This window comes from Pelodiscus sinensis, chromosome 33, assembly GCF_049634645.1.
Source record: "Pelodiscus sinensis isolate JC-2024 chromosome 33, ASM4963464v1, whole genome shotgun sequence".
In the NCBI taxonomy this organism is placed as follows: domain Eukaryota; kingdom Metazoa; phylum Chordata; order Testudines; family Trionychidae; genus Pelodiscus; species Pelodiscus sinensis.
Genome location: NC_134743.1, coordinates 10,293,488 through 10,358,059, shown reverse-complemented (window position 1 = coordinate 10,358,059; position 64,572 = coordinate 10,293,488). Strand labels below are relative to the sequence as shown.

Below are 64,572 nucleotides of genomic sequence, written 5' to 3'. Positions count from 1 at the left end.
CCACCTCCTGGCTGCTGTGACCAAGGCTGCTGGAACTGAGCCTGGGATCCCCCGGCTGCACCCCGGGCTTAGCTCTGCCATCTTTCTCGATTGCAGAGTTATGGAGAGACACCAGCTGCCACCTGCAGGGCGAGCCCAGCCCCAGCGCCCGACAGACGGACAGAGGGACGCAGGGACACGGCTGCCGGAGCCCGGGGGGTTCGGCCATTGCAGCTGGGTGCGTCTCGTTGCATTAACCCCAGCGGCCCTGGCCATCGTTGTGGGGCTGGGCAGGGCCCCGGCTCGCAGGCTGCTGAGGGGCTGGTACCAGGGCGCGCTTGGGGGAGGTTGCTGGCACCACTGGTTCACAGCCTGCCTGTGCCCACAGATCCAAGGGCAGAGCAGGTGCCTCCTCCTCTCCCGTGTGGGCCGAGCAGTGTCCAGGGCCCAGCTGCAGGCATGGGGGTCATGCCGGGAACAAGCCTCACTGGAGATCGGGGGCGGGGGGCAGAGAGGCTCTGGTGGCTCTAGCCCACTCCCAGGCTCCAGCGCAGCCCCAGCACCCAGCCAGCGCCCTCCCTGCGCCCAGGAGTCCTGGTGCCCCTCAGCCAGCCGGGCGAGGGACGTCCCCTCCACGTCCTGGGGAGAGAAAATGGGAGGGGGCTCAGCTATGCACAGTGCAACCCCCAGCCCTACTCCCCCCCTTATCCCCGCTAGGGGCACCCAGCCCCCTGTCCTGCCACCTCTGATCCCACTGCCCCAGCACCTGCCCCATTATCCCCAGAGCCCCCGATGTGCCCCACAGCCATCCTGGGTGTGTGCAACTGTGCAAGCCCCTCCCCCCATTACCCCCCCAGCGCCCCCTGCTGGCCCCTGCTGGGTGGGTGCCCCCCCCTCACCCCCAGCACTGAGCCCCGCTCACCAGGCTCCTGGGGCAGGAGGCAGCAGCACAGGATCACCTCAGTGCTCGTAGGTCACCATGTCATAGTGCACGGGGGGCAGTGTCTGGAAGAGAGGCAGGAGGGGTCAGTTCCGGCTGCACTGCCCATGGCCAGGCCCATCCCTCTGCCTGGGAGCTGCTGCACCCCCCCCCTCAGCCCCCCAACCGGGGTTAGCAACTCCCATCGCAGAGTCCCTGCAGGTGGGCTGCCCCACATACTCAGCCCCACGGCAGCATGTCCCCCAGGTGCTCAGCCCCATGGAGGCAAGGCCCCCAGGTGCTCAGCCCCACGGCAGCATGTCCCCTAGGTGCTCAGCCCCATGGAGGCAAGGCCCCCAGGTGCTCAGCCCCATGGCAGCAGGGTCCCCCAGGTGCTCAGCCCCATGGAGGCAAGGTCCCCAGGTGCTCAGCCCCATGGCAGCAGGGTCCCCCAGGTGCTCAGCCCCATGGAGGCAAGGTCCCCAGGTGCTCAGCCCCATGGCAGCAGGGTCCCCCAGGTGCTCAGCCCCATGGCAGCATGTCCCCTAGGTGCTCAGCCCCATGGAGGCAAGGCCCCCGGGTGCTCAGCCCCATGGCAGCAGGGTCCCCCAGGTGCTCAGCCCCATGGAGGCAAGGCCCCCAGGTGCTCAGCCCCATGGCAGCAGGGTCCCCCAGGTGCTCAGCCCCACGGCAGCATGTCCCCTAGGTGATCAGCCCCATGGAGGCAAGGCCCCCGGGTGCTCAGCCCCATGGCAGCAGGGTCCCCCAGGTGCTCAGCCCCATGGAGGCAAGGCCCCCAGGTGCTCAGCCCCATGGCAGCAGGGTCCCCCAGGTGCTCAGCCCCACGGCAGCATGTCCCCTAGGTGCTCAGCCCCATGGAGGCAAGGCCCCCGGGTGCTCAGCCCCATGGCAGCAGGGTCCCCCAGGTGCTCAGCCCCATGGAGGCAAGGCCCCCAGGTGCTCAGCCCCATGGCAGCAGGGTCCCCCAGGTGCTCAGCCCCACGGCAGCATGTCCCCTAGGTGCTCAGCCCCATGGAGGCAAGGCCCCCGGGTGCTTAGCCCCATGGCAGCAGGGTCCACCCGGTGCTCAGCCTCACCCTGGGTGCCGGGACAGGGTCAGTTCTGGCTTTAGTAGGGGAAACCCAGGGCCCCTGCCTCACTGCTCCCCCTCCCCCTGGTCATCCAGGCCTGAACCCCCCACTGCAGCCAGGGCCAGGGTGCAGCACCTACCTTGGAGGTGCAGAACTGGCCAATGTCAGCATCTGAGAGAGAGATGGGGGGTTAGATTGAATCACATGGGCAGGTCCCACAGTTTCCCACCCTCTTCCCCCTCCAGCCAGACACCCCTAACCTCTCCATCCCTGGGGAGCCCCAGTCCGGGGAGCCCCCAGACTCCCCCACCTATAGCTCCACTGGGGGGTCCTTCCCCCACCAGCGCTCCCCGGCCCTTGCAGCGGCAGGCCCAGCGCTGCACATGGATACGGTGCCCCCGTCAGCCTATGGAGGTGCACTGCCGGGACCCCCAGACGGGGTGGGGGTGGACGGTCACAGTGAGGGAGGGGGCCCCGTCTCCATCAGGCGGGGACAGTGAGAGCTGCCAGATGAAAAGGACCCAGCTCGTGTTGCCCCCCCGCCCCCCACCGGCATGGGGGAGCCTGGCAGGCCCTCACAGTGCAGCTGCCCCTCGGTGTGCCCGCCACTGCCAGGGCCCCCGTGACGATCGCCAACACCAGCCGCAGCGTCATGGCCAGGGCCTCCCGTGCCCGGCTGCCTGTGCAGGACAAACACAGCCGGCTCAGCGCATGCCACCCCCGACCCCCTGCCCTGCCACCCACTGCACCCCCGCAGCATGGCCCAGCCCGCACCCAAGCTCGGCCAGGGGATCAGAGGGCCGTGGGACGGGGGAGCAGGCTGCAGAGGGGACCCAGCTGTCAGGGACATCGGAACCCTCCCGCGCAGTTCGGTTGTGCCCCCAAAATCCCCCCGCCCTGATCCCTGCTGCAAGGGAAGCCCAGGGGCACCGTGCCAGGGGGACTCCTCCCCGGGGCCCACCTACCTGGGTCTTCGCCAGGACGACACAACTGGAAGAAAGAGGGAGAACGTCACTAGGAACCGCGCAGGCCCCTCCTGCCCCCACCACGCTGCGGCTGTGCTGGCACCCGCTGCCAGACGACCTCCATCTAGGCAGGGGCTGGCCAGCGCCCAGAGGGCTCCGATATGCACCCTGAGCCCCCGCCCTTCTGTCTGTCCCCATTATCCCTGGGCTCCGGGCATTGCACCGTGGCTGCAGAGGGATGAGGAGTAACGGTAGTTTGAACTAGGAAGCCTAGTTCGAAGTACCTAGTTCGAGCCCCGTGTCACCGCGCTGCACAGGGTTCGAACCAGCGGGGTTTTAAAAATGGCGGCTCCCCGCTTATGCAAATGAAGCCCGGGAAATTCAAATCGAACTAGGAGGGTAGTGTAGACATACCCTCAGAGGCTTGGCCTGAGCCAGCTGGGCTCACCACTAGAGGGCAACACCAGCACACGCAATGGGATGGGGGGTTAGCCTCCCACTGCAGAGAGGGCCATGGGGCCTAGCAGTTAGCGCAGGAGGGCTGGGAACCAGGTTTCATCCCCAGCTCTGGGAGGGGAATGAGACCTAGTGGTTAGAGTGGGGGGTGGCTGCCAGGATACCTGGGTTCTGTCCCTGGCTCTGGCAGTGGCCGTGTTGTGCAGGGACTTTGCACCTGTTTCCTCCCCCATCCTGGGTCATCGGCAGGGATTAGCCCTCCCCAGGCCAGGACAGACCCTCAGGGAGCTCGGGGGCTGAGAACAGCCCTAGTGCTGGGTGCGGGTACCTGGGCTGGCGGCGGCGGCTCCGTCCTGGGCACCTGCAGCAAAAGGAACGGTCACAGTAAAGGGAGGAGGGGGCCAGAGGGGCCAGGGCTGCAACTGGCTCTGGGATGGAGCCAGACACCAGCAGAGGGTGTGAAGGGAATCCCTGAACTCCAGCCCCTGCCCCCTTCTATCCTGCCCCCTTCCAGCTGCGCAGAGACCTGGGCAAGAACAAGGGCCAGCAAGCAACCTGCCTGCTGGCTAGCTGGGCGGCCCATAATGCCAGCCCGCCCCTCCCCTAATCCCAGCCCCCCAGCTGGGCACCAGACCGCTCCTCTAATCCCAGCCCCCCAGCTGGGCACCAGACCGCTCCTCTAATCCCAGCCCCCCAGCTGGGCACCAGACCGCTCCTCTAATCCCAGCCCCCCGCTGGGCACCAGACCGCTCCTCTAATCCCAGCCCCCCAGCTGGGCACCAGACCGCTCCTCTAATCCCAGCCCCCCGCTGGGCACCAGACCGCTCCTCTAATCCCAGCCCCCCAGCTGGGCACCAGACCGCTCCTCTAATCCCAGCCCCCCAGCTGGGCACCAGACCGCTCCTCTAATCCCAGCCCCCCAGCTGGGCACCAGACCGCTCCTCTAATCCCAGCCCCCCAGATGGGCACCAGACCGCTCCTCTAATCCCAGCCCCCCGCTGGGCACCAGACCGCTCCTCTAATCCCAGCCCCCCAGCTGGGCACCAGACCGCTCCCCTAATCCCAGCCCCCCAGCTGGGCACCAGACCGCTCCTCTAATCCCAGCCCCCCAGCTGGGCACCAGACCGCTCCTCTAATCCCAGCCCCCCAGCTGGGCACCAGACCGCTCCTCTAATCCCAGCCCCCCGCTGGGCACCAGACCGCTCCTCTAATCCCAGCCCCCCAGATGGGTACCAGACCGCTCCTCTAATCCCAGCCCCCCAGCTGGGTACCAGACCGCTCCCCTAATCCCAGCCCCCCAGCTGGGCACCAGACCGCTCCTCTAATCCCAGCCCCCCAGCTGGGTACCAGACCGCTCCCCTAATCCCAGCCCCCCAGCTGGGCACCAGACCGCTCCCCTAATCCCAGCCCCCAAGCCACTGGCAGCACCAGTCATGAGCAGAGTTTGGGAAGGGCCCGCAGAGCCCCTGGCCCTGCTTGTGAAAACCCAGCCAGCCCAGGCTGTCACTATCGTGCTGGGCTCTCTGGCACCTTGGGGTGCTCCAGGAACCGGGGCTGTTCTGGGCTGTGCCGGCCCAGCCAGCTCCCCTAGACACAGTGATGGGGGGCAGGGAGTCCCTGCCCTGCAGGAGGGGTGTGACGGGGGCTGCTGCCCACACATGCCAGCTGCCCCGGAGCCCCTTCTGTTCAGCACAGCCCCTGGTTCCTGTCCCAGCAGTGGGGTCCGGCTGCTCTGGGTGGGGCAGGTCTGGGCCTCAGGGCCTCACCGGTCACACGCAGCGTCCTGGAGAGGCTCAGGTTGGAATTCAGCAGCTCCTTATTGTCACTCCTGTGCTGGTACCAGCAGGAGAAATTCCCAGCGTCCCCTGGGCCGGAGACGCGACGGGTGAGGTGGTAGGTGAATGGCCCGGGGCTGAACACTTGGCTGGCAGCCTCCCGCCCGTCCTTGCAGAAGATAAAGCGGGTCACAGGGGACGCTCCAGGGACCAGACACCTCATGGTAACAATGACCCCAGGGACGCGTTCAGAGAGAGCAGGGGAGCCGCAGAGAGACTAGAGTCAGTCTAGTATCGCGTGTACAACTGGGGGAGAGCTAAGTTCCCCGCAAGCTGTTCTCATCACTCAGCCATCACCACCACTGCCCTGCCTGTGTCCTGCTCCTCATCCCCGCCCCCACTCTTGTCCCCTGTTCTCCTCCATCTCCTCCCCCTTCCCTTCTCCTGCCCCTCCCCATTTCTACCCACCCTGCCCTGCCCATCCCCGTCCTCTCCCTACCCCCCCGTCTGTCTCCCTCTTATGTGAGGGCTTTGCTGGAAACGCCCCCCCCCCCCCACCCAAGCCAGGGAGATCTCCCCTCCAGGAACAATTCACCCCCCGCATCTCACTCCCTTCCACTCCACAGTATTTCCTCCATTCCCCACAGTTGAAAATTGAGCTCCCCCATCCCCTCAGGTGACAGTCGGGCTCCCCCAAACGCAGCTGCCTAGGTAGGCACCTCCGCAGCCAGAGCCTGCCCCTGGCGCCCACGTCCCCTCCCCGCCTGCCTGTCCCAGGCGACCACCTGAACCTGCGTCCCTCTTTCCCCCAGGTCACAGCTCCCTCCCTGACCCTGCACCCCCCGACACCCCTCGCCCAGGCCAGACTCCTCTCTGGCACCCGCACCCCTCCCCCAAACCCTCTGCTCCCCCTTCACCCAGATCACAGCTCCCTCCCAGACCTGCACCCCCTAGAGCCCCTCCCCCAGGCCAGACTCCTCTCTGGCACCCGCACCCCTCCCCCAAACCCTCTGCTCCCCCTTCACCCAGGTCACAGCTCCCTCCCAGACCTGCACTCCTCTAGAGCCCCTCCCCCAGGCCAGACTCCTCTCCTGCGCCCATACCCCCTCCTGGACCCTGCACCCCTATCCACTGCCCCAGATCATACCCCCCCCTCCCTGCACGCAGGCTCCTCCCCTAAGCTCCCTTCTGCACCCAACCGCCCCGTCCCAGACCCCAAAGCCCTCGGTAGAAATGTGGCCCTTGATCAGTTGCCAAAATGGCCCCCCCATTACAAATTATTGACCAAGCCTGATCCAAATGTTTTTTGAAACATTGTTTAATGAGAATGTAAATACAATTCAATACAATTGGGAGGGTTGGGGGGAGGGGGACGCAGCTGCTGGCTCCTCAGCTCTTGCTGCTCTCACTGGGTGTCTTCCTGCTGCAAGGGAAGCAGAATCCGTCACATTCATCCCTGGGGACTCAGGGGAACTGGCCCCCCAGCATTTCCACCCTCCTCCCCCCTGCTCTCTGGTCACCCCCCGTCAGGCCCGCAGGGTGAGCTCCTGACCCCCCCCCCCCCAGAGCTCCTGACACCTCGGCCCCCTCCCGCCTCCTAGGACAGTTTCTGTGTTCAGAGCCTCCCCCACCCCCAGGGACGCTCGCAGGGGCAGGAGGGATTCTGCCAGCAGGGACGTGGGGTGGGGGCAGCCTGAGGAAAGGGGCGGGGGACTCCCTGAGGGGATGGGAAGGAGACCCTGGCCCTGCCCCACTCTCCTGCATCTGCTCCGGCTGCTCACCATGTATTCCAGGAGCTGATGGGCCTGCCCATGCAGGGCGTGGGCCAGGACCAGCCCGGCCTGGCTGGGGCGCCGCAGGGGGGAGCGGGCAGCGAGCAGAGCCTTGTCCAAAAAGCAGTTCTCCTGCTCTGCTGTGAAGAGCTGCCCAAAGACCTGGAATCAAGAGCACAGGAGGTTTCAGCTGACGGCCCAGAGCCCGGCCCCAACTCCTGGGGCTAAAACAGCTTCCTCCTCCCCCAAACTCCCTTCCAGACCCTGCACCCAGACGCTCTCCTCACCCGGCACCCCAATCCCTGCCCCAGGTCACAGCTTCCTCCTGCCCCCAAGACCCTCCTACCCCCATGAGGGCCCCAGCCAGCCCCACCCCCGAGCCCTGCCCTGCCCTGGCAGCGCGTCCTTACCTCTCCCACCCTCACGCTGTTGCTGTGAGCCAGGACCCATTTTTCCTTATAATAGTGTCTGCACCACAGGTCCTCTGCCTGGTGGATGTTGAGGCCTGCAAGAGACACAACAGGGTCATTCTGCTGGCAGGTCTGAGCCCTTCCCCTCCCACGGGTCCCTGCAGGCATCCCTGGGCAAATGGAGGGGCACAGGGGGCAGAAGGAGGGGAACACAGAGGGACGCATCCCCCCTTGGGCCAGTCTGGGGGAAAAGGGCTGGGTCCCCTCCCCCCGCCGCCGGCACCCTCAGGGTGTCCCTGGGGCCCAGGTCCCGGCTGGGTTCCTTACCCCTGTGGTGCAGGAGGAGTTGATACAGGCTGTGCACCCCCTCCCGGGCCAGCCGGCTGACGTCTTCGGATGGGTCCGAAATAAAAAGGCCCAGCTGGGCCACGTGGTGACCCATCCTCGGCCAATCGGCGGAGTTCTGAGGGGAGAGAAGAGGGGGGGTCCCTCAGCATCCTGGGGCTGCACGTCCCATGCAAACGGCCGCCGAGGCGGTTCTGAGCTCGGGGGACGGACAGAGACACCTCCCGGGGCGGGGCGGGGCCGGCCTTGCGAGGAGACAACCCTGAGCAATGGCCCCGACTGAAGGGTCACTCCGGGGGTGGAACAAGGGGATCCACTGACGGCCACTCCCCAGTCCCCAGGCCCAGTCCCTCAAGAGCCCCCCTGAAGGGCCCAGGGTCGCCCCTCCCCGGGGAAAGGAGAACGCGGCCCATTCCCGGCCCATTCCCGGCCCTGCCTCTGCCTCCCGGGGACGCTCCCAGCCCCGCGCCCTGCAGCCCCAGACCCCCCGGCTCCGAGGTCACTTACGTCAAACCCCGGGAGGGTGGTGGCGACTCCCAGCAGGGCCGTGGTGCTGCCAAGGGCCCTGGCTCGCTCCTGGGGCAGGCGGGACTCCAGCCACGGGCTCAGGTGCTGGGGGGGAAAGAGGCAGGTCAGGACCCGTAGGGAGGTGCCGGTTCTGGGCAGAGCCTGGGGCTCCTCTCGGACTGTGCCCCCCCCAGCCACTGACACTGCTCCTCTCTCGGCCCCCCCCCGAGGAAGCAGGGACAATGGCCCCGTCCCCCCCACGGGGCTCACCTCCATTATGAGCTGCAGCCGGGCGGTGTCTGGGGACTCGGCGAGGAGGCTCGCCAGTAGGGCCTGGAGGTCGTAGGGAAGGGCCCGGATGAACTGCTGCAAGACAAGGGGGAGCCCTGGATCAGAGGGGGGTTGGGGGATCCAGGCCACCCGCTGGCTCCGGGGTGCAGCCTTGAGCAGGGTCTGAGCCGCCTCGCAGAGCAGGGAGGAGCCCAGGCTGGGCATGGAAGGGACGGGCCCCCCGGGAGAGCAACGGGAACCCTGGAGGGAAGGATCCAAACCTGCAGCTTCTTCCCTCCCTCTGCCCCCCCCCCTCCTCTCTGGAGCTCCAGCCCAGCCCGGGAGCAGGGCCCGGAGGGACGTACCTGCGTGTGGATGGGCTCCTGCTGCCAGTCCCCAGACACTGTCTGTCCCACGGCCGCCGTCAGCAGGGGGCTCAGGAGCTGGGCCCGCAGGGGAGGCTGCAAGGTGCTGGCAGGAGAGAGGGGCAGAGACTGTTAATTGAGCAGCAGGAGACAGAGACTTTCCCACTCCCTGGCCAGGGGATCTGCTCTGGGGGGAGTCGGCGGAGGGGGGGGGGGTCGGTACCTGAGGCTGCAGGCGGCGTTGAGGCAGTCGGCCAAGACCAGCGGGGGGGGCGAGTCCTCCATGATCTCCTGGGAGACCCAAGGGGACAAAGGGGCGTGTGAGGCTGGGCCCCCAAGAGACGCTCACACGGCCAGCGCCCCCACCCAGCAGGATCCAACCCCACTGCCTCCCGCTGCCCTGTAGCCCCCCTGCCCGGCACAGGGCCCCTCCCAGCACCCCCCTCCCAAACCGGGACCAGCTCAATCCTTGTCCCCAGGCCGTCTCCTGCCCCTCCCTGCCCTGGTGACCAGCCTCTGAACCTCCTCATCCCTGCTCCCCAGGCGCATCCCCAGCAGCCCGCTCGGCTCCCTTCCAGCCCCCCATGGCCCGGGGAGACCCCTCCCTGTCCCGAATCCCCCTTCCTGTCCGGCACCCCAGACCTGCCCCATTTCTGTGTCCCTCCCTCCTCCAGCATCCCCACCCACCCTCCCCATGTCCACCTCCAGCCCTCCTGGCTCCACCCATCCCGTTTCCAGCACCCCCACCCGCCGCCATGGCCCAGGCAGATCCCTGTCCAGCCCTCGCATCCCCTCCCCTCCTCCCAGCCGCCGCGATTCGCTTACAACGATCCTGGCCATCATGGTGTCCTTGCAGCAGCGCGGCGCCAGGGTGTCCTCGCCCCTTTGGAGGGCGGCGAGGCAGGCGGGGGTGACGGCCAGAAGGAACCGCTGCAGGGCGGCTGGGCTCTGCACCCCAGAGAGAGTCTGTGAGCCTGGGGCCTGCCTGCCCCCCACGGACAGCTGCAGGGCTCAGGTCTCCCAGGAGTGGAGGTGGGAGCTGCTGGTTGTCCAAGCACCCACACTCCCCCCCCAACTGCTGCCTCACGCTTGTAGGGGCCCAGCTGGTGCATGACAAGAGCCCCCAGCTTGGGGGGTCCAGGTCATGCAGGAGAAGGGGCCCCAGGGGGATCCCCAGGGACAAGCCCCTCCCGGAGGGGGGGGGGACGTGCTGGGAAGGGGCCGGACAATCTCGGGTCCCCCCCGTGTGGAGAAGGTTCCTACCGTGTCCCGGGTGTGGAGCTGCTCTTCGATGTCGTAGATGGCCCCTTCCTCCACCCGGGAGTCCATCCGCTCCTGGCAGAGCTCCGCCGAGGCGCAGGGGGGCTCTGTGCGGGAGGGAAGGGACCAGGGTGACTCCAGCGGCCAGCAGGGGTCACGCGCCCCCATGTCAGGGACCCAGGGCAGGTTGGGCCCCACACGCCCCTCGCAGGGACCCATCCCCCTTCCACCCTCACATCTGCCAACGCCCTCAGCAGAGCCCCCACCAGAAACAAGAGAGCCAAGCAGCCCACCCCCCATCCATTGCCCTGGCTGCGGGGCAGACACTGGGGCTGCCCCTCCCCGCCCCCCCCCCCGGGTACTGGGTGAGCCCCTGGGCCCAGCATGTTCACGGCCCCTCACCTGGGTCTGAGCGGCTGCAGGAGGTGGCCCGGCTGCAGCTGGAGGCCCAGGCGCTGCTGCTGACGGACCTGGACCCACAGCTGCAGGGGCTGGTGCGGGGAGCGACGGGCTGGGGGCTCCCGGAGACTGGCAGGTCCCCGGGGGCCGGTCAGGGCGATGCCCCCTGGTGGTAATGGGGGCTGGGCTCCCGGGGCAGGTGTTTCTCTCCACAGAGGAGGCCCCGGAGCCACCCTACCCGGCTCCCCCGCTGGGCTGGGTCCCGCCTGCCCAGCCGCCTCTGGAGCCAGGTCCGGGGGGGCCTGGCCGGTGGGCGAGTCGCCCCGAGCTGGTGGGATCCAGCTTCCCCGCCCGCGGGGACGGAGAAGCTGCTCCCCACCGGCCCTGGGGCCATCTTCAGGGCTTTCTTGAACCACAGCCGAAAACGTTTGGCCATGCTGCAAATGAGGGGAGCAAAGGGGAGCTTGGGGCGCAGCCTGATGAACGAAATCCAGGGGTTCCAGCTCCCCAGAGCGACTGCCCCCAGCCCCCAAATGGCCCCTTGCTTATCGGTTCGGTCTTGCACAGGCACTGCAAGGACCTGAGGGTATGTCTACACTACCCCGCTAGTTCGAACTAGGAGGGTAATGTAGGCATACCGCACTTGCAAATGAAGCCCGGGATTTGAATTTCCCGGGCTTCATTTGCATAAGCGGGGAGCCGCCATTTTTAAAACCCTGCTCGTTCGAACCCCGTGCAGCGCGGCTACACGGGGCACGAACTAGGTAGTTCGAACTAGGCTTCCTAGTTCAAACTACCGTTACTCCTCATTCCACGAGTCTCCTGCCCATCAACAGCCCCTTCTTGGCCAATCAGGGGAGAATCTAAGGTGTGGGGGGTGGAGCGTTCTCCCCAAAGACACCGGCATAGACTTGTTCCAGCCCCACCTCCCCAGTCCCCACAATGGGGGCTGCATCCCCCACCCCACGGCTCCTGCAAACCACCCCCCGTCCTTCAGCTAGTCTGTTGGGTCCCAAGCTGGGGGAGGCAGCAAGGGAAGGTCACAGAGGAGGCAAGAACAGAGCAGAAATGTGGGGGGATGGAGGAAAAGGGAAACCAACCAGGAGAAAGCCCCAGTGGCGCTAAGGACGCAGCCCAGGTGAGGAATCACCTTCTGGCCCTTGACCGAGGGCTGGGCCTGCCTGGAACCCAGCCGGCCCCGGGCGGGATCCAACCCCTGGGGGCTCTTACCTTTGTCACAAAGGTGTCGGGATGTGGAACTCACAGAACGCGAACGAACCGTGAGGAGGAGACGCACCAGAGCTAAAGCAACCGGGGGTCTCCAAAGTCCCCTGGGCCCGCCCCCCGCTTTTATCAGCCTGAGATGTGGGTCCCTCTGTGAGGTCATCACCTCCCCACCTGCCCTTTGCCTTATATGCTGAGGGCTGCCCAAAGCCCCTGTGAGGTCACCGCACCCCCCCCCCCGCCAGGCAAATGTCCTGCCTCTGGCCACCCCCCTGGGAAGTTTGAGCCATTACTAGGGGTCCCTCCCCCTCCCTCATAGGCTGCTCCCTGCCCTACACTGCAGGCTTCTTGCACGAGAGCTGTTTCACGCCGGAGTTCTTGCGCAAAAGGTCTCGTGCAAGAGTGCCTCCACCCTGCCATGGGCTTTTGCACAAGAGCGTCCATGGCAGTGTGAACGCTCTCTTGTGCAAGAAAGCTCTGATGGTCATTTTAGCCATAAAAGTGTCTTGCTCAAGAAGCCCCTGGTGCCCGTCCACGCTGCCTTCTTGCACAACAGCTCTTGCACAAAGGGGGCTTAGTCATCGTCGGGAGAGGAATAACTCCTGTGCAAGGAGCCCTGTTCTCTGATGCTTTACTGCAAATTTACTTCTGCAAGAACAGACGTAGAGTGTAGACGCGCCACAAGTTTTTTCGCAAGAACACGCAAAAACAAGCCATGTGGATGTTTTCTTTTTAGGCAAAAGCCCCTTTTTGCACAAGATCGGTCGGCCTTTTTGCAGGCATAGGGATCTTGTGGGAAAAGGGGGTTTTTTGCACAAAAAGTAAACATCCACATGGCTTGGTTTTGCGCACAAACCCCGAGCACAAAAACGGATCAGCAGAAAATATGCAAATGACATTGCGTGTCATAGAGTCCCTCGTTAGCATATTTGTTGCCAAAAAAACTCGTTGTGTAGACGTAGCCTAGGAGAGAAGCGATCTCAGACACAAAGCCCTTCAGTAAGAGGGCATAGCCCTGGGGCGTGGTAGGAGACGTACGGCAGACATGGGAGGTCACTCTCCTAGCTATTTGGCACGGAGGAGGCCTCAGCTGGAGCACTGTGTCCAGATCTCAGGGCCATGCTTTAGGAGAGAGATTCCAGAGGGGAACTATGAAAAGGGATTAGGGACGTTAGATATTCACTGAGTAGTCAATTAACCTCATGATTTCTTATCGGTTACTTGACTTTTCGATAGTCCCCAGGGGCCAGCTGTCTCAGTCCTGGCTCGCGCTGGGTGCGGGACCTACCCCCTCTGCGGCTCTGCATTTACAGTGTGTTAGGAGCCAGGCGGGCAGGCAGCCCGGCTCAGTTCCAGTTTGCACCAGGTCCAGAAGCTCAGACCCAGCCCCCAGGCAAGGGCTGCTGCCAGCTCGTGCTGCTGCCTCTGATACAGAGGCAGCAGTACGGAGTGCCAGGAGGGAACTGGTCTAAAAAGCACCTCCCCTTGCGACCTGGCTGCCTGTCATCCCACGCTGCTGCCTCCGTTTTTGGCGAGAGAGAGCCGCCTGTCTTGAGACACCGGTGGGGAGTCGGATTTTCAAAAGGCAGGTCTCTGTCCTTTGTGAGCCTTCCAAAGCGCTTTGGTGGGGGGAGGGGGCAGGAAGGCGGACGACACTCAGGAATTGTAGCACCCAAATCCACGGAGTGTTTCGCCAGCACCTCCTGCAACAGAGCCCAATCCCTGACAGGCTTTTAGGCAAGATAGATCATTTGAAAAAATGACAGACACAGGGTTTTCCGTCACCGCTCTCCCTTTCTTTTATTTCCCTGGGCTAACTGGCTTGTTCCTCTTTGGCTAAGGATGGAAGGGTATGTCTACACTACAATGTTAGTTCGAACTAACGGACGTTAGTTCGAACTAACATTCATAGCCGCTACACTAGCGCTCCGCTAGTTCGAATTTGAATCGAACTAGCGGAGCGCTTAGTTCGAACTAGGAAAACCTCATTTTACGAGGCTTAAGCCTAGTTGAAACTTACTAGTTCGAATTAAGGGCTGTGTAGCCCCTTAATTCGAACGAGTGGGAGGCTAGCCCTCCCCAAGTTTCCCTGGTGGCCACTCTGGCCAACACCAGGGAAACTCTATGCCCCCCTCCCGGCCCCGGACCCCTTAAAGGGGCACGGGCTGGCTACGGTGCCCGTGCCAGGTGCAAGCCTGCTAGCACCCAGCCAGCAGACCCTGCACCTGGCACGGCACAGAGCCACCCACCCGATGTCCCCCAGCCCACCCCCTCTTCCCGGGACCAGGCTGGCGGCTCCCGGAAGCTTGCCCGGGACCGCAAGAGGCGGGTACATTCCTGGGCTAGTGCGGACATCGTGGACCTCGTCCACGATCTCCGCACTAGGCACAGGAAAGTGGCCATCTAGGGCAGGAGAGCTGCCAGCCTGGCCACCCAGGAGCAGGTTTGCATGAAAATCAAGGGGGTCCACTGAGACCCCCGACCCTGAGCCCTGAGCTTACAATGGCCGTCCTGGGTCAGACCAAAGGTCCATCTAGCCCAGTAGCCTGTCTGCCGACAGCGGCCAACCCTAGGGACCGTGGAGGGGATGGACCAAAGACAGTGACCAATCCATTTGTCTCGTGCCATCCCTCTCCAGCCTTGCACAAACTTTGGGCAGGGACACCACTCCTACCCCGTGGCTAAGACTACTCCATGGACCCAACCTCCATGACTTGATCTCCCTTCCCTTTAAACTCTGTTCTAGTTGTAGCCTTCACAGCCTCCTGCAGCAAGGAGTTCCACCGGTTAACTATTTGCTTTGTCAAGAAGAACAACTTTCTCTTACTAGTTTCAAGCCTGCTACCCAGTCCTTTCCTTTGGTGTCCTCTAGTCCTTCTTGATGGGAACTCATGAAGAACTTTTCGGAATGCACCCTCTCCACCCAACCCCTGCTTTTAGAGACCTCTATCCTGTCCCCCCTCCGTCTCCTCTTTTCTAAGCTGAACAGTCCCAGTCTCTGTAGCCTCTCTTCATCTGGGACCTGTTCCCAACCCCTTATCATGTTAGTTGCCCTCCCCTCTCCCAGCCTTAATCTTCCCCTCTCCCACCTCCTTTTCCCAGTCTCCCCCAGTTTTGTTCAATAAAGACAGAGTCAATGTTGGAAGAAACGTTATCTTTATTTTGTACATCAATAAGAAGGGGGGCTAGGGAAGGGTAAGTGGAAGGAGGTGAGGGAGGAATGGGGTACGAGCCCCCGATGGGGAGGACTGGGCTGGCTCTGCAGGCTTCTGGGGGTGGAAGCTCTCCTGCAGCCCCCCGATTACCCCCTCTCCCTAGATGGCAGCCTGCGGCAAGTGCAGCCGGGCTGATGGCTGAGTGGTGTGATGTGCCCAGTGTGGGTACTCCGGGCACTCCAAGCCAGGACTGGTTTTCAAGCGGGGCACCCCTTAGAACTGTCTGTCCGGGGTGGGGGTCGGGACCCTTTAAGCGCAGCCCTCGGCTAGCCTGAGACTGCATCTCCACGCTCTAAGTCCTCCTCTGATGCCCTGCTGGCACTGCTTCCGGCCATCCTTAAGCCCTGTTCAGAGTCCACTCAATGTGGACTTGCTAGTTCGAATTAGCAAAACTAGTTTTTAGTTCTAGACGCGTTAGTTCGAATTAGCTTAGTTCGAACTAGCGCTGTAGTGTAGACATACCCGAAGAGAGGAGCCAGCAGGGGTAGAATGAATTGTGTACCAGGTCCTGGAAACAAGAGCATCTCCTCCAGATCACCCATCCACACCTGAACTGTTTAAAAGTTTGGCTGCCAATAAAGACACCTTAGCTCAGCAAATGCCAAGCCAGGCACCTGTGTTTGGACACGAGGGGTGCACAGGGATGTGAGAACCAGGAAGGCTGATCTGTGAATTCACCCCCAACCGTCCCAGTACAAGACAGACGCTTGCGCCAACCAGCAGGGGTCACTGCTCCTCCGGTTTGGCTTGGACAAAGGTGCCCATCTGTTTGGTGTTCGCGTCTCGGAGCTGCGCCAGCTGCCTCTGGCCACGGCGGAGCAGATACTCGATGTGCATCACGTCGGCCCGGGGGATGCTGGCGTTCTTCCGGAACTCGGCCTGGATGCGAGGCAGGAATCCCGGCTTCTCCCGGCCGGTGCGCAGGAACTGCCTGTATAGGCTCAGGACGTGCTTCTGCAGCTTGCTATGCCGGGCCATGGTGCGGCTGGGGGGCCTGCACAGGCCACGGGGGGCCAGCGCCACGAGGCAGGGGCTGGAAGTGAACAGAGGCGGAGATGTTAGAGCAGCATCTCATTCCCAGACGCGCCTGTGCAGGCATTTCCATGCACTTTTCACCCCCACCTGCTAGGGTTACCAGATGGTTTAAAAAAAATACCGAACAGCAGGGGCCGGGGGGGGGGCGGGACTGGCTTGAAGAGAGGGGGTGGGGGGGAACCGGCCGCCGGGAAGCAGGGCTGGCTGGGAAGGGGCTGGAGGGAGCGGGGCTGGCCGGGGGGCAACCAGCCGTCGGGAAGCGGGTCTAGTTGGGTTGAGGACCAAGAGGTGGGGGAACCGGCCGGCAGCGCTGCAGAGATGTACCAGAGCCTGGGTCGGATTCATCTTTGGTGGGCCCTGGCTCCTAGACCATAGACACACTCCCCCCACCCCCCACCCCTCCGGAGGCCCTAGGGAAAATGGCACCCCGGCCCTGTGGACATGGTGCCCTCTCTGTTTCCCTTGGCCCCGTAGGCACTAAGCTCCACTCCTGCCGCCCAACTCCTACAAGGCCCGACGGATTTCTCTGTGGCCCCCGACCCAAAAAAGGATCCCCCCAGCCCTGTGTTAGGGGATACGAGGGAGTCTGGCTGGGACGTAAGTGCAAATAACTCTGCTCTTAGCAGCTCTGAACCGATGGGCTCTGCCCTGTGCCCCAACCAAGAACCCTAACATAAGAACGGCAGTACTGGGTAGCCTGTCTGCTGACAGTGGCCAGCACCAGGTGCCCCAAAGAGGGTTGACCAAAGACAATGATCAAGCAATTTGTCTCCTGCCATCCTTCTCCAGCCTTCCACAAACAGAGGCCAGGGACACTATTTCTATCTCCTGGCTAATGGCCTTTTATGGACCTAACCTCCGTGAAATTATCTAGCTTCTCTTTAAATCCTGTTATAGTCCTAGCCTTCACAGTCTCCTCTGGCAAGGAGTTCCACAGGTTGACTACACCCTGTGTGAAGAAGAACTTTCTTTTATTAGTTTTAAACCTGCTACCCATTAACTTCATTTGGTGTCCTCTAGTTCTTCTATTATGGGAACTAATAAATCACTTTTCTTTATTCACCCTCTCCACACCACTCATGTTTTTATAGACCTCTATCATATCCCCCCTCAGTCTCCTCTTTTCTAAACTGAAAAGTCCCATCGCTTTAACCTCTCTTCATATGGGACCCGTTCCAAACCCCTAATCATGTTAGTTGCCCTTTTCTGAACCCTTTCCAAGGCCAAAATATCTGTTTTGAGGTGAGGAGACCACAGCTGTACACAGTATTCAAGATGTGGGCGTACCATAGTTTTATACAGGGGCACCCTGAGTTACCAAACCACATGACACTGCCCATTAAAAACCCACCAGGACTTACCCAGCATTTATATGCAGAGGTCCCGCACCAGCAGCAATCTGCACTGGACAGGAAACCATCCGCCCAGCACGCGCGGGAAATCACAGGAACCCAGCCTGGACGGTCCGATGCCCCAGCCCTGACAGAAGAAAATCAAGGTGTGCTTGAAGTGCCACGCCCACCATCCCTTGGTCCTCTGGGACATTCGGCACATCCTGCTGGGTGAAAGGGCCGGTCACAGCTCCAGGGTCTGTCACACTTCAGGGCCTTTGGCAGCTCCTATTCACCGGGGTCAGGCAGATAATCGCCCCGAGCTTTCCCAGCACTTTTCAGCATCAGCTCTCAAAGGGGGGCAGCGTGACCCCCATGGGAGCAGGGGAATGTCAAAGAAGGAATGGGGCGGGGCAGGGGAGGCAGCCAATGGCTTCTCCTAATGCAGTGGTCCCCAACCATTTGAGGTTGCCGGGCGCCAAGGGGTGTGGGAGCGGAGCCCCCCATTGCGCACCCGGGGGCGGGGCCCCCCCATAGACACATTCCCAGGGCCGCCCCCCCCCCCACAAGTACCGCATGCCCAGGGCCGGGCCTCCCACCAAGCGCCGCGCGCCCGGGGCCGGCGCTCTCCAAGCGCTGTGCGCCCAGGGCTGGCGCACCCTGCAAGTGCCGCACGCCCGGAGCCTGCGCTCCCCCCATGCGCCACGTGGCCATAGCGCGGGCAGCCAATCTGCGGCGCCCCCGGGGCCGGCGCTCACCGTGCACCATGCGCCCGGGGCCAGCTCCGGCACCGCACATGCGCCACGTGCCCGGGGCCAGGCCAGCCCGGCCTGCGCACGTGGCTTTCACCGCAGCGCTCACCTGCCCTCACGCCCCACGCTCCTGCTTTTCCCTCCCTGCGTTGTTCGACCCAACCCTCACCCAGGCATCCACCCAGTTCACCCCGATTCTCACCCCTTTTTAAACTTGTTCCTAAGAAACCCCGATCGGTTCCTGGGAAATTCCCAACAACTCTTATCAGTGGTGCCTGTTACATACCAGCTGGGTTTTCCCTTTGATATTTACATACCCCCTGCCTCCTTTTTTCGCCCCTCCCATTTTTTCCTCCCCTGTTCATTTTGGTTCTGGACAGACAACACTCCAGTCGTCTGAAGAAGTGGGCTATGCCCAGGAAAGCTCATGATCCCATTGACACGGTTTGTTAATCTTTAAGGTGACTATATGTTGTGTTTTAAGTTTTTCCTGTTACAGACTCACTCAGCTACCCCTCTGAAACTCGTGGGCTCTGTCTACACTGCAGGCTTCTTGCACAAGAACTGTTTTGCAGAAGAGTTCTTGTGCAAAAGGTCTTCCATACGAGCGCGTCCACACTGCCATGTGCTTTTGCAGAAGAGATGTGCTTTTGCACAAGAGCATCCATGGCAGTGTCGACACTCTCTTGCACAAGAAAGCTCTGATGGCCATTTTAGCCGTAGGGGTTTTTTGCGCAAGAAATTCATGTTGCCTGTCTACACTGCCGCCTTCTGGAAGAGCTCTTGTGCAAGAGGGCTTATTCCTCGTGGGGAGAGGAATAACTCTTCCAGAAGAAGCCCTGTTTGCTGATGCTGTACTGTAATACTTGTGCAAAAACAGGCACGCAGTGTAGACACTCTGCAAGTTTTTGCGCAAGAACAGCTGTTCTTGTGCAAAAAGCCTGCAGTGTAGACATAGCCTTAGAGGGGCAACCCCAACAGTCATTACTAACAAGGAGTCCTGTGGCACCTTGAAGATTTATTTGGGCATCAGCTGTTGCGGAGGAAAAGCAGGTCCAAGTGTTTTTTACCCCTGGAAGCGGATGCCCAAATACACGTGTTAGTCTTTAAGGTGCCCCAGGGTGCCTCTGTTTAAACAAGTGGAAGAGAAGGGCCTGTGTGCACCTCATAGGATGCCAGGCTAGACTGAAGATCACAATGGCCCTCTCTGGCCTGGAAGTTAATGAATGGTTACATCTGGCCAGGCTGCCTCTCTTTATGCTTGCATTAACTAACTGGGTTATTTGCAGGTGTTGTACTCAGTCCAGCTGTGTCGGAGCGCCTGCTGCTGGAGGAGAACGCAAAAGTTCTGTTACCTGGTTTGTAAGTCTGGAGCCTTCTCTACTGCATGAGGTACAAGCCACCTGGCTCTTCGCTAAAGTTGCAGAGCCGAGTCACTATCGCTGGATGTGGTCTCCGTGCCCAGAGTCCCCAGAGACCACAAACCAGATAAGATTCGAAATCGCCCAAGCAGATTTTTTGCGTAACAACATGCAATAATAGTTGCCAGCGAACAGACTCAGCGCTGCGCCGCTACACTTTATGGAAGCCGTGGCAATGTCCTAACACCCACTGAGCACCATCCAGTGCCCCCACACAGTCAGCTGGTGAACACCATTTGAGGTGAACTTTTATACATTCCTGATGTATCAGGTTGCTACCCCCTGTTACCTGGTTACCGTCCCTTACCTTGCAGAAGGAGGCTTACTTCCTAGTCTTCATACTGTCAACTTACTATCTGTTATGCTGTCAACTTTGACCTGGTCCTGAACATAGGTCGGTATGTACTTTATTTGTGGGAGGTAAATGGTACCAAGATGTACCTTAGGACAATCCACAGAACTACAGACCGGTCAGCCTTACCTCACTCCCCGGAAAAATCATGGAGGGGATCCTCAAGGAATCCATTTTGAAGCACTTAGAATAAGGAAAGGGATCAGGAGCAGTCAGCATGGATTCACCAAGGGCAAGTCATGCTTGACCAACCTGATTGCTTTCTATGACGAGGTAACTGGCTCTGTGGACATGGGGAATTCAGTGGATGTGATATACCTGGACTTATTCTTGCCAGCAAGTTAAGGAAGTATGGATTGGATTAATGGACTGTAAGATGGATAGAAATCGGGCTAGACTGTTGGGCTCAATGGGTAGTGATCAACAGCTCGATGTCGGACTGGCGGTCAGTTTCAAGCAGAGTACCTCAAAGACCGGTTCTACGGTCGGTTTTGTTCAACATCTTTATTAACGACTGGATGAGGGGATGGATTGCACCCTCAGCAAGTTTGCCTATGTCACTAAGCTAGGGGGAAAGGTAGATACATTGGACGGTAGGGTATATGGTGCAGAGTGTCCAAGACATATTGGAGGATTGGGCCAAAAGAAATCTGATGAGGTTCAACAAGGACAAGTGCAGAGTCCTGCACTTGAATGGAAGAATCCCAAGAATTGTTATAGGCTGGGACCGACTGGCTAAGTAGCAGTTCTGCAGAAAAGGACCTGGGGGTTACAGTGGATGAGAAGCTGGATATGAGTCAACAGTGTGCCCTTGTAGCCAAGAAGGCTAATGGCATATTAGGGTGCATTAGGAGGAACATTGCCAGCAGATCTAGGGAAGTGATTATTCCCCTTTATTGGGATGTGGTGAGGCCACGTCTGGAGTATTGTGTCCAGTTCTGGGCCCCCCACTACAGGAAGGATGTGGACGCATTGGAGAGGGTCCAGTGGAGGGCAACAAAAATTATTAGGAGGCTGGAGCACATGACTTAGGAGAGGCTGAGGGAGTTGGGCTTGTTTAGTCTGCAGAAGAATGACGGGGGATTTGATAGCAGCCTTTAACTATCTGAAGGGAGGTTCCAAAGAGGATGGAGAGAGGCTGTTCACAGTGGTGACGATGGCAGAACGAGGAGTGATGGTCTCAAGGTGCAGTGGGGGAGGTGTAGGTTGGATATTAGGAAAAACTCTTTCCCTAAGAGAATGGGGAAGCACTGGAATGGGCTAACTAGGGAGATGGTGGAATCTCCATCCCTAGAGGTTTTTAAGTCCTGGTTTGACACAGACCTGGTTGGGATGATTGAGTTGGGATTGGTCCTGCTTTTGGGCAGGGGGCTGCACTCGATGACTCCTGAGGTCTCTTCCAGCCCTGGGATTCTATGATTCTAAGGCAAGGGACTTCTTTTATTTGAGAGCCCCAATTCCTTCAACAGCAGTATAGGTCTAATCCATGGAGCTCCTGAAAAGCAGCTCTGCATCCCTTTCTATGGCAGCCCAACTGTCCTTGGAACTGGTCAGACCAGTGTGACATCCCCCTGTGTAGGCATAATGAGCTAACGTGTCCTTCACTCCCATGCACCAACTTTGCCACTTATCAACTATGTTTTTAATTTGTTCCAAGGGAAAGCTGAATGAAGCCAAAATTAATGAGTGTTTTAACTTGTAACAAAATACAGGACTGTGTAGCGCTTTAAAGACTAACAAGATGATTTATTAGATGATGAGCTTTCGTGGGCCAGACCCACTTCCTCAGATCCACTATTTGATCTGAGGAAGTGGGTCTGGCCCACGAAAGCTCATCATCTAATAAACCATCTTGTTAGTCTTTAAAGTGCTACATAGTCCTGTATTTCGTTTCAGCTACACCAGACTAACACGGCTACATTTCTATCACTGTTCTAACTTGTGTTTCTGTTCCCAGGAAATGTTGAAACGGTAGATTCCTAGGGACTGTCAAGTAGAAAGATTGACCGAAATTAGTTACTTGTTTACTTTCTTTGGCTCCACTGGAATCTTACAACAGGGATTAACTAGCTCCATTCATATCTATAATTAACACAAACAAAATCTATGTTTAGTGACAGGTAAGGTTTCCTGAGCACATGTCTAACAATCCAGACATTTAAAATCAGAAGTTAGTGGAAGGAGGCTGAAAAAGGTGAGGCTTTCGAGAGAAAAATTGCCCGAGAAAGGGTTATTTTGAACTCCAATTTACTCTGTATCAACCCATTTTTCCATTAAACCAACCTAAAGTACTATAAATAGGACTCAAAGTTTATGTCCTATGTTTTAGTTTTTGTCATAAACACCACAAGAAAAAAATATAAAGCAAATGGGAAAAAAGGGAGGATGCGAGTTATGAAAAAGCAAACAGTTGATAGGAGAAGCTAAAATTGGGGGAAAAAATCTATAACCAGTAACATAAAGGATAATTAGGAAATGTTTAAATATATCGGGAACAAAAGAAATCAGAGGAATGGTAAAGATCCATTACTGTATAAGGCTGGTCAAATTGCCAATCATGATGAAAAAAAGAAACTTCAGCAACCTGCTTGGAATTTAATGCGTTGAACTACACACAAGCCATAAAGATTGGATGTCTTTCTAAAACATATGTGGTAGCTCAACCGAAGGATGTTAAATTGCGCTTAATCAGCTAATCCAGTAGTTGGTGGAATTTCCATCGACTACTCAATTAGTCAATAAGGGTATGTCTACATTAGCTCGTTAATTTGAGCTAGGTAGGCAAAGCAGGCAACCGGAGTTGTAAATGAAGCCCGGGATTTAAATAGCCCAGGCTTTATTTGCATGTTCCCGTCCGGTCGCCATTTTGAAATTCCACTAGCCTGAAGTAACTGCCGCGCGGCTATAGAATGAGATGTAACAGTTAATTCGAACTAAGGACTTAGTTCGAATTACCGTTTCATTGCCACATGTAGCCGGCAGGAAGGGACCTCGAGAGGTCGAGTCCAGTCCCCTGCCCTCATGGCAGGACCCAGTACTGTCTAGACGAGTGTTTCTTAAACTTTTTAAGACCGAGGAACACCAAACAATTTTTTTTTTTAATGAGGATTTTTTGTTGACTCCTGAGGTCTCTTCCATTTATAGGATTCTATAAATGTGCTTGGTACCTGTGCCTGGACCTTTATGCTTGATCTGGCTTATACTATTCTCTTTCCTGCCTGCGGTTCCACTGAGCCAAAGTCTTGCTTCCTAGATTTCAGGCCTGTTGCTGTTTTTATGTTACCGGCCTTTATTCGGGCCTGCTGATTTTATGTTACCAACCCGCAACTTACTACAGAGGCAACTGAGTCCCAAAAAGGAGGAGCAGCTTGTTCAAAAACACAGCAAGCCAGTGGCAGCGCTAGGAATAGGACCCGTATGTCCCAACTCCCTGTCCCCTGCTGTACTAACCAGACCAAAATACTTTGACCACCAGGGTCTGAAGCCCCACAGACAGGGGCCACGGATGGGGAGGGGGAGAGGCAAAGGGGGCAGTTGTCTCGGGAGCTGATGATTTAAAAGGGTCCAGGCCTCTGGGTCACTGTATCGACTATTATGGCAGCCGCCACTGCCAGAGACCCGGGCAAATGAAATCAATCCTAGAGCTCTGTCTGGTGCAGGGTGGGTGGCGCTAAGGCCTGATTGGCCCTCGCCTTGCCCCTCCTACCTTTAGCTTTGCCCCTTTGAGGGGGTCTAGAGCCGACCCCCTCCCATACATTATCCAGGGCCCGACAACGTCTGTCACCAGCCCCGTTGACATGAATGTCCCCAAATCCCTCAGACCCAGTACAGTCTCCCCCTCCTCCCCCCCCCGGATCCTTAATTCTTCTCTTGTCATCTGATTGCTTCAAGCATTGTTACAGGCTGGGGACCGACTGGCTAAGCAGCAGTTCAGCAGAAAAGGACCTGGGGATTACAGTGGATGAGAAGCCGGAGATGAGTCAACAGGGTGGCCTTGTAGCCAAGAAGGCTAATGGCATATTAGGGGGCATTAGGAGGAGCATTGCCTGCAGATCCAGAGAAGTGATTATTCCCCTTTATTCGGCTCTGGTGAGGCCACATCTGGAGTATTGTGTCCAGTTCTGGGCCCCCAACTACAGGAAGGATGGGGACGCATTGGAGGGGGTCCAGGGGAGCTTGACCAAAATGATTCGGGGTCTGGAGCACATGACCTATGAGGAAAAACTGAGGGATCTGGGTTTGTTTAGCCTGCAGAAGCAAAGAGTGAGGGGGGATTTGATAGCAGCCTTCAACTTCCTGAAGGGAGGTTCCAAAGAGGATGGAGAGAGGCTGTTCTCAGTAGTGAGGGATGGCAGAACACGGAACAGTGGTCTCAGGTTACAGCGGGGGAGGTCTAGGTTGGATATTAAGAAAAACTATTTCCCTAGGAGGGTGGTGAAGCACTGGGCTGGGTTCCCTAGGGAGGTGGTGGAATCTCCATCCCTAGAGGTGTTTAAGTCTCGGTTTGACAAAGCCCTGGCTGGGATGATTGAGTTGGGATTGGTCCTGCCTTGGGCAGAGGGCTGGACTTGATGACTCCTGAGGTCTTTTCCAACTCTAGGATTCTATGATTCATCCGTGCGATGTCACTGGAGACGCAGGGAGGTACATTGTGGGCAAAAGCCCCGATCTTGCTTCTGGTTTTGTACAGGCGGCCGTGAAAGTAACTTTACAGTTTCTCACAGGTACTGTCCTATTGCAGCCCAGGTCTTTGCAGTTCTTGCTGGAGCTGCGCACCAGGGCACTTTCACCTCTGTGTTCAGGATTCAGAGTTATCTCTTTTCCCAAAGATCTTCCCTGGAGCTGTTCAGAGAGAGCTTGCTCCCTCTCGCCACAGTCTCTCTTAAGGCAACCATGTTCTTCAGAGCCTCTGGCCTGACGTGGAACGGGTCGGGGGACACCACAGAAGAGGCCAAATTCGCCGGGGGAAACACTCCAAGGAAATGGATGCTAAAGAGGGTCCATTCGCCAAGACTCATGTGCAGGGCCTCTTTGATTTCAGTGTTGTCACTGTAGACCAGCGCGCGCCCGTTGAGATTATGGTCCCTGAGCCTCTGTTTGTACAGCGGGACGTTTTCCTCCTTCAAGCCGAGTATGCTAATGAAGCACTCGTTAGCAACTTCTTGGCACTCATTAGCATGCTCTCTGCAGGCAAAAGCTAGCAGTGTAGACATAGCCTCAGGGTTCTTGTGTGTTATTCTGGATAAGGGGTATTACGCTGCAGGCCTCCAGCAAGAGTATTTATGTTTTTGCCTCTCTTCTCTCTGGAGTGCATAACAGACAGCTACGGGTCTCCCAGTCTTAAAACCGACCCAAGTCACTTCAGAGCGTAAAGGATGAACCCGGGGAGAGCCAGCCAATGGCTTCGGGGTTGGAGGAAAGAGCTGCAAGGAACCGAGTTGTTCCAAGAAGAAATGTTTTGTGCAAACCAAGAGTCAGGAGCAGCAGAAAGTGGGGGAACTAGCAGAGCCCGGACTGTGGCCTTGCCCCCTACATCACCCTTTCCCCCTCATCCTCACTCTGCCCATTCCCCCTCATGTGCCCCCCCTACTCCTGAGGCCTCAAACCCACACTGTGCCTTCCCCGAAAGCCCCCATCCCACACCGCCTGTTCCCCTCAACATCCTACCCCCACTAGTTCTCGCTCCTCTCCCTCCAGTTATGCACCAGTTATGTGGGACAGTTTTCTCCCAGCTCTGGGGTCCATAGTCAGGGCTGTCCCTAGGCCCATGGGAAATATGTAGCTGCATAGGGCACCGGAAAATTTGGGCACCAAATTTTTGAGTTCCCCAATGCAGCAGCCATGTGTTCTTGTATGTCTGAGGATATGCCTCTGCCGGTTCGTCTCTGGGGACGCTGTGTCCTGTCTGCTGCAGGGCTTTTCCCTTCGCCCTCCCCCACGTGCTCCTCTCAGCTGGCAGTGTAATCCACACACCTAGTGTGTGTGGTTCACTGTCCCTTCGTGTGGCAATTGGACCTCTTACAGCCAGAGATAAGAACAAGGGAGCTCTACATCCTAAGCTGGGAGCCAGCTGCCTTCATGGCTCCAGCTGTCGAGGCCTCTAGGGGTGTGTCTAAACTACATGGCTCCATCGACGGAGCCATGTAGATGAGGCTGATCGGCAGAGGGAAATGAAGCCGTGATTTAAATAATCGCGGCTTCATTTAAATTTAAATGGCTGCCGCGCTCTGCCGACCAGCTGATGATCAGCTGTTTGTCGGCAGATCGGGGCAGTGTGGACGCTCCCGTCGACATGAAAGCCCTTTGTCGACCTCCCCCTGATGCCTCGTGGGATGAGGTTTACCGGGGAGGTCGACAAAGGGCTTTCACGTCGACGGGGAAGCGTCCAGACTGCCCCGATCTGCCGACAAACAGCTGATCATCAGCTGGTCGGCAGAGCGCGGCAGCCATTTAAATTTAAATGAAGCCACGATTATTTAAATCGCAGCTTCATTTCCCTCTGCCAATCAGCCTCATCTCCTTGGTCCGTCGACGGAGCCATGTAGTTTAGACACACTCCTAGAGGGCCTAGGTTCAAATCTGCTACGGGGTTCAAATCAGCAGCAGCAGCAAGCTAGCAAGCAGAGAGGATCTGCAACTCTGCTCTAGTTCCTGAGCCCTGCTTGGGGTAGGGAGGTAGTAGGAACGACCAGACCTCCAGCAGAAGCTGCATGAGGGGAAAAGGCCCAGGCAATCCTGCAGAAGGGCCCTCAATTATTCAGGGCCCCACGATTTGCAAAGATGGCTCTGCCTGTAGCCATCATCTGTCGGCAGCTGCTGTCACATGAATGACATGCTTCTTGCGATGAAGAGGCATGGACATTCTATCGACATCTGGCCCTGCTCGAAGGAAGGAAACCCAAGGGTGACCCACCTCTCGGCAGACATCCTCCACCGTCATACCCAGCAGAGTGCAGGTGCTGAGCTTGTCGAATTTCTTTGTCCGTTTCAGTCTGTGGCTGCCACGTTGCAGCTCCATCTGTCTTTTCAGGGATGGGTCCAAATTGACCGTGAAGGGGAGGTAGAAGAGGGCCTCCTCCACCCGAAACCTGCCGCACAGGAAAGTGTGGAACAGCTCGGGATCCTGGTCCAGTTCCAGCAGCTTTTCCATCTGGCCTTTCAGCATGTCCAGCTCTTCCATGTACTTCTCGTAGACCTCCCACAGAGACATGTCGGGGCAGAGCGGGCTTCCATGGCAGCTGCCCATTCGACTCCTCTGCTCCTCATCCTCGATGCACTGCAAGAGCCAGCTCAGACGGCACGGTCACTGGTTGGCAAGGAGCACCCATTCCACCACCTTCTTCGGACACACTTCATCCTTGGGGATGTTACTCGCCAGCAGCCTGATGGTGATGGTGACGGTGTTCACGATACGCCGCATCTGCACCACGTTGTCTGTCATGAATTCCTTCAAGGCGTCATCCAGGAGGTAGTCGAAAGCATCTTGAATGAGGTCTTTGGCTCGGATACCTTTCCCGCAGCTGCCGGTTCCCAGCACTGGGGTTCCAACCATGAGAGGTATCTGGCTGTCCTCTGCAACTGGATTCTGGGCATCGTGGTTGGCCGAATGGTAGCGAGAGATGTTGAGGAAGTCAGAGCTGGCTTCCATCTTGCCATCCTGCCGGAAGCCGACCTCTGCCTCTAGCTGCTCCTTGCGCGCGATGATATTCCTGATCAGCCTCCGCTTGGTGTCGCAGTCCATCCGAGGGACAGAGAAGGGCAGGGTGACGATGCGGTTTAAGAACTCGTAGCCGTTGTTGGCCATACCTCTCATATACTTGGAGCTTTCCACGCAGTCGACAATGATGCTGGAGTCAACAGCCAGGATGGAGATGAAAGGGGCGTCATCGTCTGAGAGGAGGATGTTCATGGCATCAAGGACGCCCACCACCTTGTCAGGGCTGCATGTATCCAAGTGGGTGATCTCCAGCACCACCCGCAGCTTCCGCCGCTGGAAGATCTCCATGTACTGCAGGAACCCAGGGTATGTCTACACTAGAAAGTTAGTTCGAACTAACGGACGTTAGTTTGAACTAACTTTCCTAGGCGCTACACTAGCGGTCCGTTAGTTCGAACTTAATTCGAACTAACGGAGCGCTTAGTTCGAACTAGGTAAACCTCATTTTACGAGGACTAACACCTAGTTCGAACTAGCTAGTTCGAACTAAGGGCTGTGTAGCCCTTTAGTTCGAACTAGTGGGAGGCTAAGGCTTCCCAGGTTTCCCTGGTGGCCACTCTGGCCAACACCAGGGAAACTCTATTGCCCCCCTCCCGGCCCCGGAGCCCTTAAAGGGCCACGGGCTGGCTACTCACTTTGTGCCAGTTGCTCGGCTGCAAGCACCCGTGCCTGCACAGCCTGCACCTGCCACAGGATGAGCCAGCCATCCGAGGGTTCCCAGCCCTCCACTGCTCCCCACGACCAGCCTGGCGGCTCCCGGGAGCCTGCCCGGGGGCGCAAAAGGCGGGCGCCCGCCTGGTCAAGTGCGGAGATCGTGGACCTCATCGAGGTTTGGGGGGAAGCCTCCAATGTCCACGATCTCCGCACTAGCCACCGGAACGCGGCCGTCTATGGACGCATGGCTGCCAGTCTGGCCGCCAGGGGCCACCAGCGCAGCCGGGAGCAGGTGCGCTGCAAAATTAAGGACTTGCGGCAGTCCTACTCCCGGGCCTGCCTGCCAGGGGCTGACCCGGAGGCCTGCCCCCACTTCCATGCCCTGGACCGCATCCTGGGGCCTCATGCCGTCCCTGCCCCCCGGGACGTGATTGACCCCGGGGCAGAGGGACCGCTCCTGGACACCGAGGAGGAGGAAGAGGGCTCTGAGAGCCAGGAGCCTGCCGCCAGCCTTCCCAGGACCCGGGACCCCCGAGGCACCCCACAGAGCCGCTCGCCTGCATCATCAGAGGCCGGGGAGGCGTCCACCTGTGAGTACCCTCGTGTTCCCCTTATGTGTACGGGGGGCTGGGGCGAGAGGGAGCCCCGGGACCGTGCGCCTGGGCCTTGCCCACCACGGAGCAGCAGCTGGGGATCCTGCAGGGGCCCTGGCCTTGCACAGGGGAGCTGGGTTTCACACACCTGGGCCCCTGGGGTCATTGACCGCTGGTCTTCTTGCACCACAGCTGCAGCACCGGGGCCTGCAGGGCGCACCACACCGCCTGCAGCAGCCGCCCGCGCCCGGGCAAGCAGGTCAGCCAGGAACCAGGAGGACTACCAGAGGCGGCATCTCCGGTTCCTGGACCGACAGCTCCGTCTCCAGGACCACTGGGTCCAGGAGGACCTCAGGCTGCGCCAGAGGAGTCTGGAGGCCCTGGAGGAGCAGGGCCGTGCCCTGCGAGGCCACCTCCAGAGCCTGCTGGACCGCTTCCCGTTTCCTCCTCCCCCTGCTCCCCCTCTTGTTCCCCCTCTTGTTCCCCCTGCTCCCCCTCTTTCTCCCCCTCTTGCTCCCCCTGCTCCCCCTGCTCCTCCTGCTTCCGCTCCTGCTTCCTCCACACCCCCTGTCCTCTCTGCCCCCCCCTCCACAACCATTCCCCACCGACGCCCCCGGACCCGCAGTGTGGCGAGACGGGAGAGGCAGCCGGACTCCCACCCCTGAGCTTTCCTTTCCCTTCCTCCCTTCCCTCCCCTCCCCTTCCAGCTCCCTCGTCCCAGGTTTCCCCCTCCCTTCTCCCACCTTCATTCCTCCCTCCCCCACCCCAGTTCTGTGAAATAAACAGACGTTTTTGTTGGAAAAACAGGTGTCTTTATTTGACAGTAGGTAGGGAGGGGAAAGGGGAAGGGGGGGGTAGGGTGGAAGAAGGCCCCGGTGGGGCATGCAGGGAGAGGTCAGTCCTCCTCCTCCTCCACCTGGAAGCTCTCCCGCAGGGCTTCCCGGATCCGGATGGCCCCCCGCTGGGCTTCCCGGACGGCGGCGGTGCGGGGCTGACCGTAGTGTCCAGCCATGCGGTCAGCCTCAGCCATCCAGGCTGACAGGAAAGCCTCCCCCTTCCGCTCACACAAATTGTGGAGCACACAACATGCCGCCACCACGGGAGGGATGTTGTGCTCGGCCAGGTCCAGACGGGTGAGGAGGCATCGAAAGCGGGCTTTCAGTCGCCCGAAGGCCCCCTCCACCACGATGCGGGCCCTGCTCAGCCTGTTATTGAAGGCCTGGCGGGAGGGATTGAGGTGCCCCGTGTAGGGCTTCATGAGCCACGGCTGCAGTGGGTAGGCGGCATCCCCCACCAGGCAGACGGGCATGTCCACGTCCCCGACCCTGATGTGGCGGTCGGGGAAGAAGGTCCCGTCCTGCAGCCGCTGGCACACGGAGGAGCTGCGGTACACCCGTGCGTCGTGTGCTTTGCCGGACCAGCCCACATTTATGTCCGTGAACTGTCCCCGGTGGTCACACACGGCCTGCAGGATGACGGAGAAGTACCCCTTGCGGTTCACGTACCGGGACGCCTGGTGTTCCGGGGCACGGATGGGGATGTGCGTCCCGTCGATGGCCCCCCCGCAGTTGGGGAAGCCGAGGGCGCCGAATCCCCGGATGACGGCATCCGGGTCGGCGAGGCGGACCACCCTGCGGAGCAGCACCCGGTTGATGGCCTTGACCACCTGCGGAGAGAGACACAGCAAAGCGTCAATCAGTGGGGCGCCCGGGTGGCTGGGAGCGTGCGTGCCCTGGCAGTGCCCCGGGCCCCACTCCCGGAAGCAACCCCCCTGGCGGCGTGTAGTACGGCCGGGACAGCCCGACCCCTCCGGTGCGGGGCGCTTTCGCCTCCTCCCGCCCCCCCCTTTGTCCCTGGGGCGGCCCATCCCCTCCTCGCAGCCCCCTCGCCCCCGGCTCGGTGGCCGACGAGCGCCGTACCTGCATGAGCACTGCTCCGACAGTGGATCTCCCCACGCCGAACTGGTTCCCGACGGATCGGTAGCTGTCCGGCATGGAGAGCTTCCAGAGGGCGATGGCCACCCGCTTCTGGAGGGGGATGGCGGGCCTCATGCGAGTGTCCCTTCTTTGCAGGGCAGGGGCGAGCCACTCGCAGAGCTCCAGGAAGGTGTCCCTCCTCATCCTAAAGTTCTGGGTCCACTGTCGGTCGTCCCAGCGCTCCAGGACGATGCGGTCCCACCAGTCGCTGCTGGTGTCCAGACGCCAGATGCGGCGGGGCACGCCGGTGCCAGTGCGCCGCCGCGGCTCCTCCACGGCCCCCAGGGCGGCGAGGCGGAGAGGCAGGGGGCTGACGTTCCCCAGGTGGTGCCAGGCAGCCTCGAGCCATTGCTGGCAGGCTTGCAGCAGCAAGTCCAGAAAGTGCACCAGAAGGTGCAGGGCGAGCCGTGGCTCCATGTTGCCACCTGCGGCGGTCCCCCCCGAAGGGAAGCACCGACACAGACGGGCACAGAGACCGACGCTTTGCTGTCCCTCGGCGAGGTTGGCAAGCAAACAGGAAAAGCTGAGAACCGGCTGTCCAGGGGGGTCCCTTTAAGCACGAGCCTCAGATAGCCTCAGACAGCAGCCACACAAAGCAACTGCTGACCTGATGCCCTGCCAGAACCGGTTTCAGCTGCCCTTAAATGCCCCCCTGCGTCCAATCAGTGTGGACGCGCTAGTTCGAACTAGCAAAACGCTAGTTCGAACTAGTTTTTAGTTCTAGATGCGCTAGTTCGAACTAGCTTAGTTCGAATTAACTAATTCGAACTAAGTTAGTTCGAAATAGCGCTGTAGTGTAGACATACCCCCAGTGATTGTCCTGACTTCGCTTTTCACGCAGCTCATGAAGCCCAGCTGTGCGCTGAGAGCCGTCTGGTTCATCTGTCTCTCCAGCTGGCTCTTCTGGGTGACGATAATGTTTCGTACCACTGTGATAGTGAGCCTTATGGCAGCTGCTGCAGAGACGCTGACAGCCGTCACCCCAATGCCTTCCACGACAGCTATGGCGTCTCCCGAGGCATCCACGATGGGGATCCCAAACACTAGGAGGAGACCACCCACCCCAATAGCTACCATGATCAAAAGGATCACAGCCACCCACAGCAGGAGGAAGAGGAACTTCTTGCTAACCCATTCCTGATCCCCTGGTCTTTCGATGATGCTACATTTCCTGTCTATGGTCCTGTAAATGCTCATGGGTAGGAGACCAAAGTGGCTTTCGATGCCGTCGCACAGTGTGGTAATGAGGCCTGCCCAGAGCTGGTCGCAGCCCGCGTACTCCCAGGCGCTGAAATGGATGAAGACGTGTTTCACGTTCCTTCTCCACTTCTGCTGCTCCGTCAGGACCGGCCGGTAGAAGATCATGAGTAACAGGAGCTTGAGTAGATCCCGGCCAGTGTTGTCACGCTGCATCTTCTGCGTCCGCTGAAATTCCTCCTGGTCTTTCTTCTTCGATTCGTTTTCCATGTTCTCTGAGATAAAAGAGGAAGATATGTTAGGTACCTGGCAGTGCCTTAAATCTCTCCTCCTGAAGGGTCTTCCAGCTTCACAATCCCTCCCTTCTGGGAAGCAATCAAGAATGGGTAGCTCTTGGCAAAGCCATCCTTAGGATTGATGGGATCCTACACCGTTCTATTAAACTGGTGCCCATCTGCCCAACAGCAGCCCAGATGGATGTTGAATTTTTAGCGATGTGATTTTATAACCCTCATCCACACACTAATAAACAAACACATTTTAAACTAAGGTCCTGTCGACTCTCACAGTAAATTCAGCAAACATTTAGCAGAGGTTGGCAAATGCCTGTTAAATGGCTTCATTACTATGTCGTCGATGTTCTGCCAGTAGCTCGAGCAGACTTTGTCACTTGTAAATTAACTAGATCTTCTAGAACTTCTGCTGCTGGAGGAAGCAGAGCCACAGACCATGGATAGGAAGAGGCAGGTGGGTGGAGTGGACATGAAAACCCAGTGCTGCTCCAAATTTTCAGGTCCCCTATGCGATTGCATAATCGGCAAATGAGTACGGGTGGCTCTGGCTCTTTGGAGATGGTTGTCATCCACTAATCCCCATCCCCACAAGGTTCCTTCCCCGTCTTACGTTCCCCGGGGCAGTACTCACCCTTGATTTTGTGTAAGAGCAGGTTTTTGCAATGTCCCCATGGTGCATAAAACCCAGCAGTCACTGGCGTGGGCACAGTGTACAGGGCCTTTGCTAAAGCGAGGCAGTAGATATCCTCCTTGGTCTGGAACCCTGCAACGGGGATGAGGTAAAACACGAAGATTAGCCTCACCGAGCGCATCCGCAGTGGATGCTCAACAGTGTCTCCTCTAATATTTTTCGGTTCAAGGTACTAGGTACAAGGGGAGGGAGCAAACAAATGTCCAAAACCAGACAAGTTTATTTTAGGCTATAAATATTGGGGTGCCTGGCCTTACCCCCTTTGCATGGCCGAAGGGACAACAGAGAATTACTGACTGAATTGCTCCTCATCCTGGAGCACTTGAGTTGGTGCACGCGTAACCGCAAATCCAGGGCACTAGATCTGTGACTACACAGCTATAAACCTGGCCAAGTGCCTCTGTCACCAGACGGTGCCTGTGGTCGGTCTTTGTGCATAACAGCGAGATCTGCAGCAGGAGCAGGCTGCGTTACCTGCACTGACCACTGATAACACCAGAGCTCCAAGAACAGAAGCACTGAGCCACGCTGCTGAGGCAACCACATCACAGCTCTTAACACTAGGAGCCCGTAAGTACTCCTGTAGACCCTGCTTTCGCTGGCATTAAGCCAAACAGCGTCCACAGAGCCCCCTGGCACTCCTGCGCCCTGCTGTGCAATGCAGAGGGAGAGATGGAGAAGAGAAAGGCCCACGTGTTCCTTTGCCCTGGCCCAGGCTAGCCTATGCCACTTCCCATGGTTCTGTGGGCCAGACTTGCAGGGCGGGGAAAAGAGATGTAGAGGTCATGGTGGGTAATCAGCAGAACATGAGCTCCCATTGTGGCGTTGGGGCTTAAAAAGCTATTGTAATTCTGGGATGTATAAACAGGAAACGCTTGAGCAGGAGTAAAGAGGCTGTCTCGCTTCTGTGATGGATGGGAGGCCCACTGTTCTTTTCTGAACATCCCAGTATTCAGTGACTAAAGGGTTAAACCTAGCTAGCTAGAAAGTGTTGGCAGGGAGCCAGGAGCACCAGTGAGAAGAAAGAGTTCAGATCTGCATTAAAAGGGAATCTGTCTGCTGTTTTTCTTTGTGAGTTTAATCCTGGAGCTGTGGAAGGGGATGGGGGGGGGGATGAATTGAACTGGGCAGGGACATCATGCCTAAAAAAAAGAATACCTGGGCCTAGAATTGGACTGGACCTTGGAAGTGTGGATACTTGAGTAGATAGAGAATGTTTATTTAGATGCGATCAGGTTATTTTTTTGTTTTGTTGTTTGGTTAAACTCCTCTGTGCTAAATCCATATCCCCTCCTCTCCCCACTATAACTTTAAACTGAATCCCAGGGATGCAATTGTCTGTGTTTTAATCTGTTCTTTTCTCAGTTGCGCTATAACTCCTAGCAGCCAAGTCAGCTTTACAAATGAATACCTTTTTGTTTTCTTAATATAATCACCTATTTTAAGGCTATGATCTGATTTTGTATCCTGGAAAGTAATAGGAGGTCTGTGTATACCTGCCTAAGACTAAGAGGACAGCTATCAGAAATTACAGTTTGTTTTCATTTTTCTTTTTTTCTTTCCAAGTGCTAAATAAAAGGGAATAATGACATCTCTGGATCTGCTGGCAATGCTCCTCCTAATGCAACCTAATATGCCATTAGCCTTCTTGGCTACAAGGGCACACTGTTGACTCATCTCCAGCTTCTCATCCACTGTAACCCCCAGGTCCTTTTCTGCAGAACTACTACTTAGCTGGTTGGTCCCAGGCCTGTAACAATGCTTGGGATTCTTCTGTCCCAAGTGCAGGACTCCGCACTTGTCCTTGTTGAACCTCATCAGATTTCTTTTGGCTCTTGTGTAAAAGAGTTTGGGGTACCCTTCTGGAATACGTTCCCAAGTGACTTCTTCCTGCGTTCAAGAAGAAAAAGTTTTTTTCCACTTGGGTAGAGGCAGCAACCCTCCTAAGCTCAGGGAATCTGTGACCTTGGGGAGTTTTGAAGCAGAAGCCCATAGAGACACGGTATTTTAAGGTCTCTTTTGGGCCCACACCTTCTGCACTCCAAGTGCCAGAGTGGGGAACTGACTTAGCCTCTTTATTCGGCACTTGAACTTCTGCTGCTGGAGTTCTGTGCCCAGCTCTGGTGACCAGAATTCCAGATGGATGTTGATAAATTGGAGAGGGGTCATGTCAAGGCTGTTTCCCACTCTGGCACTCCAAGTGCAGAAGGTGGGGGCCCACAAGAGACTTTAAAATACCCTGCCACTGGAGGCTTGTGTTGGTGTTGCTGCCACCATCCAAATGCACAAACCCCTTTGAGAACCAGACAGGCGCATTTCAGAATTCCCTCCTGTGGGGTACCTTCCTTGTCCTTGACACTCCCTCCAGAGAGAGCTTGAAAACCTGTAATTTCTCCTAGAAGTATGGCTTGCTGTCTTAGGCACGTGCATACAGAACCTTCCGCCCTCTAGGATGCAGGAATCAGATCATGGTTTTAAAAATGTGACGTCTATTAACAAAACAAATACACTTGGTGAAACATTACTTAGAATCATAGAACCATAGAGCTGGAAGAGACCTCAGGAGTCATCAAGTCCAGCCCCTGCCCAAGGCAGGACCTATCCCAACTAAATCAACCCATCCAGGGCTTTGTCAAGCCAAGACTTAAAAACCTCTAGGGATGCAGATTCCACCACCTCCCTAGGGAACCCATCTCAGTGTTTCCCTACCCTCCTAGTGAAATAGTTTTTCCTAATATCCAACCTAGACCTTCCCCATTGTAACTTGAGACCATTGCTCCTTGTTCTGCCATCCGTCACTACTGTGAACAGCCTCTCTCCATCCTCTTTGGAACCTCCCTTCAGGAAGTTGAAGGCTGCTATCAAACCCCCCTCGCTCTTCTCTTCTGCAGACTAAACAAACCCAAATCCCTCAGTCTCTCCTCATAGGTCATGCGCTCCAGCCCCCTAATTATTTTGGTCGCCCTCCGCTGGACCCTCTCCAATGCGTCCACATCCTTTCTATAGTGGGGGCCCCAGAACTGGACACAATACGCCAGATGTGGCCTCACCAGAGCCGAATGAAGGGGAATAATCACTTCTCTGGATCTGCTGGCAATGCTCCTCCTAATGCCCCCTAATATGCCATTAGGTTTCTTGGCTACAAGGTCACACTGTTGACTCATATCCAGCTCCTCATCCACTGTAACCCCCAGGTCCTTTTCTGCTGAACTGCTACTTAGCCAGTCGGTCCCCAGCCTGAACTATGCTCGGGATTCTTCCATCCCAAGTGCAGGACTCTGCACTTGTCCTTGTTGAACCTCATCAGATTTCTTTTGGCCCAATCCTCTAATCTGTCTAGGTCACTCTGGACCCTATCCCTGCCCTCCAGCATATCTACTGCCCTCCAGCGTATCTACTTGGTTGCTAGGTGTTACAAAGAAACTGAAAAAAGAAAGATTAAAACACAGAAAATCGCTTCCCTGGGATTCAGTTTGAAGAGTTCTAGGGTAAAGGGGGATAGTTACATGTGCTTAGCAAAAAGAAGTCCAACAAACTAAAAAAATAAAGAAAATAACCTAGTAGCGTCTGACTAAAAATTCCCTGTTCTACTCACATCTCTCTTGTTCCAAGATTTAGTCTTTCCCTAGCCAAGAAAGTCGCTGGATTCTGCTTGCCCAGGTTCCTGGCTTAATTCACATCTTCCAGGCATGATCACACAACAGGCACATCACTGCTTCCAATTCAAAACCCCAAATTCTGTTTCCATTTTCTTTCCTGGCCTCCTGTCAACTCGCTTCCTGCTTCTCTAGCATTCCTGGAGACTTTCTAGGACCTTTTGTCTATGGTTTCAACCTTTCCAGGCAAGACAGTTAGGGTTAAGTCCCAAGACTTTCAGGCAACCGTCTGCTTTTGACACGACCTGCCTGTTTCTCTTCAGCTAACTCTTGCTTACTTTGGTTCAGGCCTCAGGCCTTACACCAGGCCCATGCTTCAGGCCCATCCTTTCTAGTACAGGATGTAGCCTGGTAACAAAGCCCTGACTGTGGTATCAGGAAACCTGGGTTCTAGTCCTGCCTCTCCCACAGGTTGGAGAGGTTATTCCCTGTCTGTAAAATAAGACTAATGATACTAACCTTCCCTTTTTAGACCTACACACAGCAACTAGGGATTTTTATTAACTACTCAAATATCGGTGAGCCTGGCTCGCTAGATGAACCATCCGGTTCCTCTTGGAATCATGTTAAATGCTTGATCCCCATGACCAAAGTCTCAGATGCTGGGAGAAGTGACACGGGGGAATAAAAGCTGCTGTCTGAGGTAAACTACCTGGCAGGAATCCCCTGGAATGGGAGCCATCGCTACCAGGAGCCCAGGAATAACAAGACTCCAAAAGTCCAGCTGCCAGGCAGTTTGACCATCTCCTTCAGGCCAGTGGCCCAGAATTCCAGGACATCTTTGGGCCTGGGTTTAAAAAGAGGCAGTACCGTGTGCTCAGCCCCTTTTTATCCATCCCCTTTCCCTCCATTGGCACGCAACCCTCAAATGGCCAAAGGTTTCCCTTTCCCTCCCTCCTTGGTTAAACAAGCTGGTTAAACAGCTCGAGGTGATGGAGTGATAAGCACCCACTGACAGAGTCGCTCGGGTTGCAGGGCCAGCGTAAGTCCGCTTTTAAAACTGCCGGCCATAGCTGCAGCTACGGGAGGGGACTCTAGCAAGGGCCTGGAACAAGGAACAGGGCTTCACTCCTGCATGGGATTCGGGCTTCCCCCAGGCAGATGCTCTGTTGCTGCTTTCCTGTCTCTCCCTTCTCCAGGTGGAAGGGGACGGTTAGCCAGTGTTCCCTGCAAGCTGAGCTCTTGGGCGGCCAGCCAGGAGACATTCAAATGCTGCCCAGTTTGCTAGCCGGTAGCATGTGTTTCTAGTGGTGGTGCATGTGGTGTACTGGGTGTAGACATAGATCTTGTTGTTATAGTAACTGCGTTAGGTCACTGGGGGTCAGCCCAGCTGGTTTGGGTTTTTTCTAGCTAGCTCCGTGCTATGCAATAAAATGGACACTTGCAACTACTCAAGCTCTCTGTATTTCCACTGATTTCTTCCCATGCTGTGAAACTCCACGTGACGTAACAGTGCACATCCGTGCATGCCTTGGTGCACATAACAAAATGTATTCCGCACAGGAGTGGGGGAAAAAGTAGAGGCATTATTGCCGCTAGCTCCTTACTGAAACTCAGTGAAAGGCAGGGGAAATGAGAGATCAAGATCCTGAGACTGACAGTCCCCAGGAACAACGGGGAGAGGCTAAAGTCCCAGTTCAGCCTGACTGGCAGAGCAGGGAGCCAGGAGGGAGCCAGGGTCGGCAGAGTGGGACTGAGCTAAGGAGAGAGCAGGGGCCCGCACTGAGCTGGGGAGCAGGGCTGGCCTCGGGGAGGGAGAAGGGGAGGCCGGGGTCAGGATCGGGGGCAGTGCGACTGGCCTCAGGGAGGAAGGGGGTCAGAGGCAGCATGACTGGCCTCGGGGAGGGAGAAGGGGGGGCCGGGGTCAGGATCTGGCCCTTCCCCCCCAGAGCTGCTTCCCATCCCCTCTTCCTTCCAGCCAGTTCCTGCCCCCCCCCAGCCAGTCCCTCTTCCTCCCTCCCCCCTGCCCAGGATCAAGTGTGTCCGTTTTTTTGGGGGAGGGTCTACCTGGCAACCCTACGAGTCAGACCCAGCGCAGGCACCAAGTGATGGGGACTGCCGGAACTTTGGGAACCTGAGTCTGCGGGGTGGGGGTTTGTGGCAGGTCAGGAGACGAAAGGGGAAGGCACTAAGGGACAGGGTGTAGGAGACAGACAAATGCCAGGGGGCCAAGTGGAGACAATGAGGAAAAGGGCAGGAGGGGAGGTGTCAGTGAGGGAGGGGACAGGATGATGCTAGGAGAGGAGAGGGGAAGGGCTTTGGGGGCTAGAGGGGAGAAGGGGAGGTGCTGGGAGAAGGCTTGAAAGACGGGGTGGGCATGAGGAAGGCGGAGATGGAGCAAGGCACGTGTAAAGGCACAGGGGCATGAGGGGAACGGGGGCAGAGGGTGGTGAGGGAGTGGGCAAAGTGGGTAGGGGCAGTGAGGGAAGGGGGAGGCACCAAGAGGGTGCAGGGGTAAGGGAAGGTGCAGGTGCCAGAGGAGTCCGGGGGGTGAAGCAGAAGGGCAGACACCTGCAGGGGAGGGACCAGCACCAGAGGAGAGAGGCAGGACAGGTGTGTAGAGGGAGGTGTTAGGAAAGGGGATGAGGAGGGGTAGCTCACATGGTCAGAGTGGGGCTACTGGAGGAGTGGGCACAGGGGGGGAGAGAAAGGCTGCTGGAGGGGGCAGGTCTCGGGAAGGCCGAGGGCAGTGAGAAGGGCAGGAGTCAGGACAGCAGAGGTGGGTGAGGGATTGGGGGGCAGCAGGCACCGGGGGAGCTGATGGAGGAAGGGAAGGAGACAGGGCAGCAGAGGGGAAAGGTAAGTGGTTCATAAGATATTTATGAATAACTTGGGTGCCACCATGGCACATCCAAACAAGCCACAAACTCAGTACTGGTGCACAACACAAAATGTATTGTGCTCATGGGAGGAAACTCTTAGAGGGAACACTTCCCCCAGCCTCTCCACCCCCCGAGTTAATGTCTCACACATTGGGTTAATGCAATTGCAGGATCATTGCACGAGGGGGGGTTTGGTGAGGGCCAAACTAATCCCTATTGGTAAGTGGATGGTGGGAAAAGTCCTGGGGGGGGGGAGGTCACATGACACCTTTTATTTCTGGTCATGTGTCCATATTGCCCTGAAAGTGTTACCTCCAGAGGCTTGGTAATGGGGGTCAGGGGGCGTGGCTAATGGGGGTCAGGGGCGTGGCTAATGGGGGTTAGGGGCGTGGCTAACGGAGGTCAAGGGGGTCAAAGAGTACATTTAAAAACATTCTTTGGGTGCACACCCTAATGAAATGTGCTGCGCACGCCTATGGGCAGAGAGCAGATCCAGTCCTGGGAGCAGGGCTGCAGCCACAGAGTTATAGACGCCGCCCAGAGAGCAGATCCGCATGCTGGGAGCAGGCCTGCAGCTGTAACCCACCCACCTGATGTGGGTCACTATCCTATGGAGTGGCACTGAGACCACTTCCAGCAAGCAATTATTACAAGGGAGCTCTTCAGCCTACACTGAGAGGCAACTGACTTATAACTCAAGCTGTAGCAGCTCCTGCCCTAAGCTCCAACAGTCCCAGGTTCTAATCCACCTGGTGGCAGTTGCACAGCCATGGAAGCAGAGGGGCCAGGGAACCCTCTATACAGGACCCCCCCCCCCCCCACACACACACACCCTTGCTTCCTGGAATCAGCCACCTAGGTGAATAAAGCTGGAAACTACATTCCTATAGCTGTGCGCCTTTGCTTTCAATTGCTACAGCCATTCTAAAGTGCCCAGATCTCACAACTAAAAAGAAGACGTCCCAATGAGCTGCTAAGCTGTGCTGCCTGCCTTGGACAAGTAGCTCCAAGAAGAGTGAGTGCTGTAACTCTGGAGCCTAATGATGGTGGTGTCCTCCAGCCATTTTCAGATTAGTACAGCTGCCTCCCTGTGAACCAGGTGCCAGCTGGCCATGGGGTCCCATAGACCTGGCTTGTGCAGCCTAACCTGATAACCAAGCAGCCCATCCATTACTAGCCAGCCGATTACCTTGGGCATGGGAGACCATCGCACTCGTAATTCCTGGGGCCTTCACGCACTGACAGGGCTTGACTTCATCGGCCAGCTAGGGAGAAAGAAATAAACAGAAGGCAGAGGAGTCACCAAGAGATCAGAAGACCAGCACGGTGCCTTATAGGCTGTTCAGCTGTGAAGAGTCACCAAGACAGGGCAGGTGATGCTAACCTGAGTTAGTCCATTAGCTGCGGCTAGGCTGGGCCACGAGAGGAGAGACAGGCAGTAAATCTGCAGCTGTCAGACCATAAGGAGGACACGGAGGTTTCGAAACCAGCTCAGAGAACAGGGCTGGGTAAGATGCAACCTACCAAACACTGTGATCTGGCCGCTTTCTGTTTAGATCCTGCTGCCCATGCCGCCGAATTCTAAGTGGGGACTCAGGCAGCAGGATCCAATTTTAAATGATTCACGGCTCATGGTTACAGCAGGGGCAGGAGCCACGAGCCCTTTAAAAAGCTGTAGCCACGCTGGACAGCTGCCAGTAGCGGCAAGGCTGTGAGCTCTTTTCTGTGCTTTTAATTGAAAGCCTCAGCCACGGAGAACTCTGAGGGTGGGCTAGTCCACAACACCGCCCCTTCTGCCTCAGGCTCCGCCCCTTCTGTGGGTGGAGCCGGCCTATGACCCCATACCAAAATCCATTAAGTGGCCCCCTTCTGAAAATTATCGCCCAGCCCTGTCACAGAATCATAGAAAAGTCTGAGTGGAAGGGACCATGATAGGTCCAGTGTTTCGCAAACTTTTTTTATAATGTACCCCCTTTAAAAAAAAATTTGTAAGTACCCCCAGTACCTACAGTTTTCAGACACACACAATTTTTTTCTACCGTTGCAACACATTTGTTTAAACAACTGCATCGTACACCTTTTTTGGGTGTAAAAGGTACAAAAAGAATAAAACGCTGTCAAACTGAAAACTAAAATTCAGTTTTCTCCAAATTTCAGTTGTGTTGACGTGTCCCCCAGACATCTCTTGAGTACCTTTAAGGGGACTCGTACCACTGGTCGAGAAGCACTGATCTAGTCCACCCCTGCACCGAGACAGGACCAAGCATGTTTGTCTCACCTCTTGGCTCCTAGGACACGGCTTGAACTAACGCACTTGGAAAGACATTATCGTATATACGCCCAAAGTGCTTCGTCTCAGTGTATTACCATAAAATCTAACTGACCAAACTCTGACCTTTCATTTCCCTGTCACTTGGCCAGCCACAGCCTCACAAGCCTTCGGCATCGATCTCAAAGCCTTCGTCACGCTTTTACACACCTGTGCTGACACGCTTGTGAGCCAGGCACACTTGTGCGACACGTCCCAAAGCACTTGCTCCAGGGCATTACATCGCACTTGCCTGCCTTTGATGGACAGGGAAAGGGAGACCTGAAAGGCCTCTCCAAGGTCACCAGCGCGAGAGTGAGGGTATGTCTACACTACAAAGTTAGTTCGAACTAACGGACGTTAGTTCGAACTAACTTTAATAGGTGCTACACTAGCGCTCCGCTAGTTCGAATTTGAATCGAACTAGCGGAGCGCTTAGTTCGAACTAGGTAAACCTCATTTTACGAGGACTAACGCCTAGTTCGAACTAGCTAGTTCGAACTAAGGGCTGTGTAGCCCTTTAGTTCGAACTAGTGGGAGGCTAGCCCTCCCCAGGTTTCCCTGGTGGCCACTCTGGCCAACACCAGGGAAACTCTATGCCCCCCTCCCGGCCCCGGACCCCTTAAAGGGGCACGGGCTGGCTACGGTGCCCGTGCCAGGTGCAAGCCTGCCAGCACCCAGCCAGCAGACCCTGCACCTGGCACAGCTTGAGCCACCCACCTGATGCCCCCCAGCCCTCCCCCTTTTCCCGGGACCAGGCTGGCGGCTCCCGGGAGCTTGCCCGGGACCGCAAGAGGCGGGCACTCGCCTGGGCTAGTGCGGACATCGTGGACCTCGTCCACGATCTCCGCACTAGGCACAGGAAAGTGGCCATCTAGGGCAGGAGAGCTGCCAGCCTGGCCACCCAGGAGCAGGAGTGCATGAAAATCAGAGTGGTCCAGTGAGACCCCTGAGCCCTGAGCTTAGAATGTCCGTCCTGGGTCAGACCAAAGGTCCATCTAGCCCAGTAGCCTGTCTGCCAACAGCGGCCAACCCTAGGGACCCTGGAGGGGATGGACCGAAGACAGTGACCAAGCCATTTGTCTCGTGCCATCCCTCTCCAGCCTTCCACAAACCTTGGGCAGGGACACCACTCCTACCCCCTGGCTAATACCACTCCATGGACCCAACCTCCATGACTTGATCTCACTTCCCTTTAAACTCTGTTCTAGTTCTAGCCTTCACAGCCTCCTGCAGCAAGGAGTTCCACAGGTTAACTATTTGCTTTGGGAAGAACAACAACTTTCTCTTACTAGTTTCAAGCCTGCTACCCATTCCTTTCCTTTGGTGTCCTCTAGTCCTTCTTTATGGGAACTCATGAAGAACTTTTATGAATGCACCCTCTCCACCCAACCCCTGCTTTTAGAGACCTCTATCCTGTCCCCCCTCCGTCTCCTCTTTTCTAAGCTGAACAGTCCCAGTCTCTGTAGCCTTTCTTCATCTGGGACCTGTTCCCAACCCCTGATCATGTTAGTTGCCCTCCCCTCTCCCAGCCTTTCTCTTCCCCTCTCCCACCTCCTTTTCCCAGTCTCCCCCAGTTTTGTTCAATAAAGACAGAGTCAATGTTGGAAGAAACGTTATCTTTATTTTGTACATCAATAAGAAGGGGGGCTAGGGAAGGGTAAGTGGAAGGAGGTGAGGGAGGAATGCGGTACGAGCCCCCGATGGGGAGGACTGGGCTGGCTCTGCGGGCTTCTGGGGGTGGAAGCTCTCCTGCAGCCCCCCAATTACTCCCTCTCCCCAGATGGCAGCCTGCGGCAAGTGCAGCCGGGCTGATGGCCGAGTTGTGTGATGTGCCCAGTGTGGGCACTCAGGGCACTCCAAGCCAGAACTTCTTTGCAAGCAGGGCACCCCTTAGAACTGTGTGTCCGGGGTGGGGGTCGGGACCCTTTAAGCGCAGCCCTCGGCTAGCCTGAGACAGCATCTCCATGCTCTAAGTCCTCCTTTTATGCCCTGCCGGCACTGCTTCCAGCCATCCTTAAGCCCTGTTCAGAGTCCACTCAATGTGGACTTGCTAGTTCGAACTAGCAAAACGCTAGTTCGAACTAGTTTTTAGTTCTAGATGCGTTAGTTCGAACTAGCTTAGTTCGAATTAACTAATTCGAACTAAGTTAGTTCGAACTAGCGCTGTAGTGTAGACGTACCCTGAGCGCAGAATTGAGGAGCAAGGGTCTAACACACAACTCTGTGCCTTAGTCACTAGGTGGCATTAGATTAGAACCCGGGAGTTCTTACGCCCAACCCCCTGCCCCCTCCACTAGGCCATGCTGCTGGCCTCCCGCCTCTCCCCCAGGGCTTGGAGACAGACGGGAGGCTGGAGCCAGCCTGCGCAGAAGGGGCTGTAACGCTTACAGCTCGTTCATGACACTGCCCCTGCGCAGCCCCTCTCAGATCCACACTCGGAACCCACAAGAAACACCCCAAGAGCAGAGATGAAACCGCCACTCACCTGCAGTCCAGCTTCCAGGAAGGGCAAAGCAAAAGCGGAGCTCGCGGATTCCAGCCCAGCCTGGCACCTGCTTCCTGAACTTTGGCCCCTTTCCTCCAAGATAGCAGGAGGCTGCTCTGGGCCTTTTGTGCCCACGACGGGGCAGAAAAGCAAACTCAGCTGTTGGTTCCATCTTGCGGGCAGAGCCCCGGCAGACAGTGGCAGGCGGGGGTATCGACTGACCCTCCAACCCAGGATATTCCCCCCACACCTGGATTCGCTTCCTAGTCATCCCCATCTCCCTGCACGATCCTTGTTTCTCATCCCGCCGGTCCGAGAAATTGTCAGAGCAGGTTGATCCCGACCTTGCCAAGGGCTTAGGTTACATCACAAGGCTTTGCCGCCACAGCTGGCTTGGATTGGGTGTGTGGCAAAAGCCCCCCCCCCCCGCACCCCCCCCCCCCCCCCCCCCGCTGGCACAGCTATTCTGGCAAAGCCGCCAGGGCAAATGGCAACTCTGCCGAAAAGCATCTGCTGGCTTTAAGCTCCCTGCGAGCTGTTCTCATCGCTCAGCCATCACCACCACTGCCCTGCCTCTGTCCTGCTCCTCATCCCCGCCCCCACTCCTGTCCCCTGCTCTCCTCCATCTCCTCCCCCTTCCCTTCTCCTGCCCCTCCCCATTTCCACCTGCCCTGCCCATCCCCGTCCTCTCCCTCCCCCCGTCTGTCCCCCTCTTATGTGAGGGCTTTGCTGGAAACGCCCCCCCCCCAAGCCAGGGAGATCTCCCCTCCGGGAACAATTCAGCCCCCCCCATCTCGCTCCCTCCACTCCACAGTATTTCCTCCATTCCCCACAGTTGAAAATGGAGCTCCCCCATCCCCTCAGGTGACAGTCGGGCTCCCCCATACGCAGCTGCCTAGGTAGGCACCTCCGCAGCCAGAGCCTGCCCCTGGCGCCCACGTCCCCTCCCCGACTGCCTGTCCCAGGCGACCACCTGAACCTGCATCCCCCATTCCCTCAGATCACAGCTCCCTCCCTGACCCTGCACCCCCCGACACCCCTCCCCCAGGCCAGACTCCTCTCTGGCACCCGCACCCCCTCCCCCAAACCCTCTGCTCCCCCTTCACCCAGGTCACAGCTCCCTCCCTGACCCTGCACCCCCCCGACACCCCTCCCCCAGGCCAGACTCCTCTCTGGCACCCGCACCCCCTCCCCCAAACCTTCTGCTCCCCCTTCACCCAGGTCACAGCTCCCTCCCTGACCCTGCACCCCTCTAGAGCCCCTCCCCCAGGCCAGAGTCCTCTCCTGCGCCCATATCCCCTCCTGGACCCTGCACCCCTATCCACCGCCCCAGATCATACCCCCCCCCCTGCACCCAGGCTCCACCCCTAAGCTCCCTTCTGCACCCAACCGCCCCGTCCCAGACCCCAAAGCCCTCGGTAGAAATGTGGCCCTTGATCAGTTGCCAAAATGGCCCCCCCATTACAAATTATTGACCAAGCCTGATCCAAATGTTTTTTGAAACATTGTTTAATGAGAATGTAAATACAATTCAATACAATTGGGAGGGTTGGGGGGAGGGGGACGCAGCTGCTGGCTCCTCAGCTCTTGCTGCTCTCACTGGGTGTCTTCCTGCTGCAAGGGAAGCAGAATCCGTCACATTCATCCCTGGGGACTCAGGGGAACTGGCCCCCCAGCATTTCCACCCTCCTCCCCCCTGCTCTCTGGTCACCCCCCGTCAGGCCCTCAGGGTGAGCTCCTGACCCCCCCCCCCCCCAGAGCTCCTGACACCTCGGCCCCCTCCCGCCTCCTAGGACAGTTTCTGTGTTCAGAGCCTCCCCCACCCCCAGGGACGCTCGCAGGGGCAGGAGGGATTCTGCCAGCAGGGACGTGGGGTGGGGGCAGCCTGAGGAAAGGGGCGGGGACTCCCTGAGGGGATGGGAAGGAGACCCTGGCCCTGCCCCACTCTCCTGATCTGCTCCGGCTGCTCACCATGTATTCCAGGAGCTGATGGGCCTGCCCATGCAGGGCGTGGGCCAGGACCAGCCCGGCCTGGCTGGGGCGCCGCAGGGGGGAGCGGGCAGCGAGCAGAGCCTTGTCCAAAAAGCAATTCTCCTGCTCTGGTGTAAAGAGCTGCCCAAAGACCTGGAATCAAGAGCACAGGAGGTTTCAGCTGACGGCCCAGAGCCCGGCCCCAACTCCTGGGGCTAAAACAGCTTCCTCCTCCCCCAAACTCCCTTCCAGACCCTGCACCCAGACGCTCTCCTCACCCGGCACCCCAACCCCTGCCCCAGGTCACCCCTGCCCCCAAGACCCTCCTACCCCCACGAGGGCCCCAGCCAGCCCCACCCCCGAGCCCTGCCCTGCCCTGGCAGCGCGTCCTTACCTCTCCCACCCTCACGCTGTTGCTGTGAGCCAGGACCCATCTTTCTTTGTAGTAGTGTCTGCACCACAGGTCCTCTGCCTGGTGGATGTTGAGGCCTGCAAGAGACACAACAGGGTCATTCTGCTGGCAGGTCTGAGCCCTTCCCCTCCCACGGGTCCCTGCAGGCATCCCTGGGCAAATGGAGGGGCACAGGGGGCAGAAGGGGAACACAGAGGGACGCATCCCCCCTTGGGCCAGTCTGGGGGAAAAGGGCTGGGTCCCCTCCCCCCGCCGCCGGCACCCTCAGGGTGTCCCTGGGGCCCAGGTCCCGGCTGGGTTCCTTACCCCTGTGGTGCAGGAGGAGTTGATACAGGCTGTGCACCCCCTCCCGGGCCAGCCGGCTGACGTCTTCGGATGGGTCCGAAATAAAAAGGCCCAGCTGGGCCACGTGGTGACCCATCCTCGGCCAGTCGGCGGAGTTCTGAGGGGAGAGAAGAGGGGGGGTCCCTCAGCATCCTGGGGCTGCACATCCCATGCAAACGGCCGCCGAGGCGGGTCTGAGCTCGGGGGACGGACAGAGACACCTCCCGGGGCGGGGCGGGGGCCGGCCTTGCGAGGAGACAACCCTGAGCAATGGCCCCGACTGAAGGGTCACTCCGGGGGTGGAACAAGGGGATCCACTGACGGCCACTCCCCAGTCCCCAGGCCCAGTCCCTCAAGGGCCCCCCTGAAGGGCCCAGGGTCGCCCCTCCCCGGGGAAAGGAGAACGCGGCCCATTCCCGGCCCATTCCCGGCCCTGCCTCTGCCTCCCGGGGACGCTCCCAGCCCCGCGCCCTGCAGCCCCAGACCCCCCGGCTCCGAGGTCACTTACGTCAAACCCCGGGAGGGTGGTGGCGACTCCCAGCAGGGCCGTGGTGCTGCCAAGGGCCCTGGCTCGCTCCTGGGGCAGGCGGGACTCCAGCCACGGGCTCAGGTGCTGGGGGGGAAAGAGGCAGGTCAGGACCCGTAGGGAGGTGCCGGTTCTGGGCAGAGCCTGGGGCTCCTCTCGGACTGTGCCCCCCCCAGACACTGACACTGCTCCTCTCTCGGCCCCCCCCCGAGGAAGCAGGGACAATGGCCCCGTCCCCCCCACGGGGCTCACCTCCATTATGAGCTGCAGCCGGGCGGTGTCTGGGGACTCGGCGAGGAGGCTCGCCAGTAGGGCCTGGAGGTCGTAGGGAAGGGCCCGGATGAACTGCTGCAAGACAAGGGGGAGCCCTGGGTCAGAGGGGGGTTGGGGGATCCAGGCCACCCGCTGGCTCCGGGGTGCAGCCTAGAGCAGGGTCTGAGCCGCCTCGCAGAGCAGGGAGGAGCCCAGGCTGGGCGTGGAAGGGACGGGCCCCCCGGGAGAGCAACGGGAACCATGGAGGGAAGGATCCAAACCTGCAGCTTCTTCCCCCCCTCTGCCCCCCCCCCTCCTCTCTGGAGCTCCAGCCCAGCCCGGGAGCAGGGCCCAGAGGGACGTACCTGCGTGTGGATGGGCTCCTGCTGCCAGTCCCCAGACACTGTCTGTCCCACGGCCGCCGTCAGCAGGGGGCTCAGGAGCTGGGCCCGCAGGGGAGGCTGCAAGGTGCTGGCAGGAGAGAGGGGCAGAGACTGTTAATTCAGCAGCAGGAGACAGAGACTTTCCCACTCCCTGGCCAGGGGATCTGCTCTGGGGGGAGTCGGCGGGGGGGGGGGGGGGTCGGTACCTGAGGCTGCAGGCGGCGTTGAGGCAGTCGGCCAAGACCAGCGGGGGGGGCGAGTCCTCCATGATCTCCTGTGAGACCCAAGGAGACAAAGGGGCGTGTGAGGCTGGGCCCCCAAGAGACGCTCACGCGGCCAGCGCCCCCACCCAGCAGGATCCAACCCCACTGCCTCCCGCTGCCCTGTAGCCCCCCTGCCCGGCACAGGGCCCCTCCCAGCACCCCCCTCCCAAACCGGGACCAGCTCAATCCTTGTCCCCAGGCCGTCTCCTGCCCCTCCCTGCCCTGGTGACCAGCCTCTGAACCTCCTCATCCCTGCTCCCCAGGCGCATCCCCAGCAGCCCGTTCGGCTCCCTTCCAGCCCCCCATGGCCCGGGGAGACCCCTCCCTGTCCCGAATCCCCCTTCCTGTCCGGCACCCCAGACCTGCCCCATTTCTGTGTCCCTCCCTCCTCCAGCATCCCCACCCACCCTCCCCATGTCCACCTCCAGCCCTCCTGGCTCCACCCATCCCGTTTCCAGCACCCCCACCCGCCGCCATGGCCCAGGCAGACCCCTGTCCACCCCACGTATCCCCTTCCCTCCTCCCGGCCGCCGCGACTCGCTTACAACGATCCTGGCCATGATGGTGTCCTTGCAGCAGCGCGGCGCCAGGGTGTCCTCGCCCCTTTGGAGGGCGGCGAGGCAGGCGAGGGGGATGGCCAAGAGGAACCGCTGCAGGGCGGCTGGGCTCTGCACCCCAGAGAGAGTCTGTGAGCCTGGGGCCTGCCTGCCCCCCACGGACAGCTGCAGGGCTCAGGTCTCCCAGGAGTGGAGGTGGGAGCTGCTGGTTGTCCAAGCACCCACACTCCCCCCCCAACTGCTGCCTCAGGCTTGTGGGGGCCCAGCTGGTGCATGACAAGAGCCCCCAGCTTGGGGGGCCCAGGTCATGCAGGAGAAGGGGCCCCAGGGGGATCCCCAGGGACAAGCCCCTCCCGGAGGGGGGGGGACGTGCTGGGAAGGGGCCGGACAATCTCGGGTCCCCCCCGTGTGGAGAAGGTTCCTACCGTGTCCCGGGTGTGGAGCTGCTCTTCGATGTCGTAGATGGCCCCTTCCTCCACCCGGGAGTCCACCCGCTCCTGGCAGAGCTCCGCCGAGGCGCAGGGGGGCTCTGTGCGGGAGGGAAGGGACCAGGGTGACTCCAGCGGCCAGCAGGGGTCACGCGCCCCCATGTCAGGGACCCAGGGCAGGTTGGGCCCCACACGCCCCTCGCAGGGACCCATCCCCCTTCCACCCTCACATCTGCCAACGCCCTCAGCAGAGCCCCCACCAGGAAGAAGAGAGCCAAGCAGCAGCCCCCGCCCCCATCCATTGCCCTGGCTGCGGGGCAGACACTGGGGCTGCCCCCCCGGGGTACTGGGTGAGCCCCTGGGCCCAGCGTGTTCACGGCCCCTCACCTGGGTCTGAGCGGCTGCGCGAGGTGGCCCGGCTGCAGCTGGAGGCCCAGGCGCTGCTGCTGACGGACCTGGACCCACAGCTGCAGGGGCTGGTGCGGGGAGCGACGGGCTGGGGGCTCCCGGAGACTGTCAGGTCCCCGGGGGCCGGGCAGGGCGATGCCCCCTGGTGGTAATGGGGGCTGGGCTCCCGGGGCAGGTGTTTCTCTCCACAGAGGAGGCCCCGGAGCCACTCTACCCGGCTCCCCTGCTGGGCTGGGTCCCGCCTGCCCAGCCGCCTCTGGAGCCAGGTCCGGGGGGGCCTGGCCGGTGGGCGAGTCGCCCCGAGCTGGTGGGATCCAGCTTCCCCGCCCGCGGGGACGGAGAAGCTGCTCCCCACCGGCCCTGGGGCCATCTTCAGGGCTTTCTTGAACCACAGCCGAAAACGTTTGGCCATGCTGGAAATGAGGGGAGCAAAGGGGAGCTTGGGGCGCAGCCTGATGAACGAAATCCAGGGGTTCCAGCTCCCCAGAGCGACTGCCCCCAGCCCCCAAATGGCCCCTTGCTTATCGGTTCGGTCTTGCACAGGCACTGCAAGGACCTGAGGGTATGTCTACACTACCCCGCTAGTTCGAACTAGGAGGGTAATGTAGGCATACCGCACTTGCAAATGAAGCCCGGGATTTGAATTTCCCGGGCTTCATTTGCATAAGCGGGGAGCCGCCATTTTTAAAACCCCGCTCGTTCGAACCCCGTGCAGCGCGGCTACACGGGGCATGAACTAGGTAGTTCGAACTAGGCTTCCTAGTTCAAACTACCGTTACTCCTCATTCCACGAGTCTCCTGCCCATCAACAGCCCCTTCTTGGCCAATCAGGGGAGAATCTAAGGTGTGGGGGGTGGAGCGTTCTCCCCAAAGACACCGGCATAGACTTGTTCCAGCCCCACCTCCCCAGTCCCCACAATGGGGGCTGCATCCCCCACCCCACGGCTCCTGCAAACCACCCCCCGTCCTTCAGCTAGTCTGTTGGGTCCCAAGCTGGGGGAGGCAGCAAGGGAAGGTCACAGAGGAGGCAAGAACAGAGCAGAAATGTGGGGGGATGGAGGAAAAGGGAAACCAACCAGGAGAAAGCCCCAGTGGCGCTAAGGACGCAGCCCAGGTGAGGAATCACCTTCTGGCCCTTGACCGAGGGCTGGGCCTGCCTGGAACCCAGCCGGCCCCGGGCGGGATCCAACCCCTGGGGGCTCTTACCTTCGTCACAAAGGTGTCGGGATGCGGAAATCACAGAACGCGAAGGAACCGTGAGGAGGAGACGCACCAGAGCTAAAGCAACCGGGGGTCTCCAAAGTCCCCTGGGCCCGCCCCCCGCTTTTATCAGCCTGAGATGTGGGTCCCTCTGTGAGGTCACCACCTCCCCACCTGCCCTTTGCCTTATATGCTGAGGGCTGCCCAAAGCCCCTGTGAGGTCACCGCCACCCCCCCACCCTGCCAGGCAAATGTCCTGCCTCTGGCCACCCCCCTGGGAAGTTTGAGCCATTACTAGGGGTCCCTTCCCCTCCCTCATAGGCTGCTCCCTGCCCTACACTGCAGGCTTCTTGCACGAGAGCTGTTTCACGCCGGAGTTCTTGCGCAAAAGGTCTCGTGCAAGAGTGCCTCCACCCTGCCATGGGCTTTTGCTCAAGAGCGTCCATGGCAGTGTGAACGCTCTCTTGTGCAAGAAAGCTCTGATGGTCATTTTAGCCATAAAAGTGTCTTGCTCAAGAAGCCCCTGGTGCCCGTCCACGCTGCCTTCTTGCACAACAGCTCTTGCACAAAGGGGGCTTAGTCATCGTCGGGAGAGGAATAACTCCTATGCAAGGAGCTCTGTTCTCTGATGCTTTACTGCAAATTTACTTCTGCAAGAACACACGTAGAGTGTAGACGCGCCACAAGTTTTTTCGCAAGAACACGCAAAAACAAGCCATGTGGATGTTTTCTTTTTAGGCAAAAGCCCCTTTTTGCACAAGATCGGTCGGCCTTTTTGCAGGCATAGGGATCTTGTGGAAAAAGGGGGTTTTTTGCACAAAAAGTAAACATCCACACGGCTTGGATTTGCGCACAAACCCCGAGCACAAAAACGGATCGGCAGAAAATATGCAAATGACATTGCGTGTCATAGAGTCCCTCGTTAGCATATTTGTTGCCAAAAAAACTCGTTGTGTAGACGTAGCCTAGGAGAGAAGCGATCTCAGACACAAAGCCCTTCAGTAAGAGGGCATAGCCCTGGGGCGTGGTAGGAGACGTACGGCAGACATGGGAGGTCACTCTCCTAGCTATTTGGCACGGAGGAGGCCTCAGCTGGAGCACTGTGTCCAGATCTCAGGGCCATGCTTTAGGAGAGAGAGTCCAGAGGGGAACTATGAAAAGGGATTAGGGACGTTAGATATTCACTGAGTAGTCAATTAACCTCATGATTTCTTATCGGTTACTTGACTTTTCGATAGTCCCCAGGGGCCAGCTGTCTCAGTCCTGGCTCGCGCTGGGTGCGGGACCTACCCCCTCCGCGGCTCTGCATTTACAGTGTGTTAGGAGCCAGGCAGGCAGGCAGCCTCGCTCAGTTCCAGTTTGCACCAGGTCCAGAAGCTCAGACCCAGCCCCCAGGCAAGGGCTGCTGCCAGCTTGTGCTGCTGCCTCTGATACAGAGGCAGCAGTACGGAGTGCCAGGAGGGAACTGGTCTAAAAAGCACCTCCCCTTGCGACCTGGCTGCCTGTCATCCCACGCTGCTGCCTCCGTTTTTGGCGAGAGAGAGCCGCCTGTCTTGAGACACCGGTGGGGAGTCGGATTTTCAAAAGGCAGATATCTGTCCTTTGTGAGCCTTCCAAAGCGCTTCGGTGGGGGGAGGGGGCAGGAAGGCGGACGACACTCAGGAATTGTAGCACCCAAATCCACGGAGTGTTTCGCCAGCACCTCCTGCAACAGAGCCCAATCCCTGACAGGCTTTTAGGCAAGATAGATCATTTGAAAAAATGACAGACACAGGGTTTTCCGTCACCGCTCTCCCTTTCTTTTATTTCCCTGGGCTAACTGGCTTGTTCCTCTTTGGCTAAGGATGGAAGGGTATGTCTACACTACAATGTTAGTTCGAACTAACGGACGTTAGTTCGAACTAACATTCATAGCCGCTACACTAGCGCTCCGCTAGTTCGAATTTGAATCGAACTAGCGGAGCGCTTAGTTCGAACTAGGAAAACCTCATTTTACGAGGCTTAAGCCTAGTTCGAACTTACTAGTTCGAATTAAGGGCTGTGTAGCCCCTTAATTCGAACGAGTGGGAGGCTAGCCCTCCCCAAGTTTCCCTGGTGGCCACTCTGGCCAACACCAGGGAAACTCTATGCCCCCCTCCCGGCCCCGGACCCCTTAAAGGGGCACGGGCTGGCTATGGTGCCCGTGCCAGGTGCAAGCCTGCTAGCACCCAGCCAGCAGACCCTGCACCTGGCACGGCACAGAGCCACCCACCCGATGTCCCCCAGCCCACCCCCTCTTCCCGGGACCAGGCTGGCAGCTCCCGGAAGCTTGCCCGGGACCGCAAGAGGCGGGTACATTCCTGGGCTAGTGCGGACATCGTGGACCTCGTCCACGATCTCCGCACTAGGCACAGGAAAGTGGCCATCTAGGGCAGGAGAGCTGCCAGCCTGGCCACCCAGGAGCAGGTTTGCATGAAAATCAAGGGGGTCCACTGAGACCCCCGACCCTGAGCCCTGAGCTTACAATGGCCGTCCTGGGTCAGACCAAAGGTCCATCTAGCCCAGTAGCCTGTCTGCCGACAGCGGCCAACCCTAGGGACCGTGGAGGGGATGGACCAAAGACAGTGACCAAGCCATTTGTCTCGTGCCATCCCTCTCCAGCCTTCCACAAACTTTGGGCAGGGACACCACTCCTACCCCCTGGCTAAGACTACTCCATGGACCCAACCTCCATGACTTGATCTCACTTCCCTTTCAACTCTGTTCTAGTTGTAGCCTTCACAGCCTCCTGCAGCAAGGAGTTCCACCGGTTAACTATTTGCTTTGTCAAGAAGAACAACTTTCTCTTACTAGTTTCAAGCCTGCTACCCAGTCCTTTCCTTTGGTGTCCTCTAGTCCTTCTTTATGGGAACTCATGAAGAACTTTTCTCAATGCACCCTCTCCACCCAACCCCTGCTTTTAGAGACCTCTAGCCTGTCCCCCCTCCGTCTCCTCTTTTCTAAGCTGAACAGTCCCAGTCTCTGTAGCCTCTCTTCATCTGGGACCTGTTCCCAACCCCTTATCATGTTAGTTGCCCTCCCCTCTCCCAGCCTTAATCTTCCCCTCTCCCACCTCCTTTTCCCAGTCTCCCCCAGTTTTGTTCAATAAAGACAGAGTCAATGTTGGAAGAAACGTTATCTTTATTTTGTACATCAATAAGAAGGGGGGCTAGGGAAGGGTAAGTGGAAGGAGGTGAGGGAGGAATGGGGTACGAGCCCCCGATGGGGAGGACTGGGCTGGCTCTGCGGGCTTCTGGGGGTGGAAGCTCTCCTGCAGCCCCCCGATTACCCCCTCTCCCCAGATGGCAGCCTGCGGCAAGTGCAGCCGGGCTGATGGCTGAGTGGTGTGATGTGCCCAGTGTGGGTACTCCGGGCACTCCAAGCCAGGACTGGTTTTCAAGCGGGGCACCCCTTAGAACTGTCTGTCCGGGGTGGGGGTCGGGACCCTTTAAGCGCAGCCCTCGGCTAGCCTGAGACTGCATCTCCACGCTCTAAGTCCTCCTCTGATGCCCTGCTGGCACTGCTTCCGGCCATCCTTAAGCCCTGTTCAGAGTCCACTCAATGTGGACTTGCTAGTTCGAATTAGCAAAACTAGTTTTTAGTTCTAGACGCGTTAGTTGGAATTAGCTTAGTTCGAACTAGCGCTGTAGTGTAGACATACCCGAAGAGAGGAGCCAGCAGGGGTAGAATGAATTGTGTACCAGGTCCTGGAAACAAGAGCATCTCCTCCAGATCACCCATCCACACCTGAACTGTTTAAAAGCTTGGCTGCCAATAAAGACACCTTAGCTCAGCAAATGCCAAGCCAGGCACCTGTGTTTGGACACGAGGGGTGCACAGGGATGTGAGAACCAGGAAGGCTGATCTGTGAATTCACCCCCAACCGTCCCAGTACAAGACAGACGCTTGCGCCAACCAGCAGGGGTCACTGCTCCTCCGGTTTGGCTTGGACAAAGGTGCCCATCTGTTTGGTGTTCGCGTCTCGGAGCTGCGCCAGCTGCCTCTGGCCACGGCGGAGCAGATACTCGATGTGCATCACGTCGGCCCGGGGGATGCTGGCGTTCTTCCGGAACTCAGCCTGGATGCGAGGCAGGAATCCCGGCTTCTCCTGGCCGGCGCGCAGGAACTGCCTGTATAGGCTCAGGACGTGCTTCTGCAGCTTGCTATGCCGGGCCATGGTGCGCCTGGGGAGCCCTCCCAGGCCACGGGGGGGCCAGCGCCACGAGGCAGGGGCTGGAAGCGAACAGAGGCGGAGATGTTAGAGCAGCATCTCATTCCCAGACGCGCCTGTGCGGGCAGTTCCATGCACTTTTCACCCCCACCTGCTAGGGTTACCAGATGGTTTAAAAAAAATACCGAACAGCAGGGGCCGGGGGGGACTGGCTGGAAGAGAGGGGGTGGGGGGGAACCGGCCGCCGGGAAGCAGGGCTGGCTGGGAGGGGGCTGGAGGGAGCGGGGCTGGCCGGGGGGCAACCAGCCGTCGGGAAGCGGGTCTAGTTGGGTTGAGGACCAAGAGGTGGGGGAACCGGCCGGCAGCGCTGCAGAGATGTACCAGAGCCTGGGTCGGATTCATCTTTGGTGGGCCCTGGCTCCTAGACCATAGACACACTCCCCCCCCCCACCCCCCCGGAGGCCCTAGGGAAAATGGCACCCCGGCCCTGTGGACATGGTGCCCTCTCTGTTTCCCTTGGCCCCGTAGGCACTAAGCTCCACTCCTGCCGCCCAACTCCTACAAGGCCCGACGGATTTCTCTGTGGCCCCCGACCCAAAAAAGGATCCCCCCAGCCCTGCGTTAGGGGATACGAGGGAGTCTGGCTGGGACGTAAGTGCAAATAACTCTGCTCTTAGCAGCTCTGAACCGATGGGCTCTGCCCTGTGCCCCAACCAAGAACCCTAACATAAGAACGGCAGTACTGGGTAGCCTGTCTGCTGACAGTGGCCAGCACCAGGTGCCCCAAAGAGGGTTGACCAAAGACAATGATCAAGCGATTTGTCTCCTGCCATCCTTCTCCAGCCTTCCACAAACAGAGGCCAGGGACACTATTTCTATCTCCTGGCTAATGGCCTTTTATGGACCTAACCTCCGTGAAATTATCTAGCTTCTCTTTAAATCCTGTTATAGTCCTAGCCTTCACAGCCTCCTCTGGCAAGGAGTTCCACAGGTTGACTACACCCTGTGTGAAGAAGAACTTTCTTTTATTAGTTTTAAACCTGCTACCCATTAACTTCATTTGGTGTCCTCTAGTTCTTCTATTATGGGAACTAATAAATCACTTTTCTTGATTCACCCTCTCCACACCACTCATGTTTTTATAGACCTCTATCATATCCCCCCTCAGTCTCCTCTTTTCTAAACTGAAAAGTCCCATCGCTTTAACCTCTCCTCATATGGGACTCGTTCCAAACCCCTAATCATGTTAGTTGCCCTTTTCTGAACCCTTTCCAAGGCCAAAATATCTTTTTTGAGGTGAGGAGACCACAGCTGTACACAGTATTCAAGATGTGGGCGTACCATAGTTTTATACAGGGGCACCCTGAGTTACCAAACCACATGGCAGTGCCCATTAAAAACCCACCAGGACTTACCCAGCATTTATATGCAGAGGTCCCGCACCAGCAGCAATCTGCACTGGACAGGAAACCATCCGCCCAGCACGCGCGGGAAATCACAGGAACCCAGCCTGGACGGTCCGATGCCCCAGCCCTGACAGAAGAAAATCAAGGTGTGCTTGAAGTGCCACGCCCACCATCCCTTGGTCCTCTGGGGCATTCGGCACATCCTGCTGGGTGAAAGGGCCGGTCACAGCTCCAGGGTCTGTCACACTTCAGGGCCTTTGGCAGCTCCTATTCGCCGGGGTCAGGCAGATAATCGCCCCGAGCTTTCCCAGCACTTTTCAGCATCAGCTCTCAAAGGGGGGCAGCGTGGCCCCCATGGGAGCAGGAGAATGTCAAAGAAGGAATGGGGCGGGGCAGGGGAGGCAGCCAATAGCTTCTCCTAATGCAGTGGTCCCCAACCATTTGAGGTTGCCGGGCGCCAAGGGGTGTGGCTGTTTGCCCGCAGGGCGCCCTGGAGCGGAGCCCCCCATTGCGCACCCGGGGGCGGGGCCCCCCCATAGACACATTCCCAGGGCCGCCCCCCCCCCCACAAGTTCCGCATGCCCAGGGCCGGGCCTCCCACCAAGCGCCGCGCGCCCGGGACCGGCGCTCTCCCCCCAAGCACCGCGTGCCCGGGGCCGGCGCACCCTGCAAGCGCCACGCGCCCGGGGCCGGCACTAGCGCTGGCACTCTCCCCCCCCCAAGCACCGCGCGCCCGGGGCCGGTGCTCTTCAAGCGCTGTGCGCCCAGGGCTGGCGCACCCTGCAAGTGCCGCACGCCCGGAGCCTGCGCTCCCCCCAGGCGCCACGTGGCCATAGCGCGGGCAGCCAATCTGCGGCGCCCCCGGGGCCGGCGCTCACCGTGCACCATGCGCCCGGGGCCAGCTCCGGCACCGCACATGCACCACGTGCCCGGGGCCAGGCCAGCCCTGAGCACTTGGCGGGCGCATACAAATGCGGGCACCGTGTTGGGGACCACTGTCCTAATGTTAGCAGTGGGGACACCAAGTTCGGAAGTGAATGGTTAACCAGTAAGCCGGTTATGGTTAACCAGAGGGGGCTGGAGCAGCCCTCCACCAGCCATAGGCAGAGGGCACTCTGGCACGCCACGGGTAGGGTTGCTCAGCAGTCACAGCAGTGTGCCAAGGGGGTAGGTGTGTGGGCTGCTCCAAGCCCATCTTTAACACGTCCTACGTGTCCCATTTAATCGGTTAACTGGTTCAACATATTGTTTAACTGGTTAGCTAATTAAATGAGATTTTACATCCCTGGCACCAAGGTGGCTAAAAGTAGGGTTGAATTGGGACTAGAAATTCCAGGATTTTGACTTTTTTTTTCCTGATCACACACAGTTCTGCAAATAAATTCACGTTTTGTTTAGATTTTGACTTTTTTTAAATGTAGTACGGTGGATTACGGAAGATAAACCTTAAAGAGACCAAACAAAGAGTCATTTCAGGAATGGAAAACTACATTTTAATGTTCTGAAATGGTGGAGTTTTCCCCTTCCAAACAAAAGGTCACTAAAATCAGCATTTTCCAATGGAAAAACATCCCCTCAGAAAACTTCCTTCCAGCTCTAGTTAAAACGGACGTATTTTGAAGTGTATAATCAACCTCTGGAACTCACTGCAAAAGGATATTAATGATGGTGAAGGAAAGGGGAGGGAATCATAGAATCATAGAGCTGGAAGAGACCTCAGAAGGTCATCAAATCCAGCCCCCTGCTCTAGGCAGGACCAATCCCAACTAAATCAACCCGGCCAGGGCTTTGTCAAGCTGAGACTTAAACACCCGCTGTGTACAGCCTGTCTGATCCCTTCTGGGGAAGCATGGGTGGGAAGAAAGAATTAGACAGGGTTAGACAAACCCGTAGGTCTTGGTTGACTTCGTCCTGCTTCAGGGCAGGGCGCTAAACTTGGGGACTACTCTAGTCAGACCAACATTTCAATCAATCTTGTCAAGAAACAGGCAAAAAAAAAACCCCAACCCAAACCAGGGAGAAACACGTTCCTTGGTTTGTAAACACAGACACAGAGAACAGCTCCTTCCGTTAGGGGGGGTGGGAATAAAGAAAATAATCCCTCGCCCCCTCCCCTTCCTATTTGGTCCTAAAGGATGAAGATTTGTGCAGGCTGCGGGGGCAGGACTGATACTCAGGGAACGGGGAGCATGGGGGAGAAGGGGGCAGCTTGCTTACAATCCAGGGGCAACCCCGTGTCTCGGGGCTGGCCCAGCACAGGCAGGATTTCTGCAGCGCAGGGGGACACGAGGTGAAACAAGCAGCGACTCGGCCGATTGGGGCTTGTTATTGTAGGGTCGCATTGAAGCAGACACTGGCACCAGCGTCGCCTCCAAGAGCGAGGGGAGTGCGCGGCCTGGTAACCCCGGACGGACCCGGACCTGGACCCCCCTGCGCAGCGGGGCCAGGAGTCACCGCCCCCCGCCCCTCACCTCCGCCTCCTGCCTGCTCGCAGCTCCCGGGCCCGCGGCAGCAGCTGTGCCAGCCGGCTCCGAATGTTGAAACACCAGCAACATTAGCCCTCGCTTCCCATTGGCTGGAGGGCCCCAGGGGCGGGCGCAGGAAAGGGGAAGCTCCGCCCTTCGAGGGCCACGTGGGCCGGCAGTGGAAGTTGCAAGTCAGCTGGAGGAGAGAGGGGCCCGGCCCGGCCTGCGCACGTGGCTTTCACCGCAGCGCTCACCTGCCCTCACGCCCCACGCTCCTGCTTTTCCCTCCCTGCGTTGTTCGACCCAACCCTCACCCAGGCATCCACCCAGTTCACCCCGATTCTCACCCCTTTTTAAACTTGTTCCTAAGAAACCCCGATCGGTTCCTGGGAAATTCCAAACAACTCTTATCAGTGGTGCCTGTTACATACCAGCTGGGTTTTCCCTGTGATATTTACATACCCCCTGCCTCCTTTTTTCGCTCCTCCTATTTTTTCCTCCCCTGTTCATTTTGGTTCTGGACATACAACACTCCAGTCGTCTGAAGAAGTGGGCTATGCCCAGGAAAGCTCATGATCCCATTGACACGGTTTGTTAATCTTTAAGGTGACTATATGTTGTGTTTTAAGTTTTTCCTGTTACAGACTCACTCAGCTACCCCTCTGAAACTCGTGGGCTCTGTCTACACTGCAGGCTTCTTGCACAAGAACTGTTTTGCAGAAGAGTTCTTGTGCAAAAGGTCTTCCATACGAGCGCGTCCACACTGCCATGTGCTTTTGCAGAAGAGATGTGCTTTTGCACAAGAGCATCCATGGCAGTGTCGACACTCTCTTGCACAAGAAAGCTCTGATGGCCATTTTAGCCGTAGGGGTTTTTTGCGCAAGAAATTCATGTTGCCTGTCTACACTGCCGCCTTCTGGAAGAGCTCTTGTGCAAGAGGGCTTATTCCTCGTGGGGAGAGGAATAACTCTTCCGGAAGAAGCCCTGTTTGCTGATGCTGTACTGTAATACTTGTGCAAAAACACGCACGCAGTGTAGACACTCTGCAAGTTTTTGCGCAAGAACAGCTGTTCTTGTGCAAAAAGCCTGCAGTGTAGACATAGCCTTAGAGGGGCAACCCCAACAGTCATTACTAACAAGGAGTCCTGTGGCACCTTGAAGATTTATTTGGGCATCAGCTGTTGCGGAGGAAAAGCAGGTCCAAGTGTTTTTTACCCCTGGAAGCGGATGCCCAAATACACGTGTTAGTCTTTAAGGTGCCCCAGGGTGCCTCTGTTTAAACAAGTGGAAGAGAAGGGCCTGTGTGCACCTCATAGGATGCCAGGCTAGACTGAAGATCACAATGGCCCTCTCTGGCCTGGAAGTTAATGAATGGTTGCATCTGGCCAGGCTGCCTCTCTTTATGCTTGCATTAACTAACTGGGTTATTTGCAGGTGTTGTACTCAGTCCAGCTGTGTCGGAGCGCCTGCTGCTGGAGGAGAACGCAAAAGTTCTGTTACCTGGTTTGTAAGTCTGGAGCCTTCTCTACTGCATGAGGTACAAGCCACCTGGCTCTTCGCTAAAGTTGCAGAGCCGAGTCACTATCGCTGGATGTGGTCTCCGTGCCCAGAGTCCCCAGAGACCACAAACCAGATAAGATTCGAAATCGCCCAAGCAGATTTTTTGCGTAACAACATGCAATAATAGTTGCCAGCGAACAGACTCAGCGCTGCGCCGCTACACTTTATGGAAGCCGTGGCAATGTCCTAACACCCACTGAGCACCATCCAGTGCCCCCACACAGTCAGCTGGTGAACACCATTTGAGGTGAACTTTTATACATTCCTGACGTATCAGGTTGCTACCCCCTGTTACCTGGTTACCGTCCCTTACCTTGCAGAAGGGGGCTTACTTCCTAGTCTTCATACTGTCAACTTACTATCTGTTATGCTGTCAACTTTGACCTGGTCCTGAACATAGGTCGGTATGTACTTTATTTGTGGGAGGTAAATGGTACCAAGATGTTCCTTAGGACAATCCACAGAACTACAGACCGGTCAGCCTCACCTCACTCCCCGGAAAAATCATGGAGGGGATCCTCAAGGAATCCATTTTGAAGCACTTAGAATAAGGAAAGGGATCAGGAGCAGTCAGCATGGATTCACCAAGGGCAAGTCATGCTTGACCAACCTGATTGCTTTCTATGACGAGGTAACTGGCTCTGTGGACATGGGGAATTCAGTGGATGTGATATACCTGGACTTATTCTTGCCAGCAAGTTAAGGAAGTATGGATTGGATTAATGGACTGTAAGATGGATAGAAATCGGGCTAGACTGTTGGGCTCAATGGGTAGTGATCAACAGCTCGATGTCGGACTGGCGGTCAGTTTCAAGCAGAGTACCTCAAAGACCGGTTCTACGGTCGGTTTTGTTCAACATCTTTATTAATGACTGGATGAGGGGATGGATTGCACCCTCAGCAAGTTTGCCTATGTCACTAAGCTAGGGGGAAAGGTAGATACATTGGACGGTAGGGTATATGGTGCAGAGTGTCCAAGACATATTGGAGGATTGGGCCAAAAGAAATCTGATGAGGTTCAACAAGGACAAGTGCAGAGTCCTGCACTTGAATGGAAGAATCCCAAGAATTGTTATAGGCTGGGACCGACTGGCTAAGTAGCAGTTCTGCAGAAAAGGACCTGGGGGTTACAGTGGATGAGAAGCTGGATATGAGTCAACAGTGTGCCCTTGTAGCCAAGAAGGCTAATGGCATATTAGGGTGCATTAGGAGGAACATTGCCAGCAGATCTAGGGAAGTGATTATTCCCCTTTATTGGGATGTGGTGAGGCCACGTCTGGAGTATTGTGTCCAGTTCTGGGCCCCCCACTACAGGAAGGATGTGGACGCATTGGAGAGGGTCCAGTGGAGGGCAACAAAAATTATTAGGAGGCTGGAGCACATGACTTAGGAGAGGCTGAGGGAGTTGGGCTTGTTTAGTCTGCAGATGAATGACGGGGGATTTGATAGCAGCCTTTAACTATCTGAAGGGAGGTTCCAAAGAGGATGGAGAGAGGCTGTTCACAGTGGTGACGATGGCAGAACGAGGAGTGATGGTCTCAAGGTGCAGTGGGGGAGGTGTAGGTTGGATATTAGGAAAAACTCTTTCCCTAAGAGAATGGGGAAGCACTGGAATGGGCTAACTAGGGAGATGGTGGAATCTCCATCCCTAGAGGTTTTTAAGTCCTGGTTTGACACAGACCTGGTTGGGATGATTGAGTTGGGATTGGTCCTGCTTTTGGGCAGGGGGCTGCACTCGATGACTCCTGAGGTCTCTTCCAGCCCTGGGATTCTATGATTCTAAGGCAAGGGACTTCTTTTATTTGAGAGCCCCAATTCCTTCAACAGCAGTATAGGTCTAATCCATGGAGCTCCTGAAGAGCAGCTCTGCATCCCTTTCTATGGCAGCCCAACTGTCCTTGGAACTGGTCAGACCAGTGTGACATCCCCCTGTGTAGGCATAATGAGCTAACGTGTCCTTCACTCCCATGCACCAACTTTGCCACTTATCAACTATGTTTTTAATTTGTTCGAAGGGAAAGCTGAATGAAGCCAAAATTAATGAGTGTTTTAACTTGTAACAAAATACAGGACTGTGTAGCGCTTTAAAGAAGAACAAGATGATTTATTAGATGATGAGCTTTCGTGGGCCAGACCCACTTCCTCAGATCCACTATTTGATCTGAGGAAGTGGGTCTGGCCCACGAAAGCTCATCATCTAATAAACCATCTTGTTAGTCTTTAAAGTGCTACATAGTCCTGTATTTCGTTTCAGCTACACCAGACTAACACGGCTACATTTCTATCACTGTTCTAACTTGTGTTTCTGTTCCCAGGAAATGTTGAAACGGTAGATTCCTAGGGACTGTCAAGTAGAAAGATTGACCCAAATTAGTTACTTGTTTACTTTCTTTGGCTCCACTGGAATCTTACAACAGGGATTAACTAGCTCCATTCATATCTATAATTAACACAAACAAAATCTATGTTTAGTGACAGGTAAGGTTTCCTGAGCACATGTCTAACAATCCAGACATTTAAAATCAGAAGTTAGTGGAAGGAGGCTGAAAAAGGTGAGGCTTTCGAGAGAAAAATTGCCCGAGAAAGGGTTATTTTGAACTCCAATTTACTCTGTATCAACCCATTTTTCCATTAAACCAACCTAAAGTACTATAAATAGGACTCAAAGTTTATGTCCTATGTTTTAGTTTTTGTCATAAACACCACAAGAAAAAAATATAAAGCAAATGGGAAAAAAGGGAGGATGCGAGTTATGAAAAAGCAAACAGTTGATAGGAGAAGCTAAAATTGGGGGGGAAAATCTATAACCAGTAACATAAAGGATAATTAGGAAATGTTTAAATATATCGGGAACAAAAGAAATCAGAGGAATGGTAAAGATCCATTACTGTATAAGGCTGGTCAAATTGCCAATCATGATGAAAAAAAGAAACTTCAGCAACCTGCTTGGAATTTAATGCGTTGAACTACACACAAGCCATAAAGATTGGATGTCTTTCTAAAACATATGTGGTAGCTCAACCGAGGGATGTTAAATTGCGCTTAATCAGCTAATCCAGTAGTTGGTGGAATTTCCATCGACTACTCAATTAGTCAATAAGGGTATGTCTACATTAGCTCGTTAATTCGAGCTAGGTAGGCAAAGCAGGCAACCGGAGTTGTAAATGAAGCCCGGGATTTAAATAGCCCAGGCTTTATTTGCATGTTCCCGTCCGGTCGCCATTTTGAAATTCCACTAGCCCGAAGTAACTGCCGCGCAGCTATAGAATGAGATGTAACAGTTAATTCGAACTAAGGACTTAGTTCGAGTTACCGTTTCATTGCCACATGTAGCCGGCAGGAAGGGACCGCGAGAGGTCGAGTCCAGTCCCCTGCCCTCATGGCAGGACCCAGTACTGTCTAGACGAGTGTTTCTTAAACTTTTTAAGACCGAGGAACACCAAACAATTTTTTTTTAATGAGGATTTTTTGTTGACTCCTGAGGTCTCTTCCATTTATAGGATTCTATAAATGTGCTTGGTACCTGTGCCTGGACCTTTATGCTTGATCTGGCTTATACTATTTCTCTTTCCTGCCTGCGGTTCCACTGAGCCAAAGTCTTGCTTCCTAGATTTCAGGCCTGTTGCTGTTTTTATGTTACCGGCCTTTATTCGGGCCTGCTGATTTTATGTTACCAACCCGCAACTTACTACAGAGGCAACTGAGTCCCAAAAAGGAGGAGCAGCTTGTTCAAAAACACAGCAAGCCAGTGGCAGCGCTAGGAATAGGACCCGTATGTCCCAACTCCCTGTCCCCTGCTGTACTAACCAGACCAAAATACTTTGACCACCAGGGTCTGAAGCCCCACAGACAGGGGCCACGGATGGGGAGGGGGAGAGGCAAAGGGGGCAGTTGTCTCGGGAGCTGATGATTTAAAAGGGTCCAGGCCTCTGGGTCACTGTATCGACTATTATGGCAGCCGCCACTGCCAGAGACCCGGGCAAATGAAAT

General features: G+C 57.3%; 2 protein-coding genes across 2 annotated transcripts; both read right to left on the bottom strand.

The window, feature by feature from the left end:
- Positions 1 to 6,485: 6,485 nt before the first annotated feature.
- On the bottom strand, positions 6,486 to 48,445 carry LOC142823383 (maestro heat-like repeat family member 5). The gene is made up of 8 exons (XM_075914357.1): positions 48,313 to 48,445; positions 48,089 to 48,194; positions 47,724 to 47,819; positions 47,454 to 47,558; positions 46,928 to 47,063; positions 46,604 to 46,698; positions 6,967 to 7,119; positions 6,486 to 6,608 (listed from the first exon to the last, which is right to left on the bottom strand). The coding sequence occupies exons 1-8, from the start codon at positions 48,372 to 48,374 to the stop codon at positions 6,591 to 6,593; spliced, it is 771 nt and encodes a 256-aa protein (XP_075770472.1). The 5' UTR covers positions 48,375 to 48,445; the 3' UTR covers positions 6,486 to 6,590.
- Positions 31,785 to 32,983, bottom strand: LOC142823332 (NTPase KAP family P-loop domain-containing protein 1-like). Its single transcript, XM_075914261.1, has 3 exons — positions 32,905 to 32,983; positions 31,846 to 32,255; positions 31,785 to 31,793 (listed from the first exon to the last, which is right to left on the bottom strand). Exons 2-3 carry the CDS (start codon positions 32,248 to 32,250, stop codon positions 31,785 to 31,787), a joined length of 414 nt encoding a protein of 137 aa, XP_075770376.1. The 5' UTR covers positions 32,251 to 32,255; positions 32,905 to 32,983.
- Positions 48,446 to 64,572: the final 16,127 nt, after the last annotated feature.

What these genes read in the sequence shown, in the direction of transcription:
- LOC142823332 (XM_075914261.1), bottom strand. Translation starts at nt 32,250, where the DNA reads ATGGAAAACGAATCGAAGAAGAAAGACCAGGAGGAATTTCAGCGGACG.
- LOC142823383 (XM_075914357.1), bottom strand. Translation starts at nt 48,374, where the DNA reads ATGGAGGACTCGCCCCCCCCGCTGGTCTTGGCCGACTGCCTCAACGCC. An exon ending in AGGAGCCCATCCACACGCAG is followed by an intron (nt 47,820 to 48,088) that starts GTACGTCCCTCT and finishes CTTGTCTTGCAG; the next exon opens with CAGTTCATCCGGGCCCTTCC. An exon ending in ACTCCTCCTGCACCACAGGG is followed by an intron (nt 46,699 to 46,927) that starts GTAAGGAACCCA and finishes TGTCTCTTGCAG; the next exon opens with GCCTCAACATCCACCAGGCA.